Source organism: Procambarus clarkii, chromosome 13 (genome assembly GCF_040958095.1).
Source record: "Procambarus clarkii isolate CNS0578487 chromosome 13, FALCON_Pclarkii_2.0, whole genome shotgun sequence".
NCBI lineage: Eukaryota > Metazoa > Arthropoda > Malacostraca > Decapoda > Cambaridae > Procambarus > Procambarus clarkii.
The window spans coordinates 43,626,202-43,695,291 of NC_091162.1; the positions used below are offsets into that span (position 1 = coordinate 43,626,202).

Here is a 69,090-nt window from a genome sequence, read left to right on the forward strand (position 1 = left end):
GTGAGGCGTGTAGTGGCGTGGTGTGAGGCGTGTAGTGGCGTGAGTTGAGGCGTGTTGTGGCGTGGTGTGAGGCGTGAAGTGGCGTTGTGTGAGGCGTGGTAGTGCCGTGGTGTAATGCGTGGTAGTGGCGTGGGGTGAGGCGTGGTAGTGCCGTGGTGTGAGGCGTGTAATGGCGCGGTGTGAGGCGTGGTAGTGGCGTGGTGTGAGGCGTGGTAGTGGCGTGGTGTAATGCGTGGTAGTGGCGTGGGGTGAGGCGTGGTAGTGGCGTGGTGTGAGGCGTGTAGTGGCGTTGTGTGAGGCGTGGTAGTGGCGTTATATGAGGTTTGGAAGTGGTGTGGTGTTAGGCGTGGTAGTGGCGTGATGTTAGGCGTGGTAGTGGCGTGGTGTTAGGCGTGGTAGTGGCGTGGTGTGAGGCGTGGTAGTGGCGTGGTGTGAGGCGTGGTAGTGGCGTGGTGTGAGGCGTGGTAGCGGCGGGGTGTGAGGCATGGTAGTGTGTGGTGTTAGGCGTGTAGTGGCGTGGTGTGTGGCGTGGTAGTGGCGTGGTGTGAGGCGTGGTAGTGGTGTGGTGTTAGGCGTGTAGTGGCGTGGTGTGAGGCGTGGTAGTGGCATGGTGTTAGGCGTGGTAGTGGTGTGGTGTTAGGCGTGGTAGTGGTGTGGTGTGAGGCATGGTAGCGGCGGGGTGTGAGGCGTGGTAGTGGCGTGTTGTGAGGCGTGGTAGTGGCGTGGTGTGAGGCGTGTAGTGGCGTGGTGTGACGCTTGTAGTGGCGTGGTCTGAGGCGTGTAGTGGCGTGGTGTGAGGCGTGGTAGTGGCGTGGTGTGAGGCTTGTAGTGGCGTGGTGTAAGGTGAGGTAGTGGCGTGGTGTGAGGCGTGGTAGTGGTGCGGTGTTAGGCGTGGTAGTGGCGTGGTGTGAGGCGTGATAGTGGCGTAGTGTGAGGCATGGTTGTGGTGTGGTGTTTGGCGTGGTAGTGGTGTGGTGTTAGGCGTGTAGTGGCGTGGTGTGAGGCGTGGTAGTGGCGTGGTGTGAGGCGTGGTAGTGGCATGGTGTGCGGCGTAGTAGTGGCATGATGTGAGGCGTGTTGTGGCGTGGTGTGAGGCGTGTAGTGGCGTGGGTTGAGGTGTGTAGTGGCGTGGTGTTAGGCGTGTAGTGGCGTTGTGTGAGGCGTGGTAGTGGCATGGTGTGAGGCGTGGTAGTGGCATGGTGTGAGGCGTGGTAGTGGCGTGGTGTTAGGCGTGTAGTGGCGTGGTGTGAGGCGAGGTAGTGGCGTGGTGTGAGGCGTGGTAGTGGCGTGGTGTGAGGCGTGGTAGTGGCGAGGCGTGGTAGTGGCGTGGTAGTATCATGGTGTGAGGCGAGTAGTGGCGTGGTGTAAGGCGTGGTAGTGGTGTGGTGTAAGGCGTGGTAGTGGCAATGTGTGAGGCGTGGTAGTTGCGTGGTAGAGTCGTGTAGTGGCATGGTCTGAGGCGTGGTAGTGGCGTGGTAGAGGCGTGGTAGTGGCATGGTGTGAAGCGTGGTAGTGGCAAGGTGTAAGGCGTGGTAGTAGCATGGTGTGAGTAGTGTAGTGGCGTGGTGTAAGGCGTGGGAGTGGCTTGGTGTGAGGCGTGGTAGTGGCGTGGTGTAAGGCGTGGTAGTGGCGTGGTGTGAGGCGTCGTAGTTGCGTGGTAGAGGCGTGTAGTGGCGTAGTGTAAAGCGTGGTAGTGGCGTGGTGTGAGGCGTGGTAGTGGCGTGGTAGAGGCGTGTAGTGGCATGGTGTGAGGTGTGGTAGTGGCGTGGTGTAAGGCGTGGTAGTAGCGTGGTAGAGGCGTGTAGTGGCGTAGTGTAAGGCGTGGTAGTGGCGTGGTGTGAGGCGTGGTAGTGGCGTGGTTGGTGCGTGTAGTTGCGTGGTGTAAGGCGTGGTGTAAGGCGTGGTAGTTGCGTGGTGTAAGGCGTGGTGTAAGGCGTGGTGTAAGGCGTGGTGTAAGGCGTGGTAGTGGCATGGTGTGCGGCGTGGTAGTGGCGTGGTGTGAGGCGTATAGTGACGTGCTGTCTGGCGTGGGAGTGGAATGGTGTGAGGTGTGGAAGTGGCGTGGTGTGAGGCGTGGTAGTGGCGTGGTGTGAGTCGTGGTAGTGGCGTGGTGTGAGGCGTGGTAGTGGCGTGGTGTGAGGCGTGGTAGTGGCGTGGTGGGAGGCGTGGTTTGGCGTGGTATAGCGTGGTGTGAGGCGTGGTAGTGGCGTTGTGTGAGGCATGTAGTGGCGTGGTGCGAGGCGTGGTAGTGGTGTGGTGTGAGGCGTGGTAGTGGCGTGGTGTGAGGCGTGGTAGTGGCGTGGTGTGAGGCGTGGTAGTGACATGGTGAAAGGCGTGGTAGTGGTGTGGTGTGAGGCGTGGTAGTGGCATGGTGTGCGGCGTGGTAGTGGTGTGGTGTGAGGCGTGGTAGTGACATGGTGTGCGGCGTGGTAGTGGTATGATGTGAGGCGTGTAGTGGCGTGGTGTGAGGCGTGTAGTGGCGTGGGTTGAGGCGTGTAGTGGCGTGGTGTGCGGCGTAGTAGTGGCGTGGTGTGAGGCGTGGTAGTGCCGTGGTGTGATGCGTGTAGTGGCGTTGTGTGAGGCGTGGTATTGGCGTCGTGTAATGCGTGGTAGTGGCGTGGGGTGTGGCATGATAGTGGCGTGGTATGAGGCGTGGTAGTGGCGTGGTGTATGGCGTGGTAGTGGCGTGGTAGAGGCGTGTAGTGGCATGGTCTGAGGCGTGGTAGAGGCGTGGTAGTGGCATGGTGTGAGGCGTAGTAGTGGCGTGGTGTAAGACGTGTAGTGGCGTGGTAGAGGCGTGTAGTTGCGTGTTAAGAGGCGTGTAGTGGCGTGGTGTGTGGCGTGGTAGTGGCATGGTGTGAGGCGTGGAAGTGGCATGGTGTGAGGCGTGGAAGTGGCGAGGTGTGAGGCGTGTAGTGGCGTGGTGTAAGGCGAGGTAGTGGCATGGTGTGAGGCGTGGTAGTGGCATGGTGTGAGGCGTGGTAGTGGTGTGGTGTGAGGCGTGGTAGTGGCGTGGTGTGAGGCGTTGTAGTGGCGTGGTGTCAGGCGTGGTAGTGGTGTGGTGTGAGGCGTGGTAGTGCCGTGGTGTGAGGCATGTAGTGGCGTGGTGTAATGCGTGGTAGTGGCGTGGGGTGAGGCGTGGTAGTGGCGTGGAGTGAGGCGTGGTAGTGACATGGTGAAAGGCGTGGTAGTGGTGTGGTGTAAGGCGTGGTAGTGGCATGGTGTGCGGCGTGGTAGTGGTGTGGTGTGAGGCGTGGTAGTGACATGGTGTTCGGCGTGGTAGTGGCATGATGTGAGGCGTGTAGTGGCGTGGTGTGAGGCGTGTAGTGGCGTGGGTTGAGGCGTGTAGTGGCGTGGTGTGCGGCGTAGTAGTGGCATGGTGTGAGGCGTGGTAGTGCCGTGGTGTGAGGCGTGTAGTGGCGTTGTGTGAGGCGTGGTAGTGGCGTGGTTTAATGCGTGGTAGTAGCTTTGTGTGAGGCGTGGTAGTGGCGTGGTGTGAGGCGTGGTAGTGCCGTGGTGTGAGGCGTGGTAGTGGCGTGGGGTGAGGCGTGCTAGTGGCGTGGTGTGAGGCGTGGTAGTGGCGTTGTGTGAGGCGTGGTAGTGGCATGGTGTGAGGCGTGGTAGTGGTGTCGTGTTAGGCGTGTAGTGGCGTGGTGTGAGGCGTGGTAGTGGCGTGGTGTAATGCGTGGTAGTGGCATGGTGTGAGGCGTGGTAGTGGCGTGGTGTGAGGCATGGTAGTGGTGTCGTGTTAGGCGTGTAGTGGCGTGGTGTGAGGCGTGGTAGTGGCGTGGTGTGAGGCGTGGTAGTGGCGTGGTGTGAGGCGTGGTAGTGGCGTGGTGTGAGGCGTGGTAGTGGCGTGATGTGAGGCGTGGTAGTGGCGAGGTGTGAGGCGTGGTAGTGGCATGGTGTGAGGCGTGTAGTGGCGTGGTGTAAGGCGTGGTAGTGGCGTGGTGTGAGGCGTGGTAGTGGCGTGGTGTGAGGCGTGGTAGTAGCGTGGTAGAGGCGTGTAGTGGCGTGGTGAGAGGCGTGGAAGTGGCGTGGTGTGAGACGTGGTAGTGGCGTGGTGTGAGGCGTGTAGTGGCGTGTGTGAGGCGTGGTAGTGGCGTGGTGTGAGGCGTGTAGTGGCGTGGTGTGAGGCTTGTAGTGGCGTGGTATGAGGCGTGTAGTGGCGTGGTGTGAGGCGTGTAGTGGCGAAGTGTGAGGCGTGTAGTGGCGTGGTGTGAGGCGTGTAGTGGCGTGGTGTGAGGCGTGTAGTGGCGTGGTATGACGCTTGTAGTGGCGTGGTGTGACGCTTGTAGTGGCGTGGTGTGAGGCTTGTAGTGGCGAGGTGTGAGGCGTTATAGTGGCGTGGTCTGAGGCGTGTAGTGGCGTGGTGTGACACTTGTAGTGGCGTGGTGTGAGGCTTGTAGTGGCGTGGTGTGAGGCGTTGTAGTGGCGTAGTGTGATGCTTGTAGTGGCGTGGTGTGACGCTTGTAGTGGCGTGGTGTGAGGCTTGTAGTGGCGTGGTGTGAGGCGTTGTAGTGGCGTGGTCTGAGGCGTGGTAGTGGCGTGGTGTGTGGCGTTTTAGTGGCGTGGTCTGAGGCGTGTAGTGGCGTGGTGTGACGCTTGTAGTGGCGTGGTGTGAGGCTTGTAGTGGCGTGGTGTGAGGCTTGTAGTGGCGTGGTGTGACGCTTATAGTGGCGTGGTGTGAGGCGTGTAGTGGCGTGGTGTGAGGCGTGGTAGTGGCGTGGTGTGACGCTTGTAGTGGCGTGGTCTGAGGCGTGTAGTGGCGTGGTGTGAGGCGTGTAGTGGCGTGGTGTGAGGCGTGTAGTGGCGTGGTGTGACGCTTGTAGTGGCGTGGTGTGAGGCTTGTAGTGGCGTGGTGTAAGGCGTGGTAGTGGCGTGGTGTAAGGTGAGGTAGTGGCGTGGTGTGAGGCGTGGTAGTGGTGCGGTGTTAGGCGTGGTAGTGGCGTGGTGTGAGGCGTGATAGTGGCGTAGTGTGAGGCATGGTTGTGGTGTGGTGTTTGGCGTGGTAGTGGTGTGGTGTTAGGCGTGTAGTGGCGTGGTGTGAGGCGTGGTAGTGGCGTGGTGTGAGGCGTGGTAGTGGCATGGTGTGCGGCGTAGTAGTGGCATGATGTGAGGCGTGTTGTGGCGTGGTGTGAGGCGTGTAGTGGCGTGGGTTGAGGTGTGTAGTGGCGTGGTGTTAGGCGTGTAGTGGCGTTGTGTGAGGCGTGGTAGTGGCATGGTGTGAGGCGTGGTAGTGGCATGGTGTGAGGCGTGGTAGTGGCGTGGTGTTAGGCGTGTAGTGGCGTGGTGTGAGGCGAGGTAGTGGCGTGGTGTGAGGCGTGGTAGTGGCGTGGTGTGAGGCGTGGTAGTGGCGAGGCGTGGTAGTGGCGTGGTAGTATCATGGTGTGAGGCGAGTAGTGGCGTGGTGTAAGGCGTGGTAGTGGTGTGGTGTAAGGCGTGGTAGTGGCAATGTGTGAGGCGTGGTAGTTGCGTGGTAGAGTCGTGTAGTGGCATGGTCTGAGGCGTGGTAGTGGCGTGGTAGAGGCGTGGTAGTGGCATGGTGTGAAGCGTGGTAGTGGCAAGGTGTAAGGCGTGGTAGTAGCATGGTGTGAGTAGTGTAGTGGCGTGGTGTAAGGCGTGGGAGTGGCTTGGTGTGAGGCGTGGTAGTGGCGTGGTGTAAGGCGTGGTAGTGGCGTGGTGTGAGGCGTCGTAGTTGCGTGGTAGAGGCGTGTAGTGGCGTAGTGTAAAGCGTGGTAGTGGCGTGGTGTGAGGCGTGGTAGTGGCGTGGTAGAGGCGTGTAGTGGCATGGTGTGAGGTGTGGTAGTGGCGTGGTGTAAGGCGTGGTAGTAGCGTGGTAGAGGCGTGTAGTGGCGTAGTGTAAGGCGTGGTAGTGGCGTGGTGTGAGGCGTGGTAGTGGCGTGGTAGGTGCGTGTAGTTGCGTGGTGTAAGGCGTGGTGTAAGGCGTGGTAGTTGCGTGGTGTAAGGCGTGGTGTAAGGCGTGGTGTAAGGCGTGGTGTAAGGCGTGGTAGTGGCATGGTGTGCGGCGTGGTAGTGGCGTGGTGTGAGGCGTATAGTGACGTGCTGTCTGGCGTGGGAGTGGAATGGTGTGAGGTGTGGAAGTGGCGTGGTGTGAGGCGTGGTAGTGGCGTGGTGTGAGTCGTGGTAGTGGCGTGGTGTGAGGCGTGGTAGTGGCGTGGTGTGAGGCGTGGTAGTGGCGTGGTGTGAGGCGTGGTTTGGCGTGGTATAGCGTGGTGTGAGGCGTGGTAGTGGCGTTGTGTGAGGCATGTAGTGGCGTGGTGCGAGGCGTGGTAGTGGTGTGGTGTGAGGCGTGGTAGTGGCGTGGTGTGAGGCGTGGTAGTGGCGTGGTGTGAGGCGTGGTAGTGACATGGTGAAAGGCGTGGTAGTGGTGTGGTGTGAGGCGTGGTAGTGGCATGGTGTGCGGCGTGGTAGTGGTGTGGTGTGAGGCGTGGTAGTGACATGGTGTGCGGCGTGGTAGTGGTATGATGTGAGGCGTGTAGTGGCGTGGTGTGAGGCGTGTAGTGGCGTGGGTTGAGGCGTGTAGTGGCGTGGTGTGCGGCGTAGTAGTGGCGTGGTGTGAGGCGTGGTAGTGCCGTGGTGTGATGCGTGTAGTGGCGTTGTGTGAGGCGTGGTATTGGCGTCGTGTAATGCGTGGTAGTGGCGTGGGGTGTGGCATGATAGTGGCGTGGTATGAGGCGTGGTAGTGGCGTGGTGTAAGGCGTGGTAGTGGCGTGGTAGAGGCGTGTAGTGGCATGGTCTGAGGCGTGGTAGAGGCGTGGTAGTGGCATGGTGTGAGGCGTAGTAGTGGCGTGGTGTAAGACGTGTAGTGGCGTGGTAGAGGCGTGTAGTTGCGTGTTAAGAGGCGTGTAGTGGCGTGGTGTGTGGCGTGGTAGTGGCATGGTGTGAGGCGTGGAAGTGGCATGGTGTGAGGCGTGGAAGTGGCGAGGTGTGAGGCGTGTAGTGGCGTGGTGTAAGGCGAGGTAGTGGCATGGTGTGAGGCGTGGTAGTGGCATGGTGTGAGGCGTGGTAGTGGTGTGGTGTGAGGCGTGGTAGTGGCGTGGTGTGAGGCGTTGTAGTGGCGTGGTGTCAGGCGTGGTAGTGGTGTGGTGTGAGGCGTGGTAGTGCCGTGGTGTGAGGCATGTAGTGGCGTGGTGTAATGCGTGGTAGTGGCGTGGGGTGAGGCGTGGTAGTGGCGTGGAGTGAGGCGTGGTAGTGACATGGTGAAAGGCGTGGTAGTGGTGTGGTGTAAGGCGTGGTAGTGGCATGGTGTGCGGCGTGGTAGTGGTGTGGTGTGAGGCGTGGTAGTGACATGGTGTTCGGCGTGGTAGTGGCATGATGTGAGGCGTGTAGTGGCGTGGTGTGAGGCGTGTAGTGGCGTGGGTTGAGGCGTGTAGTGGCGTGGTGTGCGGCGTAGTAGTGGCATGGTGTGAGGCGTGGTAGTGCCGTGGTGTGAGGCGTGTAGTGGCGTTGTGTGAGGCGTGGTAGTGGCGTGGTTTAATGCGTGGTAGTAGCTTTGTGTGAGGCGTGGTAGTGGCGTGGTGTGAGGCGTGGTAGTGCCGTGGTGTGAGGCGTGGTAGTGGCGTGGGGTGAGGCGTGCTAGTGGCGTGGTGTGAGGCGTGGTAGTGGCGTTGTGTGAGGCGTGGTAGTGGCATGGTGTGAGGCGTGGTAGTGGTGTCGTGTTAGGCGTGTAGTGGCGTGGTGTGAGGCGTGGTAGTGGCGTGGTGTAATGCGTGGTAGTGGCATGGTGTGAGGCGTGGTAGTGGCGTGGTGTGAGGCATGGTAGTGGTGTCGTGTTAGGCGTGTAGTGGCGTGGTGTGAGGCGTGGTAGTGGCGTGGTGTGAGGCGTGGTAGTGGCGTGGTGTGAGGCGTGGTAGTGGCGTGGTGTGAGGCGTGGTAGTGGCGTGATGTGAGGCGTGGTAGTGGCGAGGTGTGAGGCGTGGTAGTGGCATGGTGTGAGGCGTGTAGTGGCGTGGTGTAAGGCGTGGTAGTGGCGTGGTGTGAGGCGTGGTAGTGGCGTGGTGTGAGGCGTGGTAGTAGCGTGGTAGAGGCGTGTAGTGGCGTGGTGAGAGGCGTGGAAGTGGCGTGGTGTGAGACGTGGTAGTGGCGTGGTGTGAGGCGTGTAGTGGCGTGTGTGAGGCGTGGTAGTGGCGTGGTGTGAGGCGTGTAGTGGCGTGGTGTGAGGCTTGTAGTGGCGTGGTATGAGGCGTGTAGTGGCGTGGTGTGAGGCGTGTAGTGGCGAAGTGTGAGGCGTGTAGTGGCGTGGTGTGAGGCGTGTAGTGGCGTGGTGTGAGGCGTGTAGTGGCGTGGTATGACGCTTGTAGTGGCGTGGTGTGACGCTTGTAGTGGCGTGGTGTGAGGCTTGTAGTGGCGAGGTGTGAGGCGTTATAGTGGCGTGGTCTGAGGCGTGTAGTGGCGTGGTGTGACACTTGTAGTGGCGTGGTGTGAGGCTTGTAGTGGCGTGGTGTGAGGCGTTGTAGTGGCGTAGTGTGATGCTTGTAGTGGCGTGGTGTGACGCTTGTAGTGGCGTGGTGTGAGGCTTGTAGTGGCGTGGTGTGAGGCGTTGTAGTGGCGTGGTCTGAGGCGTGGTAGTGGCGTGGTGTGTGGCGTTTTAGTGGCGTGGTCTGAGGCGTGTAGTGGCGTGGTGTGACGCTTGTAGTGGCGTGGTGTGAGGCTTGTAGTGGCGTGGTGTGAGGCTTGTAGTGGCGTGGTGTGACGCTTATAGTGGCGTGGTGTGAGGCGTGTAGTGGCGTGGTGTGAGGCGTGGTAGTGGCGTGGTGTGACGCTTGTAGTGGCGTGGTCTGAGGCGTGTAGTGGCGTGGTGTGAGGCGTGTAGTGGCGTGGTGTGAGGCGTGTAGTGGCGTGGTGTGACGCTTGTAGTGGCGTGGTGTGAGGCTTGTAGTGGCGTGGTGTAAGGCGTGGTAGTGGCGTGGTGTAAGGTGAGGTAGTGGCGTGGTGTGAGGCGTGGTAGTGGCGTGGTGTGAGGCGTGGTAGTGGCGTAGTGTGAGGCGTGTAGTGGCGTGGTTTGAGGAGTGGTATGGCGTGGTGTGAGGCGTGGTAGTGGCGTGGTGTGAGGCGTGTAGTGGCGTGGTGCGAGGGGTGGTAGTGGCGTGGTGTAAGGCGTGGTAGTGGCGTGGTTTGAAGCGTGGTAGTGGCGTGGTGTGAGGCGTGGTAGTGGCGTGGTGTGAGGCGTGGTAGTGACATGGTGAAAGGCGTGGTAGTGGCGTGGTGTGCGGCGTGGTAGTGGTGTGGTGTGAAGCGTGGTAGTGGCGTGGTGTGAGGCGTGTAGTGGCGTGGTGTGAGGCGTTGTAGTGGCGTGGTGTGAGGCGTGTAGTGGCGTGGTGTGAGGCGTGTAGTGGCGTGGTGTGAGGCGTGTAGTGGCGTGGTGTGAGGCGTGTAGTGGCGTGGGTTGAGGCGTGTAGTGGCGTGGTGTGAGGCGTGGTAGTGGCATGGTGTGAGGCGTGGTAGTGGCGTGGTGTGTGGCGTGGTAGTGGTGTCGTGTTAGGCGTGTAGTGGCGTGGTAGTGGCGGGGTGTAAGGCGTGGTAGGGCGTGGTGTGAGGCGTGGTAGTGGCGTGGTGTGTGGCGTGGTAGTGGTGTCGTGTTAGGCGTGTAGTGGCGTGGTAGTGGCGTGGTGTAAGGCGTGGTAGTGGCATGGTGTGAGGCGTGGTAGTGGCGGGGCGTAAGGCGTGGTAGTGGCGTGGGGTGAGGCGTGGTAGTGGCGGGGTGTAAGGCGTGGTAGTGGCGTGGTGTGAGGCGTGGTAGTGGCGTGGTGTGAGGCGTGGTAGTGGCGTGGTGTTTGGCGAGGTAGTGGTGTCGTGTTAGGCGTGTAGTGGCGTGGTGTGAGGCGTGGTAGTGGCGTGGTATGAGGCGTGGTAGTGGTGTCGTGCTAGGCGTGTAGTGGCGTGGTGTGAGGCGTGGTAGTGGCGTGGTGTGAGGCTTGGTAGTGGCATTATATGAGGCTTGGTAGTGGTGTGGTGTTAGGCGTGTAGTGGTGTGGTGTGAGGCGTGGTAGTGGTGTGGTGTGAGGCGTGGTAGTGGTGTGGTGTGAGGCGTGGTAGTGGTGTGGTGTGAGGCGTGGTAGTGGCCTTGTGTAAAGCGTGGTAGTGGCGTGGTGTGAGGCGTGGTAGTGGTGTGGTGGGAGGCGTGGTAGTGGTGTGGTGTGAGGCGTGGTAGTGGTGTCATGTTAGGCGTGTAGTGGCGTGGTGTGAGGCGTGGTAGTGGTGTGGTGGGAGGCGTGGTAGCGGCATGGTGTGAGGCGTGGTAGTGGCATGGTGTGAGGCGTGGTAGTGGCGGGGTGTGAGGCGTGGTAGTGGCGTGGTGTGAGGGGTGGTAGTGGCGTGGTGTGAGGCGTGGTAGTGGCGTGGTGTGAGGCGTGGTAGTGGCGTGGTAGCGGCGTGGTGTGAGGCTTGGTAGTGGCGTGGTGTGAGGCGTGGTAGTGGCGTGGTGTGAGGCGTGGTAGTGGCGTGGTGTGAGGCGTGGTAGTGGCGAGGTGTAAGGCGTGTAGTGGCGTGGTGTAAGGCGTGGTAGTGGTGTGGTGTAAGGCGTGGTAGTGGCATGGTGTGAGGCGTGGTAGTGGCGTGGTGTGAGGCGTGGTAGTGGCGTGGTGTGAGGCGTGGTAGTGGCTTGGTGTGAGGCATGGTAGTGGCGTGGTGTAAGGCGTGGTAGTAGCATGGTGTGAGGCGTGGTAGTGGCGTGGTAGAGGCGTGTAGTGGCATGGTGTGAGGAGTGGTAGTGGCGTGGTGTAAGGCGTGGTAGTGGCGTGGTGTAAGGCGTGGTAGTAGCATGGTGTGAGGCGTGGCAGTGGCGTGGTAGAGGCGTGTAGTAGCATGGTGTGAGGTGTGGTAGTGCCGTGGTGTGAGGCTTGGTAGTGGTGTGGTGTGAGGCGTGGTAGTGGCGTGGTGTGAGGCGTGGTAGTTGTGTGGTGTGAGGCGTGGTAGTGGTGTGGTGTTAGGCGTGTAGTTGCGTGGTGTGAGGCGTGGTATTGGCCTTGTGTAAAGCGTGGTAGTGGCGTGGTGTGAGGCGTGGTAGTGGCCTTGTGTAAAACGTGGTAGCGGCGTGGTGTGAGGCGTGTAGTGGCGTGGTGTGAGGCGTGTAGTGGCGTGGTGTGAGGCGTGTAGTGGCGTGGGTTGAGGCGTGTAGTGGCGTGGTGTGCGGCGTAGTAGTGGCATGGTGTGAGGCTTGGTAGTGGCGTGGTGTGAGGCTTGGTAGTGGAGTGGTAGTAACGGGGTGTAAGGCGTGGTAGTGGCGTGGTGTGAGGCGTGGTAGTGGCGTGGTGTGAGGCGTGGTAGTGGCGGGGTGTAAGGCGTGGTAGTGGCGTGGTGTAGGGCGTGGTAGTGGCGTGGTGTGAGGCGTGGTAGTGGCGTGGTGTGAGGCGTGGTAGTGGCATGGGGTGAGGCGTGGTAGTGGCGGGGTGTAAGGCGTGGTAGTGGCGGGGTGTAAGGCGTGGTAGTGGCGTGGTGTGAGGCGTGGTAGTGGCGTGGTGTGAGGCGTGGTAAAGGCGTGGTGTGTGGCGAGGTAGTGGTGTCGTGTTAGGCGTGTAGTGGCGTGGTGTGAGGCGTGGTAGTGGCGTGGTGTGAGGCGTGGTAGTGGTGTCGTGCTAGGCGTGTAGTGGCGTGGTGTGAGGCGTGGTAGTGGCGTGGTGTGAGGCTTGGTAGTGGCATTATATGAGGCTTGGTAGTGGTGTGGTGTTAGGCGTGTTGTGGTGTGGTGTGAGGCGTGGTATTGGTGTGGTGTGACGCGTGGTAGTGGTGTGGTGTGAGGCGTGGTAGTGGTGTGGTGTGAGGCGTGGTAGTGGCCTTGTGTAAAGCGTGGTAGCGGCGTGGTGTGAGGCGTGGTAGTGGTGTGTTGGGAGGCGTGGTAGTGGTGTGGTGTGAGGCGTGGTAGTGGTGTCGTGTTAGGCGTGTAGTGGCGTGGTGTGAGGCGTGGTAGTGGTGTGGTGGGAAGCGTGGTAGCGGCATGGTATGAGGCGTGGTAGTGGCATGGTGTGAGGCGTGGTAGTGGCGGGGTGTGAGGCGTGGTAGCGGCGTGGTGTGAGGCTTGGTAGTGGCGTGGTGTGAGGCGTGGTAGTGGCGTGGTGTGAGGCGTGGAAGTGGCGTGGTGTGAGGCGTGGTAGTGGCGAGGTGTAAGGCGTGTAGTGGCGTGGTGTAAGGCGTGGTAGTGGTGTGGTAGTGGCATGGTGTGAGGCGTGGTAGTGGCGTGGTGTGAGGCGTGGTAGTGGCGTGGTGTGAGGCGTGGTAGTGGCATGGTGTGTGGCGTGGTAGTGGCGTGGTAGAGGCGTAGTAGCGGCATTGTGTGAGGCGTGGTAGTGGCATGGTGTAAGGCGTGTAGTGGCGTGGTGTGAGGCTTGGTAGTGGCGTTGTGTAAGGCGTGGTAGTAGTATGGTGTGAGGCGTGGTAGTGGCGTGGTAGAGGCGTGTAGTGGCATGGTGTGAGGTGTGGTAGTGGCGTGGTGTAAGGCGTGGTAGTGGCGTGGTGTAAGGCGTGGTAGTAGCATGGTTTGTGGCGTGGTAGTGGCGTGGTAGAGGCGTGTAGTAGCATGGTGTGAGGTGTGGTAGTGCCGTGGTGTGAGGGTTGGTAGTGGTGTGGTGTGAGGCGTGGTAGTGGCGTGGTGTGAGGCGTGGTAGTGGCGTGGTGTGAGGCGTGGTAGTGGTGTGGTGTTAGGCGTGTAGTGGCGTGGTGTGAGGCGTGGTATTGGCCTTGTGTAAAGTGTGGTAGTGGCGTGGTGAGAGGCGTGGTAGTGGCGTGGTGTGAGACGTGGTAGTGGCGTGGTGTGAGGCGTGTAGTGGCGTGGTGTGAGGCGTGGTAGTGGCGTGGTGTGAGGCGTGTAGTGGCGTGGTGTGAGGCTTGTAGTGGCGTAGTATGAGGCGTGTAGTGGCGTGGTGTGAGGCGTGTAGTGGCGTAGTGTGAGGCGTGTAGTGGCGTGGTGTGAGGCGTGTAGTGGCGTGGTGTGAGGCGTGTAGTGGCGTGGTATGACGCTTGTAGTGGCGTGGTGTGACGCTTGTAGTGGCGTGGTGTGAGGCTTGTAGTGGCGAGGTGTGAGGCGTTATAGTGGCGTGGTCTGAGGCGTGTAGTGGCGTGGTGTGACACTTGTAGTGGCGTGGTGTGAGGCTTGTAGTGGCGTGGTGTGAGGCGTTGTAGTGGCGTAGTGTGATGCTTGTAGTGGCGTGGTGTGACGCTTGTAGTGGCGTGGTGTGAGGCTTGTAGTGGCGTGGTGTGAGGCGTTGTAGTGGCGTGGTCTGAGGCGTGGTAGTGGCGTGGTGTGTGGCGTTGTAGTGGCGTGGTCTGAGGCGTGTAGTGGCGTGGTGTGACGCTTGTAGTGGCGTGGTGTGAGGCTTGTAGTGGCGTGGTGTGAGGCTTGTAGTGGCGTGGTGTGACGCTTATAGTGGCGTGGTGTGAGGCGTGTAGTGGCGTGGTGTGAGGCGTGGTAGTGGCGTGGTGTGACGCTTGTAGTGGCGTGGTCTGAGGCGTGTAGTGGCGTGGTGTGAGGCGTGTAGTGGCGTGGTGTGAGGCGTGTAGTGGCGTGGTGTGACGCTTGTAGTGGCGTGGTGTGAGGCTTGTAGTGGCGTGGTGTAAGGCGTGGTTGTGGCGTGGTGTAAGGTGAGGTAGTGGCGTGGTGTGAGGCGTGGTAGTGGCGTGGTGTGAGGCGTGGTAGTGGCGTAGTGTGAGGCGTGTAGTGGCGTGGTTTGAGGAGTGGTATGGCGTGGTATGGCGTGGTGTGAGGCGTGGTAGTGGCGTGGTGTGAGGCGTGTAGTGGCGTGGTGCGAGGGGTGGTAGTGGCGTGGTGTAAGGCGTGGTAGTGGCGTGGTTTGAAGCGTGGTAGTGGCGTGGTGTGAGGCGTGGTAGTGGCGTGGTGTGAGGCGTGGTAGTGACATGGTGAAAGGCGTGGTAGTGGCGTGGTGTGCGGCGTGGTAGTGGTGTGGTGTGAAGCGTGGTAGTGGCGTGGTGTGAGGCGTGTAGTGGCGTGGTGTGAGGCGTTGTAGTGGCGTGGTGTGAGGCGTGTAGTGGCGTGGTGTGAGGCGTGTAGTGGCGTGGTGTGAGGCGTGTAGTGGCGTGGTGTGAGGCGTGTAGTGGCGTTGGTTGAGGCGTGTAGTGGCGTGGTGTGAGGCGTGGTAGTGGCATGGTGTGAGGCGTGGTAGTGGCGTGGTGTGTGGCGTGGTAGTGGTGTCGTGTTAGGCGTGTAGTGGCGTGGTAGTGGCGGGGTGTAAGGCGTGGTAGGGCGTGGTGTGAGGCGTGGTAGTGGCGTGGTGTGTGGCGTGGTAGTGGTGTCGTGTTAGGCGTGTAGTGGCGTGGTAGTGGCGTGGTGTAAGGCGTGGTAGTGGCATGGTGTGAGGCGTGGTAGTGGCGGGGCGTAAGGCGTGGTAGTGGCGTGGGGGGAGGCGTGGTAGTGGCGTGGTGTGAGGCTTGGTAGTGGAGTGGTAGTAACGGGGTGTAAGGCGTGGTAGTGGCGTGGTGTGAGGCGTGGTAGTGGCGTGGTGTGAGGCGTGGTAGTGGCGGGGTGTAAGGCGTGGTAGTGGCGTGGTGTAGGGCGTGGTAGTGGCGTGGTGTGAGGCGTGGTAGTGGCGTGGTGTGAGGCGTGGTAGTGGCATGGGGTGAGGCGTGGTAGTGGCGGGGTGTAAGGCGTGGTAGTGGCGGGGTGTAAGGCGTGGTAGTGGCGTGGTGTGAGGCGTGGTAGTGGCGTGGTGTGAGGCGTGGTAAAGGCGTGGTGTGTGGCGAGGTAGTGGTGTCGTGTTAGGCGTGTAGTGGCGTGGTGTGAGGCGTGGTAGTGGCGTGGTGTGAGGCGTGGTAGTGGTGTCGTGCTAGGCGTGTAGTGGCGTGGTGTGAGGCGTGGTAGTGGCGTGGTGTGAGGCTTGGTAGTGGCATTATATGAGGCTTGGTAGTGGTGTGGTGTTAGGCGTGTAGTGGTGTGGTGTGAGGCGTGGTATTGGTGTGGTGTGACGCGTGGTAGTGGTGTGGTGTGAGGCGTGGTAGTGGTGTGGTGTGAGGCGTGGTAGTGGCCTTGTGTAAAGCGTGGTAGCGGCGTGGTGTGAGGCGTGGTAGTGGTGTGTTGGGAGGCGTGGTAGTGGTGTGGTGTGAGGCGTGGTAGTGGTGTCGTGTTAGGCGTGTAGTGGCGTGGTGTGAGGCGTGGTAGTGGTGTGGTGGGAAGCGTGGTAGCGGCATGGTATGAGGCGTGGTAGTGGCATGGTGTGAGGCTTGGTAGTGGCGGGGTGTGAGGCGTGGTAGCGGCGTGGTGTGAGGCTTGGTAGTGGCGTGGTGTGAGGCGTGGTAGTGGCGTGGTGTGAGGCGTGGAAGTGGCGTGGTGTGAGGCGTGGTAGTGGCGAGGTGTAAGGCGTGTAGTGGCGTGGTGTAAGGCGTGGTAGTGGTGTGGTAGTGGCATGGTGTGAGGCGTGGTAGTGGCGTGGTGTGAGGCGTGGTAGTGGCGTGGTGTGAGGCGTGGTAGTGGCATGGTGTGTGGCGTGGTAGTGGCGTGGTAGAGGCGTAGTAGTGGCATTGTGTGAGGCGTGGTAGTGGCATGGTGTAAGGCGTGTAGTGGCGTGGTGTGAGGCTTGGTAGTGGCGTTGTGTAAGGCGTGGTAGTAGTATGGTGTGAGGCGTGGTAGTGGCGTGGTAGAGGCGTGTAGTGGCATGGTGTGAGGTGTGGTAGTGGCGTGGTGTAAGGCGTGGTAGTGGCGTGGTGTAAGGCGTGGTAGTAGCATGGTTTGTGGCGTGGTAGTGGCGTGGTAGAGGCGTGTAGTAGCATGGTGTGAGGTGTGGTAGTGCCGTGGTGTGAGGGTTGGTAGTGGTGTGGTGTGAGGCGTGGTAGTGGCGTGGTGTGAGGCGCGGTAGTGGCGTGGTGTGAGGCGTGGTAGTGGTGTGGTGTTAGGCGTGTAGTGACGTGGTGTGAGGCGTGGTATTGGCCTTGTGTAAAGTGTGGTAGTGGCGTGGTGAGAGGCGTGGTAGTGGCGTGGTGTGAGACGTGGTAGTGGCGTGGTGTGAGGCGTGTAGTGGCGTGTAGTGGCGTGGTGTGAGGCGTGGTAGTGGCGTGGTGTGAGGCGTGTAGTGGCGTGGTGTGAGGCTTGTAGTGGCGTGGTATGAGGCGTGTAGTGGCGTGGTGTGAGGCGTGTAGTGGCGTAGTGTGAGGCGTGTAGTGGCGTGGTGTGAGGCGTGTAGTGGCGTGGTGTGAGGCGTGTAGTGGCGTGGTATGACGCTTGTAGTGGCGTGGTGTGACGCTTGTAGTGGCGTGGTGTGAGGCTTGTAGTGGCGAGGTGTGAGGCGTTATAGTGGCGTGGTCTGAGGCGTGTAGTGGCGTGGTGTGACACTTGTAGTGGCGTGGTGTGAGGCTTGTAGTGGCGTGGTGTGAGGCGTTGTAGTGGCGTAGTGTGATGCTTGTAGTGGCGTGGTGTGACGCTTGTAGTGGCGTGGTGTGAGGCTTGTAGTGGCGTGGTGTGAGGCGTTGTAGTGGCGTGGTCTGAGGCGTGGTAGTGGCGTGGTGTGTGGCGTTGTAGTGGCGTGGTCTGAGGCGTGTAGTGGCGTGGTGTGACGCTTGTAGTGGCGTGGTGTGAGGCTTGTAGTGGCGTGGTGTGAGGCTTGTAGTGGCGTGGTGTGACGCTTATAGTGGCGTGGTGTGAGGCGTGTAGTGGCGTGGTGTGAGGCGTGGTAGTGGCGTGGTGTGACGCTTGTAGTGGCGTGGTCTGAGGCGTGTAGTGGCGTGGTGTGAGGCGTGTAGTGGCGTGGTGTGAGGCGTGTAGTGGCGTGGTGTGACGCTTGTAGTGGCGTGGTGTGAGGCTTGTAGTGGCGTGGTGTAAGGCGTGGTAGTGGCGTGGTGTAAGGTGAGGTAGTGGCGTGGTGTGAGGCGTGGTAGTGGCGTGGTGTGAGGCGTGGTAGTGGCGTAGTGTGAGGCGTGTAGTGGCGTGGTTTGAGGAGTGGTATGGCGTGGTATGGCGTGGTGTGAGGCGTGGTAGTGGCGTGGTGTGAGGCGTGTAGTGGCGTGGTGCGAGGGGTGGTAGTGGCGTGGTGTAAGGCGTGGTAGTGGCGTGGTTTGAAGCGTGGTAGTGGCGTGGTGTGAGGCGTGGTAGTGGCGTGGTGTGAGGCGTGGTAGTGACATGGTGAAAGGCGTGGTAGTGGCGTGGTGTGCGGCGTGGTAGTGGTGTGGTGTGAAGCGTGGTAGTGGCGTGGTGTGAGGCGTGTAGTGGCGTGGTGTGAGGCGTTGTAGTGGCGTGGTGTGAGGCGTGTAGTGGCGTGGTGTGAGGCGTGGTAGTGGCGTGGTGTGTGGCGTGGTAGTGGTGTCGTGTTAGGCGTGTAGTGGCGTGGTAGTGGCGGGGTGTAAGGCGTGGTAGGGCGTGGTGTGAGGCGTGGTAGTGGCGTGGTGTGTGGCGTGGTAGTGGTGTCGTGTTAGGCGTGTAGTGGCGTGGTAGTGGCGTGGTGTAAGGCGTGGTAGTGGCATGGTGTGAGGCGTGGTAGTGGCGGGGCGTAAGGCGTGGTAGTGGCGTGGGGGGAGGCGTGGTAGTGGCGGGGTGTAAGGCGTGGTAGTGGCGTGTTGTGAGGCGTGGTAATGGCGTGGTGTGAGGCGTGGTAGTGGCGTGGTGTTTGGCGAGGTAGTGGTGTCGTGTTAGGCGTGTAGTGGCGTGGTGTTAGGCGTGGTAGTGGCGTGGTATGAGGCGTGGTAGTGGTGTCGTGCTAGGCGTGTAGTGGCGTGGTGTGAGGCGTGGTAGTGGCGTGGTGTGAGGCTTGGTAGTGGCATTATATGAGGCTTGGTAGTGGTGTGGTGTTAGGCGTGTAGTGGTGTGGTGTGAGGCGTGGTAGTGGTGTGGTGTGAGGCGTGGTAGTGGTGTGGTGTGAGGCGTGGTAGTGGTGTGGTGTGAGGCGTGGTAGTGGCCTTGTGTAAAGCGTGGTAGTGGCGTGGTGTGAGGCGTGGTAGTGGTGTGGTGGGAGGCGTGGTAGTGGTGTGGTGTGAGGCGTGGTAGTGGTGTCATGTTAGGCGTGTAATGGCGTGGTGTGAGGCGTGGTAGTGGTGTGGTGGGAGGCGTGGTAGCGGCATGGTGTGAGGCGTGGTAGTGGCGGGGTGTGAGGCGTGGTAGTGGCGTGGTGTGAGGGGTGGTAGTGGCGTGGTGTGAGGCGTGGTAGTGGCGTGGTGTGAGGCGTGGTAGTGGCGTGGTAGCGGCGTGGTGTGAGGCTTGGTAGTGGCGTGGTGTGAGGCGTGGTAGTGGCGTGGTGTGAGGCGTGGTAGTGGCGTGGTGTGAGGCGTGGTAGTGGCGAGGTGTAAGGCGTGTAGTGGCGTGGTGTAAGGCGTGGTAGTGGTGTGGTGTAAGGCGTGGTAGTGGCATGGTGTGAGGCGTGGTAGTGGCGTGGTGTGAGGCGTGGTAGTGGCGTGGTGTGAGGCGTGGTAGTGGCTTGGTGTGAGGCGTGGTAGTGGCGTGGTAGAGGCGTAGTAGTGGCATTGTGTGAGGCGTGGTAGTGGCATGGTGTAAGGCGTGTAGTGGCGTGGTGTGAGGCGTGGTAGTGGCGTGGTGTAAGGCGTGGTAGTAGCATGGTGTGAGGCGTGGTAGTGGCGTGGTAGAGGCGTGTAGTGGCATGGTGTGAGGAGTGGTAGTGGCGTGGTGTAAGGCGTGGTAGTGGCGTGGTGTAAGGCGTGGTAGTAGCATGGTGTGAGGCGTGGCAGTGGCGTGGTAGAGGCGTGTAGTAGCATGGTGTGAGGTGTGGTAGTGCCGTGGTGTGAGCCTTGGTAGTGGTGTGGTGTGAGGCGTGGTAGTGGCTTGGTGTGAGGCGTGGTAGTGGCGTGGTGTGAGGCGTGGTAGTGGTGTGGTGTTAGGCGTGTAGTTGCGTGGTGTGAGGCGTGGTATTGGCCTTGTGTAAAGCGTGGTAGTGGCGTGGTGTGAGGCGTGGTAGTGGCCTTGTGTAAAACGTGGTAGCGGCGTGGTGTGAGGCGTGTAGTGGCGTGGTGTGAGGCGTGTAGTGGCGTGGTGTGAGGCGTGTAGTGGCGTGGGTTGAGGCGTGTAGTGGCGTGGTGTGCGGCGTAGTAGTGGCATGGTGTGAGGCTTGGTAGTGGCGTGGTGTGAGGCTTGGTAGTGGAGTGGTAGTAACGGGGTGTAAGGCGTGGTAGTGGCGTGGTGTGAGGCGTGGTAGTGGCGTGGTGTGAGGCGTGGTAGTGGCGGGGTGTAAGGCGTGGTAGTGGCGTGGTGTAGGGCGTGGTAGTGGCGTGGTGTGAGGCGTGGTAGTGGCGTGGTGTGAGGCGTGGTAGTGGCATGGGGTGAGGCGTGGTAGTGGCGGGGTGTAAGGCGTGGTAGTGGCGGGGTGTAAGGCGTGGTAGTGGCGTGGTGTGAGGCGTGGTAGTGGCGTGGTGTGAGGCGTGGTAAAGGCGTGGTGTGTGGCGAGGTAGTGGTGTCGTGTTAGGCGTGTAGTGGCGTGGTGTGAGGCGTGGTAGTGGCGTGGTGTGAGGCGTGGTAGTGGTGTCGTGCTAGGCGTGTAGTGGCGTGGTGTGAGGCGTGGTAGTGGCGTGGTGTGAGGCTTGGTAGTGGCATTATATGAGGCTTGGTAGTGGTGTGGTGTTAGGCGTGTAGTGGTGTGGTGTGAGGCGTGGTAGTGGTGTGGTGTGACGCGTGGTAGTGGTGTGGTGTGAGGCGTGGTAGTGGTGTGGTGTGAGGCGTGGTAGTGGCCTTGTGTAAAGCGTGGTAGCGGCGTGGTGTGAGGCGTGGTAGTGGTGTGTTGGGAGGCGTGGTAGTGGTGTGGTGTGAGGCGTGGTAGTGGTGTCGTGTTAGGCGTGTAGTGGCGTGGTGTGAGGCGTGGTAGTGGTGTGGTGGGAAGCGTGGTAGCGGCATGGTATGAGGCGTGGTAGTGGCATGGTGTGAGGCGTGGTAGTGGCGGGGTGTGAGGCGTGGTAGCGGCGTGGTGTGAGGCTTGGTAGTGGCGTGGTGTGAGGCGTGGTAGTGGCGTGGTGTGAGGCGTGGAAGTGGCGTGGTGTGAGGCGTGGTAGTGGCGAGGTGTAAGGCGTGTAGTGGCGTGGTGTAAGGCGTGGTAGTGGTGTGGTAGTGGCATGGTGTGAGGCGTGGTAGTGGCGTGGTGTGAGGCGTGGTAGTGGCGTGGTGTGAGGCGTAGTAGTGGCATGGTGTGTGGCGTGGTAGTGGCGTGGTAGAGGCGTAGTAGTGGCATTGTGTGAGGCGTGGTAGTGGCATGGTGTAAGGCGTGTAGTGGCGTGGTGTGAGGCTTGGTAGTGGCGTTGTGTAAGGCGTGGTAGTAGTATGGTGTGAGGCGTGGTAGTGGCGTGGTAGAGGCGTGTAATGGCATGGTGTGAGGTGTGGTAGTGGCGTGGTGTAAGGCGTGGTAGTGGCGTGGTGTAAGGCGTGGTAGTAGCATGGTTTGTGGCGTGGTAGTGGCGTGGTAGAGGCGTGTAGTAGCATGGTGTGAGGTGTGGTAGTGCCGTGGTGTGAGGGTTGGTAGTGGTGTGGTGTGAGGCGTGGTAGTGGCGTGGTGTGAGGCGTGGTAGTGGCGTGGTGTGAGGCGTGGTAGTGGTGTGGTGTTAGGCGTGTAGTGGCGTGGTGTGAGGCGTGGTATTGGCCTTGTGTAAAGTGTGGTAGTGGCGTGGTGGGAGGCGTGGTAGTGGTGTGGTGTGAGGCGTGGTATTGGTGTCGTGTTAGGCGTGTAGTGGCGTGGTGTGAGGCGTGGTAGTGGTGTGGTGGGAGGCGTGGTAGCGGCATGGTGTGAGGCGTGGTAGTGGCATGGTGTGAGGCGTGGTAGTGGCGGGGTGTGAGGCGTGGTAGCGGCGTGGTGTGAGGCTTGGTAGTGGCGTGGTGTGAGGCGTGGTAGTGGCGTGGTGTGAGGCGTGGTAGTGGCGTGGTGTGAGGCGTGGTAGTGGCGAGGTGTAAGGCGTGTAAGGCGTGGTAGTGGTGTGGTGTAAGGCGTGGTAGTGGCATGGTGTGAGGCGTGGTAGTGGCGTGGTGTGAGGCGTGGTAGTGGCGTGGTGTGAGGCGTGGTAGTGGCATGGTGTGAGGCGTGGTAGTGGCGTGGTAGAGGCGTAGTAGTGGCATTGTGTGAGGCGTGGTAGTGGCATGGTGTAAGGCGTGTAGTGGCGTGGTGTGAGGCGTGGTATTGGCGTGGTGTAAGGCGTGGTAGTAGCATGGTGTGAGGCGTGGTAGTGGCGTGGTAGAGGCGTGTAGTGGCATGGTGTGAGGTGTGGTAGTGGCGTGGTGTAAGGCGTGGTAGTGGCGTGGTGTAAGGCGTGGTAGTAGCATGGTGTGAGGCGTGGTAGTGACGTGGTAGAGGCGTGTAGTAGCATGGTGTGAGGTGTGGTAGTGACGTGGTGTGAGGCTTGGTAGTGGTGTGGTGTGAGGCGTGGTAGTGGCGTGGTGTGAGGCGTGGTAGTGGCGTGGTGTGAGGTGTGGTAGTGGTGTGGTGTTAGGCGTGTAGTGGCGTGGTGTGAGGCGTGGTATTGGCCTTGTGTAAAGCGTGGTAGTGGCGTGGTGTGAGGCGTGGTAGTGGCCTTGTGTAAAGCGTGGTAGCGGCGTGGTGTGAGGCGTGTAGTGGCGTGGTGTGAGGCGTGTAGTGGCGTGGTGTGAGGCGTGTAGTGGCGTGGGTTGAGGCGTGTAGTGGCGTGGTGTGCGGCGTAGTAGTGGCATGGTGTGAGGCTTGGTAGTGGCGTGGTGTGAGGCTTGGTAGTGGCGTGGTAGTGACGGGGTGTAAGGCGTGGTAGTGGCGTGGTGTGAGGCGTGGTAGTGGCGTGGTGTGAGGCGTGGTAGTGGCGTGGTGTGAGGCGTGGTAGTGGCATGGTGTGAGGCGTGGTAGTGGCGTGGTGTGTGGCGTGGTAGTGGTGTCGTGTTAGGCGTGTAGTGGCGTGGTAGTGGAGGGGTGTAAGGCGTGGTAGTGGCGTGGTGTAAGGCGTGGTAGTGGCATGGTGTGAGGCGTGGTAGTGGCGGGGTGTAAGGCGTGGTAGTGGCGTGAGGTGAGGCGTGGTAGTGGTGTGGTGTGAGCCGTGGTAGTGGCGAGGTGTAAGGCGTGTAGTGGCGTGGTGTAAGGCGTGGTAGTGGTGTGGTAGTGGCATGGTGTGAGGCGTGGTAGTGGCGTGGTGTGAGGCGTGGTAGTGGCGTGGTGTGAGGCGTGGTAGTGGCAAGGTGTGAGGCGTGGTAGTGGCGGGGTGTAAGGCGTGGTAGTGGCGTGGGGTGAGGCGTGGTAGTGGCGGGGTGTAAGGCGTGGTAGTGGCGTGGTGTGAGGCGTGGTAGTGAGGCGTGGTAGTGGCGTGGTGTGTGGCGAGGTAGTGGTGTCGTGTTAGGCGTGTAGTGGCGTGGTGTGAGGCGTGGTAGTGGCGTGGTGTGAGGCGTGGTAGTGGTGTCGTGCTAGGCGTGTAGTGGCGTGGTGTGAGGCGTGGTAGTGGCGTGGTGTGAGGCTTGGTAGTGGCATTATATGAGGCTTGGTAGTGGTTTGGTGTTAGGCGTGTAGTGGTGTGGTGTGAGGCGTGGTAGTGGTGTGGTGTGAGGCGTGGTAGTGGTGTGGTGTGAGGCGTGGTAGTGGTGTGGTGTGAGGCGTGGTAATGGCATGGTGTGTGGCGTGGTAGTGGCGTGGTAGAGGCGTAGTAGTGGCCTTGTGTAAAGCGTGGTAGCGGCGTGGTGTGAGGCGTGGTAGTGGTGTGGTGGGAGGCGTGGTAGTGGTATGGTGTGAGGCGTGGAGTAGTAGGGAGTACAGCTCACAGGGGATTTTTTTTCAGGCTAGAGGACCCCTGTGGGGTGTAAGCGCCACAGGGGATTTTTTTTTCTGGCCAGAGGACCCCTGTGAGGTGTAAGCGCCACAGAGGATTTTTTTTTCTGGGGGAAAAAATCCTGTGTAGCGCTTGGGGGTTTTCAGGTGAATTTGCAAAATCCCGTGTAGCGCTTGGGGAGTTTCAGGTGAATTTGGGGACTCACAGATTTGGGATTAAGGATTTCTTATGAGTAAGTAATTTCCGAGATTTTAGAAGTATGGAATTCTTATGAGAAAAATAATTTCCGAGACTTAGAAGTTTGTTAAGGCCTAATGGGAGAAATTCAAATAACGTGTGTAGCGCTTTAGGGTTTCCAGGAGAACTCTACGGACATATTTTACATGTTTTCAACTTACAAAAATCGTCTATATAAGCCTTAGTTTTCAGGTAAATTTAGAAAAATCACCTGTGTAAGTCAGGGTTTTCAGGTCTCGTACCTCACACCCCCTCCCTCCCCCCTTACCTCGCAATCTCTCGCGTCATCTTTATTTACCTTACGCCCGGCCAGCCAGACGCTTCCTGTAGGTCGCCTCTTATCATATCTTATCTTTTCTTCTCCATAATATCTGGACCGTCCCTCCTCTCTCTCTCTCTCTCTCTCCTTTCATTCAGTTCAGCTATTTTCCAACATCGTATGTTTGCTCCTTTTCATTAAGCAAGTCAGTTTTACACAAATAAATCGTGTTAGTAAGCATGTTCTAGCTCACGTTCCCCGCCTTAGTCCCCTGTCGTATAATGAATACTATCATTCCAATCCCTCTAAAATTTAAAAATAATCATATTTCAAACGTAGTTCAATACAGTAATTTAGTTACCGAGCTCCAGCGCTTGTCCTCCGCCTTAGCTCTCTCTCGTATCTTCGTTAATACCTATTCAAATTCCCCGAAATTTCTACCCGCTGTATTTCAGACATAGTTTAGTAAATGCAAACAATTATCAAACTCTAGCTCTTGTCCCCAGCTTAGTTCATTTGTACAAAATCGTTAGTAACAGTCCAAATTCCCTGAGATTTTTACCCTCTGTATTTCAGACACTGTAAATAAGATCAAAACAGTTATCGAGCTCCAGCTCTCGTACCCCACCTTACCCCCCTCGCGTGTCTTCAGTAATATCCTATCAAATTCCCTGAAATTTATACTCTCTGTATTTCGGACAGAGTTTAGTAAATCCAAACAATTATCGAGCTCCAGCTCTCGTCCTCCACCTTAGTTCATTTGTACAAGATCGTTAGTAGCAGTCCAATCCCCCTGAAATTTAAAGCAGAAATACTTCAAAGTTATTAAATAAGATCAAAACAGTTATCGAGCTCCAGCTCTTGTCCCCAGCTTAGTTCATTTGTACAAAATCGTTAGTAACAGTCCAAATTCCCTGAGATTTTTACCCTCTGTATTTCAGACACCGTAAATAAGATCAAAACAGTTATCGAGCTCCAGCTCTCGTCCCCGCCTTAGTTCTCTCTCGTAAATTTGTAAATAACCCATCAATTTCCCGAAATTTAAAAGCAGACATACTTCAAAGTTAGTAAATAAGATCAAGTCAGTTACTGAGCTCCAGCTCTCGTCCCCACCTTAGTTCTCTTTCGTATCTTTGTAAAATAACCCATCAATTTCCCTGAAATTTTTACCCTCTGTATTTCAGACATAGTAAATATGAAGTAAACAATTATAAAACTCTAGCTCTTGTCCTCTGTCCAAGCTCACTTTTTTAAATTCATTACTCTCAGTCCAAATCACCCTGAGATTTAAACACCCAACTACATTTTCAGACATAGTAAATAAAAACCAGTTCAGTTATCAAGTTTCAACTCTTATGCCCCAGCTTAGTTCATTTTGTACAAGTTCTTTATTTTTCCAACTAAATCACCTGAGATTTAAGATCACCTTATTTTCTAACGTAGTAAAATTAATCTGGACATTAGCCAAGCTCCATTTCCTCAGCCTTAGATCATCAGACATAAATATATTCGATCAAGTCCGTCTCCAGCTTAACTCTTATCCGAGTACTCACATAACCCCAACCTGTGTAATTACCTTTCATCCCCTCTCACATTCCTCCGTCTCATCCAAGTCTCATAAATTTAAATGTAGCTGTTAATTTGCGTTCTTTCCCCGTTCATAGCATATTCTCTGTAAGTTCAGATCTGTACTTAGTCTTACATATTCTCTAGTTCTTTCCCATTTTATACAAGACTTAAACAACTATTACTGTCTCCTCTATCTTATTTAAACATGAGTCATATGTAAATATACCCAACTCCTTCCATCCATTACAAGTCCTAGCTTGTTCACCGCCCAACTCACTACGCTATTTCTACTTTACATGTTATAGCATGTTTTCCGCTCATCTTGGTACCAACCCTTACAATCTCTCTCTCATTCCTTTACATGTCTCAGCATGTTCGCCTCGCATCTTACTACGCTGTCTACTTTACATGTTGTAGCATGTATTACTGTGTCCCATATCTTATTTAAACATGAGTCATATGTAAATATACCCGACTCCTTCCATCCATTACAAGTCCTAGCTTGTTCATCGCCCAACTCACTACACTGTCTACTTTACATGTTGTAGCATGTTTTCCGCACATCTTGATACCATCCCTTACAATCTCTCAATCCTTTACACATCCCAACTTTCAACCCTTTCTTACAATTTTCCTCCATCCCTCCGCTACATGTTCTTACCCGTTCATTACAGTCCACTACATATTCTCTAATCATCTCTGTACTAATTCTCAAAACTAGTTGTTTCTGTCATTTTAGTAAGTAAGTAAGTAGATCATCGTTATTAACAACAACAACATCAGTAACATTACTAATGCACAGTGAGTTACTACTGAGCATTTAGTAGTTATCCATTTTCAAAATAAGGTCAATATAAATCATTCTAAGACATCTTCGTACAATTAAAGATACTTGCCTGTGCACTAAGTCATTACTTACAGTAGCATCTTAAGGCATTGTTTTCGTAACTCAGTTTTATTAAACATACACCTTCATTAGTCAAAGGAAAACTTTTCAAGTCATTGTATTCAATATTTCCGTTAAACTTACTACATCATGTCATTATTCGGTTTCATAATTAAGTACTTGTTTCAGTCCTCCAATGTAATAAGCAAATTATTCTATTAAGGATAAAGAAATCTTATTTAGAAGAGACATTAAGTTTATTACAACATTTAACGCATACAGTTATTCATAGTAGTTATACAAGTGTTCAAGAAAATCATATACAGTTAATCATAGTAGTTATGCAATTATTCAAGAAATCATAAGTGTTCAAGAAGCAATCATATACAGGTATTCGAGAAATCATAAACACTACAGTCTTATATAGAAATAAACATTTGAATTTAGAAAAGAATTATAAGTAAAACATGTATTTGATTTCACACAATGAAACTCACTAGCCAGCAAGTTAAAAAATCCATCACATGCACAGCAACCCCCTTCCCCTTCTCCAAAATAGATTAGTTTTTGTCCCTTAAATTCCTTTAAAACATAGAAAGCATCGCTATAAACATTATCATCACAAATCAATTCAGGCCAGGACATTAGAAGTACTTCTCTGTCATTACAATAAGTCCTAACTGCTTCTACAGCATCCATTTGTTCAACCTCCATCCACTTACTCTCACCCATATTCGAGTAATTATCTGTAACTCGTACCACATTAGTATGCCTTATCCTAATAAGATTTTCAATAAAGGCCATACCAGAGAAAACACCAAGTACAGGATCCTGTCCTATAAATCTCATCACTGCCTCTATTTCTATCTTTTGGGGGGTATGATATCCTATTTCTGGTCTCATCTTTATTAAATTTAACGGAAAAGATGGAAAGCTCTCCTCCATATGATCAATTAAACTCCAATGTTCATCTTCTTCCGTTTTAGGGTGAATAATACTAAGCTCTTTCACAGTCTTACTATTTACCTGCTGTTGCAGTTCATCCTGGCTCATTATAGTATACACTTCTCGTTCTTCAGAACTCAACTTATTAATAAACCAGTTTGCAGCATTTGGAGAACCAATTTCATCCACAAATTTTCTTATAAAAAATTTATCCTTTAAGTTACATCCTATAGGCACTTCTTCAAATTCTGGAAATATGTATTTAAAACGGGGTCTAGGTCTAAAAGTGCAAATTATTTTATCACCTCTAAATAACAAAGAAATTTTCTTCATCTCGGCCTTACTAGGAATTTTCGTCAGCAACAACACTTGACAATTCTCATGTTTCTTGAGTACATCTGTAACGCTCTCTTTTAAGCTAAATAAGACTATGTTACATTTTATCAATGGAAGTTCTTCTTTCAACTTTATAAAATCACGACCGATCAGTATCATTAAAACATTTTCACTTTTGCTAATAAACTTTGCTAGAGCCAGAACAATGTTCTCATGTGTACATTTATCAGTATGGGTCATCACTTTATAAGTCTGTTTTTCCGCCAGGGGCATATTCTTCCACAAAACAGTCGCAGCTGGACTTTGCCATATAGTATCTGACACAAGATCAGGCATACTTCCAAACCCTGGTAGACTCTTCACATCCATCACATTGGGTAAATCTTTAAACAAAAGAAAAATACAATATTTAACCCAGGGACTATTAATTAATCATAATATTTCAAAACTAAAAGATATTCAATAATAAGCAAAAATTATATCACAACAAATATAAACGAGTACTGTAAGTACATCATACAATAAGCACTTACTGTATACAGCAGCCATCGATCCGAGTATGTCTTCTCACTGCTGGACCAAGATGGGGAGTTTATGGTAAGATATATCCCGACCTAGCTTATCACATCGGAGATAGTTACGCTCCGCCCCTCTCTCTTAGCTGTAGTTTCCAAATTAGTTATATGTATTATTTTAGATCTACTAGTTTTAACTATGACATTCTCTTCCGTTTATTAGATCCACCCTCTACTTGTTTCTTCTCTCTCCCAGTCCCCGTAACATCTTCTCCAAGAGGTATACGAACCATTAATAATTCTTTTTTATTATTCTTTAAAACATAAGCTAAATGGGCTAGTCCTGGAAAATAGTGTGTCTCCGATTCTTCTTGTTCTTCTTTACTCCATCCTATTCCGTCATTAAACCCAATACCATATAGAATAATTATACGCTGGATTAAATTATTATTTCTTGCTTGACGACAAATTTGTCTTATTGCAGATTTAAAACTCCAACGTTTAATAATATCTTTCTGTAATCCTAGATCTTCATTAGAGCTACCGTATTGAAGTCCTATAATATGAGGTTTTATTTCTGGTTCTGGAGATAAAGCAAGTACTATACCACCAGGAGTTATATTATTCTGTACCACTTCACACTCTGAAACTTTACTGTAAGGATATTTTTCCCATAACAGTTGTGCAAATCCGCCAGATAAATTATGAGAATCGTAGACAAGACAGTCTCCAGGTTTTAGAATTTCATCACTAGTAAAATCAGCATCTATAATACACTTATTTAAACGCTTAAGCTTCACTTGCATGTACATAGAACAATCCATCTTGAAGTAAGGCAGAAAAAGTTTCGTACCTCTTCCTATATACTCAGAAAAGTAGAGTTGACATTTAGACATTAAAAAAGGGAGAAAATAAACACACGAGTTTCTATTTTGTTATTTAATGTGTAAAAATGTACAATGTATTTAATTTGTAAAAATGTACAAAGTATAAATTATTTACAGACATTATTATTCCCAATCCATCTTCTCTTCTAAATTTGTAAAACTACTACTAACACACATTGTAACATTAGTATCAACAGACGTAGTAACATTAACAGGTGTTGAATTAATTGTATCAGACAACTTAGTGTTGATAGAAGGTGAACTAGCATCAGCGGTAGCAGGCGTAGCATCATCTGCAGGTGTCCTAGCAGCATCAGTAGCATTAGTTGTGGGTCCATTTTGAAGAACAGCAATGTATGGAATCTTATTTTCAAAGATGCCGTGGGTGGATGACTGAGGAGGAACGATGTTTTCGGGACGTACTATGAAGAGTACAATACCTCGTTTTCGTAGTTTTTGTCCTATTTTCTCAAGTATAGGCAAATATTTACTTTCCCATACTGCGGAGTTGTCCAAATAACTTGACATGCCAAACCCATATGGAATAATAATTCTCTTAACACATCTTTTAAGAATGAAAACAAGGGCTTCCTTCAGAGCATTTTCAAACCAGCGCCATCTCTGATATTCTGTATCTTTTTCAAGTCCATCGTAAAAATGTTCATCTAAACTTCGTACTTCACACGGAGGATTTTCATATGCTGGTAAAGTTGCAGGTCTACTAGCAAACTGAGTCACTAATCCAATAATAAGGGGTAGATGGGGATCTTCATCCATCCGGTTGTTAAATTCAGGTGGTTCTCCAATATGTATACTGCCAGGGTTACTGCGATAAGATACAACAGCCCGGTTTTAGTAAGGAAAGTTTTCACGATGTAATCTCGCATATGGGTAACGATCCCACAATCCTTGCACAATTTTACACATTTGTACACTCGTAGCATCAAGATCGTACAATAAACAGTCGTGATTATTGTAGACGGACAGGGAGGCAAAGTCTCCAATAATAGTCTTCATCTCCATAGCCTTGAATATCCAAGCTTGAAGTAGATTCTAACATCCAAGAAGAGGAGGACACCGTAAGAGATCACTCCGGGGGAAGCATATATACGTCTTTAGGCTGCGCGTAGAAACACTGCGCACACAAAAGGTTGCCAAGTGTTACTTGCTCTTCCTTTGCATAATCTCCTCGTTAAACAGTAATTTAACTTCCACTCCGTAGGGTTTTAACTGTTTATACATATCTTCAATAACAGGAAGATAAGTATTTTCCCAAACTTTATCTCTTCGAACACATGTAATCCCAATTCCTGTTGGTATTATAACTCTCATAATTTGAGTAGAGTCCTTGATAAAGTTAAATAAATCTTTCATACCATTCTTGAAGTAGACGAGACGATTAATGGATGTATCTTCGTTTAATCCAGCGAGCATGTTTCTGTCTTTTGATTTTTCTATAATTCCCTGAGCAATGTTATTACTTTCTATAGGTAATCCAATACCGTATTGAGTTGCTATAGCAACAATATACGGAAGATTTTCTCCTTTAGAGATATGAATTGTTCCTGGTACTGGACGATCTTCAGGGATACATCTCTTAAGACTGTACAAGGGTCGGCGAACATTATAAGCGTCAGCATGAGAATATTTCTTGGCTAAGTCTAGGGCCATTCCTCGGGGAACACAGGATATACAGTTCACTCCGTACACAATACAGGTTTCATTATTACAAAATGAATCGTCGGTTAAATAACCCTGACAAGTTGTCAGAACAGTATCCATGGTGAATTTTCTTCCTCGTAAGGTAGTAGATACGATCCAGATAATCGTAATAATATCCCTAATGTGAGGTCCGCGCTCTTATATTGGGGGGAATGTAAAAGTTACCACTTATTTGAATATATTAATAAGGATTTTTGTTACCCTAGAATAATATTATATATGACATTATAACTAATAGTATATTTCATTTTAGGATATAGATGCTTTAAGCAAATATTTTTAATTAGATTAAATAAGAATTTACTACTAAATTATATATATATCTATCATTATGTATGGCAGCTACGAATAATGACGCAACAGTATACTTTTAGCGAGATTGCCAAAGTGATGTATTTTTCTAATAAGTCTAATAAATAATGAAAGTAGTTTACTAAGTATTTATATAAGAGCTTTATTTAATTATGAAACTTTAAGGATTTTTTAATAGAGAAGTATTTAGAGGAAATTACTGTCTATTTTAAATGGGGAAACTGTTAAATATGTAGCGATGTACGATACTTATTTTAGGGATATATATACTTGCTTATCCTACTCTAATAGTTAGTGCTGCCCTCACACGATGGATCCTCTGTGTGCCAGGAAGTTTTACAGTATAGAAAGCCTTAAATGTGCAGGAGTTAGACTACAAACATTTGTGGATTGGCCTGTTAAGTGGTTAAACCCTATTGAATTAGTTGAAGATGGGTTCTATTACCTTCGCAATAGTGATTACTGTTTGTGTGCATTTTGTTATTGTATAGTAGGTGCATGGATTGTTGGTGATAGCCCCAGAAGACGTCATAAGATCATTAATCAAGACTGTGCCTTTATTAGAGGCAAGAGGAGTGACAATGTTTCTTTAGAGGTGTCTGAGATAGCTTTCAAATATGGACTGGAATTTGTTTCCCATAAAATAGAACTGGGAAATAAGAAAATAAGTGATAGTAGTAAGTATATATTCTTATGATGTATTCTTATACCAGTCTTATATACTCTGTACAAAACTTGATTGCTTAAATAGATACTTCTTATTCTTCTAAAGAATAATTTACGTAACTACGTTATATTTTTTAGGTGGTGCTCCTCCTAAGGAAGATCTGGGATTGATAAAATTTAGGAAATCGCTGAATCCAGGATTGGTAACTTATAAATCTCGCCTAGAGACATTTGATATGACATGGCCTGGAAGCGTCAAGCAAACTTCTCATGAGCTGGCAGAAGCTGTTTTTTTTTACTGTGGTATGAAGTGTTTTAACTATTTAAAACTTAATAGAGTTATAAGTAAAGAAATAATGAATATTAGTTAAAAGATAGTAACGAGATGATGCTGGATTGTTTTTGGTTTTCAGGTATAAGTGACCACGTCTGCTGCTATCACTGCGCCTGTGGAATACGAAATTGGAGACCAGAAGATGATCCTTGGACGTTACATGCGAGATGTAGTCCAGAATGTGCTTACATTATTCTTGCAAGGGGCAAGGAATTTGTTAAGAATGCTAGATTGACAATGCCATTACCTATAAAACCTATAGACAATGATTTAATTAATATCTTAATGGAGGGTATGGATAAGTTCAAACATCTGATTCATCAAAAATTAATACCTGTTGAGAGTATAAGATATGCTTTAAGTGAGTACCTTAAGGAATCCAGAGATTTGTTACCTTTTATTATACAAAGTAGATGTCTAGAAATCGTGTTGAGGTATATGCAAGAGGGTACAGATATTTATTTACGGGTACGGGACTTAATTTATGAAGCAGTCGATGATAAAAAGGAACAAGAAGTTACGCCTGAAGATCTGGGATTGAAAACTTTACCGGAGACTTGTAATAGCACTGTTGAAAACAAGGACTGTACAGAACAATCTTGGGAAGAAGATATTTTATGCAGAGTTTGTATGGATAAAAATATAAATATTGTAATACTACCATGTAAACATATGGTGACATGCAGTGGTTGTCTTTTAGCTCTGAAATGCTGTCCAATTTGTAGAGGAAATATTTTATATATAATAAATCCAATTGCTTCTTGAACACTTATGATTTCTTGAATAATTGCATAACTACTATGATTAACTGTATATGATTTTCTTGAACACTTGTATAACTACTATGAATAACTGTATGCGTTAAATGTTGTAATAAACTTAATGTCTCTTCTAAATAAGATTTCTTTATCCTTAATAGAATAATTTGCTTATTACATTGGAGGACTGAAACAAGTACTTAATTATGAAACCGAATAATGACATGATGTAGTAAGTTTAACGGAAATATTGAATACAATGACTTGAAAAGTTTTCCTTTGACTAATGAAGGTGTATGTTTAATAAAACTGAGTTACGAAAACAATGCCTTAAGATGCTACTGTAAGTAATGACTTAGTGCACAGGCAAGTATCTTTAATTGTACGAAGATGTCTTAGAATGATTTATATTGACCTTATTTTGAAAATGGATAACTACTAAATGCTCAGTAGTAACTCACTGTGAATTAGTAATGTTACTGATGTTGTTGTTGTTAATAACGATGATCTACTTACTTACTTACTAAAATGACAGAAACAACTAGTTTTGAGAATTAGTACAGAGATGATTAGAGAATATGTAGTGGACTGTAATGAACGGGTAAGAACATGTAGCGGAGGGATGGAGGAAAATTGTAAGAAAGGGTTGAAAGTTGGGATGTGTAAAGGATTGAGAGATTGTAAGGGATGGTATCAAGATGTGCGGAAAACATGCTACAACATGTAAAGTAGACAGTGTAGTGAGTTGGGCGGTGAACAAGCTAGGACTTGTAATGGATGGAAGGAGTCGGGTATATTTACATATGACTCATGTTTAAATAAGATATGGGACACAGTAATACATGCTACAACATGTAAAGTAGACAGCGTAGTAAGATGCGAGGCGAACATGCTGAGACATGTAAAGGAATGAGAGAGAGATTGTAAGGGTTGGTACCAAGATGAGCGGAAAACATGCTATAACATGTAAAGTAGAAATAGCGTAGTGAGTTGGGCGGTGAACAAGCTAGGACTTGTAATGGATGGAAGGAGTTGGGTATATTTACATATGACTCATGTTTAAATAAGATAGAGGAGACAGTAATAGTTGTTTAAGTCTTGTATAAAATGGGAAAGAACTAGAGAATATGTAAGACTAAGTACAGATCTGAACTTACAGAGAATATGCTATGAACGGGGAAAGAACGCAAATTAACAGCTACATTTAAATTTATGAGACTTGGATGAGACGGAGGAATGTGAGAGGGGATGAAAGGTAATTACACAGGTTGGGGTTATGTGAGTACTCGGATAAGAGTTAAGCTGGAGACGGACTTGATCGAATATATTTATGTCTGATGATCTAAGGCTGAGGAAATGGAGCTTGGCTAATGTCCAGATTAATTTTACTACGTTAGAAAATAAGGTGATCTTAAATCTCAGGTGATTTAGTTGGAAAAATAAAGAACTTGTACAAAATGAACTAAGCTGGGGCATAAGAGTTGAAACTTGATAACTGAACTGGTTTTTATTTACTATGTCTGAAAATGTAGTTGGGTGTTTAAATCTCAGGGTGATTTGGACTGAGAGTAATGAATTTAAAAAAGTGAGCTTGGACAGAGGACAAGAGCTAGAGTTTTATAATTGTTTACTTCATATTTACTATGTCTGAAATACAGAGGGTAAAAATTTCAGGGAAATTGATGGGTTATTTTACAAAGATACGAAAGAGAACTAAGGTGGGGACGAGAGCTGGAGCTCAGTAACTGACTTGATCTTATTTACTAACTTTGAAGTATGTCTGCTTTTAAATTTCGGGAAATTGATGGGTTATTTACAAATTTACGAGAGAGAACTAAGGCGGGGACGAGAGCTGGAGCTCGATAACTGTTTTGATCTTATTTACGGTGTCTGAAATACAGAGGGTAAAAATCTCAGGGAATTTGGACTGTTACTAACGATTTTGTACAAATGAACTAAGCTGGGGACAAGAGCTAGAGTTTGATAATTGTTTGCATTTACTAAACTATGTCTGAAATACAGCGGGTAGAAATTTCGGGGAATTTGAATAGGTATTAACGAAGATACGAGAGAGAGCTAAGGCGGAGGACAAGCGCTGGAGCTCGGTAACTAAATTACTGTATTGAACTACGTTTGAAATATGATTATTTTTAAATTTTAGAGGGATTGGAATGATAGTATTCATTATACGACAGGGGACTAAGGCGGGGAACGTGAGCTAGAACATGCTTACTAACACGATTTATTTGTGTAAAACTGACTTGCTTAATGAAAAGGAGCAAACATACAATGTTGGAAAATAGCTGAACTGAATGAAAGGAGAGAGAGAGAGAGAGAGAGAGGAGGGACGGTCCAGATATTATGGAGAAGAAAAGATAAGATATGATAAGAGGCGACCTACAGGAAGCGTCTGGCTGGCCGGGCGTAAGGTAAATAAAGGTGACGCGAGAGATTGCGAGGTAAGGGGGGAGGGAGGGGGTGTGAGGTACGAGACCTGAAAACCCTGACTTACACAGGTGATTTTCTAAATTTACCTGAAAACTAAGGCTTACATAGACGATTTTTGTAAGTTGAAAACATGTAAAATATGTCCGTAGAGTTCTCCTGGAAACCCTAAAGCGCTACACACGTTATTTGAATTTCTCCCATAAGGCCTTAACAAACTTCTAAGTCTCGGAAATTATTTTTCTCATAAGAATTCCATACTTCTAAAATCTCGGAAATTACTTACTCATAAGAAATCCTTAATCCCAAATCTGTGAGTCCCCAAATTCACCTGAAACTCCCCAAGCGCTACACGGGATTTTGCAAATTCACCTGAAAACCCCCAAGCGCTACACGGGATTTTTTCCCCCAGAAAAAAAAATCCTCTGTGACGCTTACACCTCACAGGGGTCCTCTGGCCAGAAAAAAAAATCCCCTGTGGCGCTTACACCCCACAGGGGTCCTCTGGCCTGAAAAAAACAATCCCCTGTGAGCTGTACTCCCTACTACTGCGTGGTAGTGGTGTCGTGTAAGGCGTGTAGTGGCGTGGGGTGAGGCGTGGTAGTGGTGTGGTGGGAGGCGTGGTAGCGGCATGGTGTGAGGCGTGGTAGTGGCATGGTGTGAGGCGTGGTAGTGGCGGGGTGTGAGGCGTGGTAGCGGCGTGGTGTGAGGCTTGGTAGTGGCGTGGTGTGAGGCGTGGTGTGAGGCGTGGAAGTGGCGTGGTGTGAGGCGTGGTAGTGGCGAGGTGTAAGGCGTGTAGTGGCGTGGTGTAAGGCGTGGTAGTGGTGTGGTAGTGGCATGGTGTGAGGCGTGGTAGTGGCGTGGTGTGAGGCGTGGTAGTGGCGTGGTGTGAGGCGTGGTAGTGGCATGGTGTGAGGCGTGGTAGTGGCGTGGTAGAGGCGTTGTAGTGGCATTGTGTGAGGCGTGGTAGTGGCATGGTGTAAGGCGTGTAGTGGCGTGGTGTGTGGCTTGGTAGTGGCGTTGTGTAAGGCGTGGTAGTAGCATGGTGTGAGGCGTGGTAGTGGCGTGGTAGAGGCGTGTAGTGGCATGGTGTGAGGTGTGGTAGTGGCGTGGTGTAAGGCGTGGTAGTGGCGTGGTGTAAGGCGTGGTAGTAGCATGGTGTGAGGCGTGGTAGTGGCGTGGTAGAGGCGTGTAGTAGCATGGTGTGAGGTGTGGTAGTGCCGTGGTGTGAGGCTTGGTAGTGGTGTGGTGTGAGGCGTGGTAGTGGCGTGGTGTGAGGCGTGGTAGTGGCGTGGTGTGAGGCGTGGTAGTGGTGTGGTGTTATGCGTGTAGTGGCGTGGTGTAAGGCGTGGTATTGGCCTTGTGTAAAGCGTGGTAGTGGCGTGGTGTGAGGCGTGGTAGTGGCCTTGTGTAAAGCGTGGTAGCGGCGTGGTGTGAGGCGTGTAGTGGCGTGGTGTGAGGCGTGGTAGTGGCGTGGTGTGAGGCGTGGTAGTGACATGGTAAAAGGCGTGGAAATGGTGTGGTGTGAGGCGTGGTAGTGGCATGGTGTGATGCGTGGTAGTGGCGTGGTGTGAGCCGTGGTAGTGGCCTGGTGTGAGGCGTGGTAGTGGCGTGGTGTGAGGCGTGGTAGTGGCGTGGTTTGAGGCGTGGTAGTGGCCTGGTGTGAGGCGTGGTAGTGGCGTGGTGTGAGGCGTGGTAGTGGCCTGGTGTGAGGCGTGGTAGTGGCGTGGTGTGAGGTGTGGTAGTGGCGTGGTGTGAGGTGTGGTAGTGGCGTGGTGTGAGGCGTGTAGTGGCGTGGTGTGAGGCGTGTAGTGGCGTGGTGTGAGGCTTGTAGTGGCGTGGTGTGAGGCGTGGTAGTGGCGTGGTGTGAGACGTGGTAGTGGCCTGGTGTGAGGCGTGTAGTGACGTGGTATGAGGCGTGTAGTGGCGTGGTGTGAGACGTGGTAGTGGCGTCTTGTGAGGCGTGGTAGTGGCGTGGTGTGAGGCTTGTAGTGGCGTGGTATGAGGCGAGGTAGTGGCGTGGTGTGAGACGTGGTAGTAGCATGGTGTGAGGCGTGGTAGTGGCGTGGTAGAGGCGTGTAGTAGCATGGTGTGAGGTGTGGTAGTGCCGTTGTGTGAGGCTTCTTAGTGGTGTGGTGTGAGGCGTGGTAGTGGCGTGGTGTGAGGCGTGGTAGTGGCGTGGTGTGAGGCGTGGTAGTGGTGTGGTGTTCGGCGTGTAGTGGCGTGGTGTGAGGCGTGGTATTGGCCTTGTGTAAAGCGTGGTAGTGGCGTGGTGTGAGGCGTGGTAGTGGCCTTGTGTAAAGCGTGGTAGCGGCGTGGTGTGAGGCGTGTAGTGGCGTGGTGTGAGGCGTGGTAGTGGCGTGGTGTGAGGCGTGTAGTGGCGTGGTGTGAGGCGTGGTAGTGGCGTGGTGTGAGGCGTGGTAGTGACATGGTGATAGGCGTGGAAATGGTGTGGTGTGAGGCGTGGTATTGCCATGGTGTGATGCGTGGTAGTGGCGTGGTGTGAGGCGTGGTAGTGGCCTGGTGTGAGGCGTGGTAGTGGCGTGGTGTGAGGCGTGGTAGTGGCGTGGTGTGAGGCGTGGTAGTGGCCTGGTGTGAGGCGTGGTAGTGGCGTGGTGTGAGGCGTGGTAGTGGCCTGGTGTGAGGCGTGGTAGTGGCCTGGTGTGAGGTGTGGTAGTGGCGTGGTGTGAGGCGTGGTAGTGGCGTGGTGTGAGGCGTCGTAGTGGCATGGTGTGAGGCGTGGTAGTGCCGTGGTGTGAGGCGTGGTAGTGGCCTGGTGTGAGTCGTGGTAGTGGCGTGGTGTGAGGCGTGGTGTGAGGCGTGGTGTGAGGCGTGGTAGTGGCGTGGTGTGGTAGTGACATGGTGAAAGGTGTTGCAATTGTGTGGTGTGATGCGTGGTAGTGGCATGGTGTGATGCGTGGTAGTTGCGTGGTGTGAGGCGTGGTAGTGGCCTGGTGTGAGTCGTGGTAGTGGCGTGGTGTGAGGCGTGGTGTGAGGCGTGGTGCGAGGCGTGGTAGTGGCGTGGTGTGAGGCGTTTTGTGAGGCGTGTAGTGGCGTTGTGTGAGGCGTGGTAGTGGCGTGGTGTGAGGCGTGGTAGTGGCCTGGTGTGAGTCGTGGTAGTGGCGTGGTGTGAGGCGTGTAGTGGCGTGGTGTGAGGCTTATAGTGGCGTGGTATGAGGCGTGTAGTGGCGTGGTGTGAGACGTGGTAGTGGCGTGGTGTGAGGCGTGTAGTGGCGTGGTGTGAGGCGTGTAGTGGCGTGGTGTGAGGCTTGTAGTGGCGTGGTGTGAGGCGTGTAGTGGCGTGGTGTGAGGCGTGTAATGGCGTGGTGTGAGGCTTGTAGTGGCGTGGTGTGAGGCGTGGTAGTGGCGTGGTGTGAGACGTGGTAGTGGCCTGGTGTGAGGCGTGTAGTGGCGTGGTATGAGGCGTGTAGTGGCGTGGTGTGAGACGTGGTAGTGGCGTGGTGTGAGGCTTGTAGTGGCGTGGTATGAGGCGAGGTAGTGGCGTGGTGTGAGACGTGGTAGTGGCGTGGTGTGAGGCGTGTAGTGGCATGGTGTGAGGCGTGTAGTGGCGTGGTGTGAGGCTTGTAGTGGCGTGGTGTGAGGCGTGTAGTGGCGTGGTGTGAGGCGTGGTAGTGGCCTGGTGTGAGGCGTGGTAGTGGCGTGGTGTGAGGCGTGTAGTGGCCTGGTGTGAGGCTTGTAGTGGCGTGGTGTGAGGCGTGTAGTGGCGTGGTGTGAGGCTTGTAGTGGCGTGGTCTGAGGCGTGTAGTGGCGTGGTGTAAGGTGAGGCAGTGGCGTGGTGTGAGGCGTGTAGTGGCGTGGTGTGAGGCTTGTAGTGGCGTGGTGTGAGGTGAGGTAGTGGCGTGGTGTGAGACGTGGTAGTGGCGTGGTGTGAGGCGTGGTAGTGGCGTGGTGTGAGGCGTGTAATGGCGTGGTGCGAGGCGTGGTAGTGTAACAAACTAGGCTGTTGTAAGAATTATCCAGAGTGGTTTATCGACAAAAGAGAATGGGAAGCTGAGCCCGCATGGTGACCTAGGAACCTGACCCTAGTGGAAATAACCGACGCTTTGTTCATAGCTGCGTATAATGAACCATCCTATAGTATTCAGTAATTTAGAGAAATTAGCCTTTATTCATTTTGCATTAAAATTGTATTGTATAATAGTACTGGATACAATATCAAGAGTATTCTAATTATTGAGTTTAAGTCACCATCAGTGACGTCACGAATCAGATCTAACTTGTAAGGCGGAGTGACCGGCGGTCATAGGTCAGCAGGGTTGACAGGTCTACTATTTCTCAAAGTTCAATTATCCATTTTTGGGGGATCGGGAACAGCTTTGCCGTTAGATGTTTGTGTAATTTAATTTCAGTAAAATAATTCAACCAGTCTGGATCAATTCAGTACAAACAGAGGTTAATTGTTATAACTTAAACCTTGCTAGTAACTTGGTGAAACTTTGACTAGGCGGAAGGTTACAATGCTCTGTCTGGGGTAGACGAGACAAGGGAGAGATCAGTGTGGAGACAAGAGCAACTGGGATAAGAGGTCAACCATCTTACCTCTCCCCAAGACCAGCCCAACATCTTTAGCTGGTTGCCCAAGGTATAGTTGCTATTGTTATGTATAGAAATAGTCTCATTTGCCATTCAGGTCAAGTAGGGAGTGTTAAAGTGACAGGGAGTGAACATATTTAGATTTTGTTTTAGTTTTTCTTTTAATAAATTAAATTTGTTAATATTTTGCATTTTATTATTTCCATGTGTTTTATGTGTAAACTTGTCCTGGTCACGGGGTCCACACGAGGCAGAGTTGGATTGGGCGCCGATTCTAACATCGAATCATTCCCGTGTAATTAATTTCACACTCTTAAGTTTCCACGGTCATCGGTTATAGTGGGGATCAAGCCCCAAGGTTGAGTAATTAGCGTGATCGATCCAGACCTCGATCATTGCTCCTGTGTTACTGGTCTGGTGGTGGCAGCGTAGAGGCGACTCTAGGGTTTTGCTCAAAGCCTAGGTCACGTCATACTGGGTGTAGAATCCTAAGTCGGTCAATCGTCTTAGGACCACGTGGCGTGGAGTTGGCTTTGGTAAACGTTTTGGAGTCCCTTGGTAGAGAATAAAAAGTAAGAATACGGGTAGAGGGAGTAGAAGGAAAGAGAAGTAGTCAGAGAGAAACCCTAACCCGTTTTACAGTAGTGGCGTGGTGTAAGGCGTGGTAGTGGCGTGGTTTGAAGCGTGGTAGTGACATGGTGTGAGGCGTGGTGTGAGGCGTGGTAGTGGCGTGGTTTGAAGCGTGGTAGTGATATGGTGTGAGGCGTGGTAGTGGCGTGGTGTGAGGCGTGGTAGTGGCGTGGTATGAGGCGTGGTAGTGACATGGTGAAAGGCGTGGTAATGGTGTGGTATGAGGCGTGGTAGTGGCGTGGTGTGAGGCGTGGTAGTGGCGTGGTGTGAGGCGTGTTGTGGCGTGGTGTGAGGCGTGTAGTGGCGTGGTGTGATACGTGTAGTGGCGTGGGTTGAGGCGTGTAGTGGCGTGGTGTGAGGCGTGGTAGTGCCGTGGTGTGAGGCGTGTAGTGGCGTTGTGTGAGGCGTGGAAGTGACCTTGTGTGAGGCGTGGTAGTGGCATGGTGTGAGGCGTGTAGTGGCGTGGTGTGAGGCGTGGTAGTGGCGTGGTGTGAGGCGTGGAAGTGGCCTTGTGTAAAACGTGGTAGCGGCGTGGTGTGAGGCGTGGTAGTGGCGTGGTGTGAGGCGTGGTATGGCGTAGTGTGAGGCGTGGTAGTGGCGTGGTGTTAGGCGTGTAGTGGCGTGGTGTGAAGCGTGGTATTGGCCTTGTGTAAAGCGTGGTAGCTGCGTGGTTTGAGGCGTGGTAGTGGCGTGGTGTGAGGCGTCGTAGTGGCGTGGTGGGAGGCGTGGTAGTGGCGTGGTGTGAGGCTTGGTATGGCGTGGTGTGAGGCGTGGTAGTGGCGTTGTGTGACTCGTGGTAGTGGCGTGGTGTGAGGCGTGGTAGTGGCGTGGTGTGAGGCGTGGTGTGAGGCGTGGTAGTGGCGTGGTGTGAGGCGTGGTGTAAGGCGTGGTAGTGGCGTGGTGTGAGGCGTATAGTGAAGTGGTGTGTGGCGTGGGAGTGGAATGGTGTGAGGCGTGGTAGTGGCGTGGTGTGAGGTGTGGAAGTTGCGTGGTGTTAGGCGTGGTAGTTGCGTGGTGTGAGGCGTGGTGTGAGTCGTGGTAGTGGCGTGGTGTGAGGCGTGGTATTGGCGTGGTGTGAGACGTGGTAGTGGCATGGTGTGAGGCGTGGTAGTGGCGTGGTGTGATGCGTGTAGTGGCGTCGTGTGAGGCTTGTAGTGGCGTGGTGTGAGGCGTGGAAGTGGCGTGGTGTGAGGCTTGTAGTGGCATGGTGTGAGGCGTGGAAGTGGCGTGGTGTAAGACGTGTAGTGGCGTGGTAGAGGCGTGTTGTGGCGTGGTGTGAGGCGTGGTGTGTGTCGTGGTAGTGGAATGGTGTGAGGCGTGGTGTGAGGTGTGGAAGTGGCATGGTGTGAGGCGTGTAGTGGCGTGGTGTGAGGCGTGGTGTGCGACGTGGTAGAGGCGTGTAGTGGCGTGGTGTGAGGCGTGGAAGTGGCGACGTGTGAGGCGTGTAGTAGCGTGGCGTGAGGCCTGTAGTGGCGTGGTGTGAGGCGTGTAGGGGCGTGGTGTGAGCCGTGCAGTGGCGTGGTGTGAGGCGTGTAGGGGCGTGGTGTGAGCCGTGCAGTGGCATGGTGTGAGGCGTGGAAGTGGCATGGTGTGAGGCGTGGAAGTGGCGAGGTGTGAGGCGTGTAGTGGCGTGGTGTAAGGCGAGGTAGTGGCATGGTGTGAGGCGTGTTAGTGGCATGGTGTGAGGCGTGGAAGTGGCGAGGTGTGAGGCGTGTAGTGGCGTGGCGTGAGGCCTGTAGTGGCGTGGTGTGAGGCGTGTAGGGGCGTGGTGTGAGCCGTGCAGTGGCGTGGTGTGAGGCGTGTAGTGGCGTGGTGTGAGGCGTGGTAGTGGCGTGGTGTTAGGCGTGTAATGGCGTGGAGCGAGGCGTGGTAGTGTAACAAACTAGGCTGTTGTAAGAATTATCCAGAGTGGTTTATCGACAAAAGAGAATGGGAAGCTGAGCCCGCATGGTGACCTGGGAACCTGACCCCAGGGGAATTCGCGGTGGAAATAACCGACGCTTTGTTCATAGCTGCGTATAATGAACCATCCTATAGTATTCAGTAATTTAGAGAAATTAGCCTTTATTCATTTTGCATTAAAATTGTATTGTATAATAGTACTGGATACAATATCAAGAGTATTCTAATTATTGAGTTTAAGTCACCATCAGTGACGTCACGAATCAGATCTAACTTGTAAGGCGGAGTGACCGGCGGTCATAGGTCAGCAGGGTTGACAGGTCTACTATTTCTCAAAGTTCAATTATCCATTTTTGGGGGATCGGGAACAGCTTTGCCGTTAGATGTTTGTGTAATTTAATTTCAGTAAAATAATTCAACCAGTCTGGATCAATTCAGTACAAACAGAGGTTAATTGTTATAACTTAAACCTTGCTAGTAACTTGGTGAAACTTTGACTAGGCGGAAGGTTACAATGCTCTGTCTGGGGTAGACGAGACAAGGGAGAGATCAGTGTGGAGACAAGAGCAACTGGGATAAGAGGTCAACCATCTTACCTCTCCCCAAGACCAGCCCAACATCTTTAGCTGGTTGCCCAAGGTATAGTTGCTATTGTTATGTATAGAAATAGTCTCATTTGCCATTCAGGTCAAGTAGGGAGTGTTAAAGTGACAGGGAGTGAACATATTTAGATTTTGTTTTAGTTTTTCTTTTAATAAATTAAATTTGTTAATATTTTGCATTTTATTATTTCCATGTGTTTTATGTGTAAACTTGTCCTGGTCACGGGGTCCACACGAAGCAGAGTTGGATTGGGCGCCGATTCTAACATCGAATCATTCCCGTGTAATTAATTTCACACTCTTAAGTTTCCACGGTCATCGGTTATAGTGGGGATCAAGCCCCAAGGTTGAGTAATTAGTGTGATCGATCCAGACCTCGATCATTGCTCTTGTGTTACTGGTCTGGTGGTGGCAGCGTAGAGGCGACTCTAGGGTTTTGCTCAAAGCCTAGGTCACGTCATACTGGGTGTAGAATCCTAAGTCGGTCAATCGTCTTAGGACCACGTGGCGTGGAGTTGGCTTTGGTAAACGTTTTGGAGTCCCTTGGTAGAGAATAAAAAGTAAGAATACGGGTAGAGGGAGTAGAAGGAAAGAGAAGTAGTCAGAGAGAAACCCTAACCCGTTTTACAGTAGTGGCGTGGTGTAAGGCGTGGTAGTGGCGTGGTTTGAAGCGTGGTAGTGACATGGTGTGAGGCGTGGTAGTGGCGTGGTGTGAGGCGTGGTAGTGGCGTGGTTTGAAGCGTGGTAGTGACATGGTGTGAGGCGTGGTAGTGGCGTGGTGTGAGGCGTGGTAGTGGCGTGGTGTGAGGCGTGGTAGTGGCGTGGTATGAGGCGTGGTAGTGACATGGTGAAAGGCGTGGTAATGGTGTGGTATGAGGCGTGGTAGTGGCGTGGTGTGAGGCGTGGTAGTGGCGTGGTGTGAGGCGTGTTGTGGCGTGGTGTGAGGCGTGTAGTGGCGTGGTGTGATACGTGTAGTGGCGTGGGTTGAGGCGTGTAGTGGCGTGGTGTGAGGCGTGGTAGTGCCGTGGTGTGAGGCGTGTAGTGGCGTTGTGTGAGGCGTGGAAGTGACCTTGTGTGAGGCGTGGTAGTGGCATGGTGTGAGGCGTGTAGTGGCGTGGTGTGAGGCGTGGTAGTGGCGTGGTGTGAGGCGTGGAAGTGGCCTTGTGTAAAACGTGGTAGCGGCGTGGTGTGAGGCGTGGTAGTGGCGTGGTGTGAGGCGTGGTATGGCGTAGTGTGAGGCGTGGTAGTGGCGTGGTGTTAGGCGTGTAGTGGCGTGGTGTGAAGCGTGGTATTGGCCTTGTGTAAAGCGTGGTAGCTGCGTGGTTTGAGGCGTGGTAGTGGCGTGGTGTGAGGCGTCGTAGTGGCGTGGTGGGAGGCGTGGTAGTGGCGTGGTGTGAAGCTTGGTATGGCGTGGTGTGAGGCGTGGTAGTGGCGTTGTGTGACTCGTGGTAGTGGCGTGGTGTGAGGCGTGGTAGTGGCGTGGTGTGAGGCGTGGTGTGAGGCGTGGTAGTGGCGTGGTGTGAGGCGTGGTGTAAGGCGTGGTAGTGGCGTGGTGTGAGGCGTATAGTGAAGTGGTGTGTGGCGTGGGAGTGGAATGGTGTGAGGCGTGGTAGTGGCGTGGTGTGAGGTGTGGAAGTTGCGTGGTGTTAGGCGTGGTAGTTGCGTGGTGTGAGGCGTGGTGTGAGTCGTGGTAGTGGCGTGGTGTGAGGCGTGGTATTGGCGTGGTGTGAGACGTGGTAGTGGCATGGTGTGAGGCGTGGTAGTGGCGTGGTGTGATGCGTGTAGTGGCGTCGTGTGAGGCTTGTAGTGGCGTGGTGTGAGGCGTGGAAGTGGCGTGGTGTGAGGCTTGTAGTGGCATGGTGTGAGGCGTGGAAGTGGCGTGGTGTAAGACGTGTAGTGGCGTGGTAGAGGCGTGTTGTGGCGTGGTGTGAGGCGTGGTGTGTGTCGTGGTAGTGGAATGGTGTGAGGCGTGGTGTGAGGTGTGGAAGTGGCATGGTGTGAGGCGTGTAGTGGCGTGGTGTGAGGCGTGGTGTGCGACGTGGTAGAGGCGTGTAGTGGCGTGGTGTGAGGCGTGGAAGTGGCGACGTGTGAGGCGTGTAGTAGCGTGGCGTGAGGTCTGTAGTGGCGTGGTGTGAGGCGTGTAGGGGCGTGGTGTGAGCCGTGCAGTGGCGTGGTGTGAGGCGTGTAGGGGCGTGGTGTGAGCCGTGCAGTGGCATGGTGTGAGGCGTGGAAGTGGCATGGTGTGAGGCGTGGAAGTGGCGAGGTGTGAGGCGTGTAGTGGCGTGGTGTAAGGCGAGGTAGTGGCATGGTGTGAGGCGTGGTAGTGGCATGGTGTGAGGCGTGGAAGTGGCGAGGTGTGAGGCGTGTAGTGGCGTGGCGTGAGGCCTGTAGTGGCGTGGTGTGAGGCGTGTAGGGGCGTGGTGTGAGCCGTGCAGTGGCGTGGTGTGAGGCGTGTAGTGGCGTGGTGTGAGGCGTGGTAGTGGCGTGGTGTTAGGCGTGTAATGGCGTGGAGCGAGGCGTGGTAGTGTAACAAACTAGGCTGTTGTAAGAATTATCCAGAGTGGTTTATCGACAAAAGAGAATGGGAAGCTGAGCCCGCATGGTGACCTGGGAACCTGACCCCAGGGGAATTCGCGGTGGAAATAACCGACGCTTTGTTCATAGCTGCGTATAATGAACCATCCTATAGTATTCAGTAATTTAGAGAAATTAGCCTTTATTCATTTTGCATTAAAATTGTATTGTATAATAGTACTGGATACAATATCAAGAGTATTCTAATTATTGAGTTTAAGTCACCATCAGTGACGTCACGAATCAGATCTAACTTGTAAGGCGGAGTGACCGGCGGTCATAGGTCAGCAGGGTTGACAGGTCTACTATTTCTCAAAGTTCAATTATCCATTTTTGGGGGATCGGGAACAGCTTTGCCGTTAGATGTTTGTGTAATTTAATTTCAGTAAAATAATTCAACCAGTCTGGATCAATTCAGTACAAACAGAGGTTAATTGTTATAACTTAAACCTTGCTAGTAACTTGGTGAAACTTTGACTAGGCGGAAGGTTACAATGCTCTGTCTGGGGTAGACGAGACAAGGGAGAGATCAGTGTGGAGACAAGAGCAACTGGGATAAGAGGTCAACCATCTTACCTCTCCCCAAGACCAGCCCAACATCTTTAGCTGGTTGCCCAAGGTATAGTTGCTATTGTTATGTATAGAAATAGTCTCATTTGCCATTCAGGTCAAGTAGGGAGTGTTAAAGTGACAGGGAGTGAACATATTTAGATTTTGTTTTAGTTTTTCTTTTAATAAATTAAATTTGTTAATATTTTGCATTTTATTATTTCCATGTGTTTTATGTGTAAACTTGTCCTGGTCACGGGGTCCACACGAAGCAGAGTTGGATTGGGCGCCGATTCTAACATCGAATCATTCCCGTGTAATTAATTTCACACTCTTAAGTTTCCACGGTCATCGGTTATAGTGGGGATCAAGCCCCAAGGTTGAGTAATTAGTGTGATCGATCCAGACCTCGATCATTGCTCTTGTGTTACTGGTCTGGTGGTGGCAGCGTAGAGGCGACTCTAGGGTTTTGCTCAAAGCCTAGGTCACGTCATACTGGGTGTAGAATCCTAAGTCGGTCAATCGTCTTAGGACCACGTGGCGTGGAGTTGGCTTTGGTAAACGTTTTGGAGTCCCTTGGTAGAGAATAAAAAGTAAGAATACGGGTAGAGGGAGTAGAAGGAAAGAGAAGTAGTCAGAGAGAAACCCTAACCCGTTTTACAGTAGTGGCGTGGTGTAAGGCGTGGTAGTGGCGTGGTTTGAAGCGTGGTAGTGACATGGTGTGAGGCGTGGTAGTGGCGTGGTGTGAGGCGTGGTAGTGGCGTGGTTTGAAGCGTGGTAGTGACATGGTGTGAGGCGTGGTAGTGGCGTGGTGTGAGGCGTGGTAGTGGCGTGGTGTGAGGCGTGGTAGTGGCGTGGTATGAGGCGTGGTAGTGACATGGTGAAAGGCGTGGTAATATTGTGGTATGAGGCGTGGTAGTGGCGTGGTGTGAGGCGTGGTAGTGGCGTGGTGTGAGGCGTGTTGTGGCGTGGTGTGAGGCGTGTAGTGGCGTGGTGTGATACGTGTAGTGGCGTGGGTTGAGGCGTGTAGTGGCGTGGTGTGAGGCGTGGTAGTGCCGTGGTGTGAGGCGTGTAGTGGCGTTGTGTGAGGCGTGGAAGTGACCTTGTGTGAGGCGTGGTAGTGGCATGGTGTGAGGCGTGTAGTGGCGTGGTGTGAGGCGTGGTAGTGGCGTGGTGTGAGGCGTGGAAGTGGCCTTGTGTAAAACGTGGTAGCGGCGTCGTGTGAGGCGTGGTAGTGGCGTGGTGTGAGGCGTGGTATGGCGTAGTGTAAGGCGTGGTAGTGGCGTGGTGTTAGGCGTGTAGTGGCGTGATGTGAGGCGTGGTATTGGCCTTGTGTAAAGCGTGGTAGCTGCGTGGTTTGAGGCGTGGTAGTGGCGTGGTGTGAGGCGTCGTAGTGGCGTGGTGAGAGGCGTGGTAGTGGCGTGGTGTGAGGCTTGGTATGGCGTGGTGTGAGGCGTGGTAGTGGCGTTGTGTGACTCGTGGTAGTGGCGTGGTGTGAGGCGTGGTAGTGGCGTGGTGTGAGGCGTGGTGTGAGGCGTGGTGTGAGGCGTGGTAGTGGCGTGGTGTGAGGCGTGGTGTGAGGCGTGGTGTGAGGCGTGGTGTAAGGCGTGGTAGTGGCGTGGTGTGAGGCGTATAGTGACGTGGTGTGTGGCGTGGGAGTGGAATGGTGTGAGGCGTGGTAGTGGCGTGGTGTGAGGTGTGGAAGTGGCGTGGTGTTAGGCGTGGTAGTTGCGTGGTGTGAGGCGTGGTGTGAGTCGTGGTAGTGGCGTGGTGTGAGGCGTGGTAGTGGCGTGGTGTGAGACGTGGTAGTGGCATGGTGTGAGGTGTGATAGTGGCGTGGTGTGAGGCTTGTAGTGGCGTGGTATGAGGCGTGTAGTGGCGTGGTGTGAGGCGTGTAGTGGCGTTGTGTGACGCTTGTAGTGGCGTGATCTGAGGCGTGTAGTGGCGTGGTGTGAGGCGTGTAGTGGCGTGGTGTGAGGCGTGGTAGTGGCGTGGTGTGAGGCGTGGTAGTGGCGTGGTGTGAGGCTTGTAGTGGCGTGGTGTAAGGCGTGGTAGTGGCGTGGTGTGAGGCGTGGTATGGCGTGGTGTGAGGCGTGGTAGTGGCGTGGTGTGAGGCGTGTAGTGGCGTGGTGCGAGGCGTGGTAGTGGCGTGGTGTAAGGCGTGGTAGTGGCGTGGTTTGAAGCGTGGTAGTGGCGTGGTGTGAGGCGTGTAGTGGCGTTGTGTGACGCTTGTAGTGGCGTGATCTGAGGCGTGTAGTGGCGTGGTGTGAGGCGTGTAGTGGCGTGGTGTGAGGCGTGGTAGTGGCGTGGTGTGAGGCGTGGTAGTGGCGTGGTGTGAGGCTTGTAGTGGCGTGGTGTAAGGCGTGGTGTGAGGCGTGGTATGGCGTGGTGTGAGGCGTGGTAGTGGCGTGGTGTGAGGCGTGTAGTGGCGTGGTGCGAGGCGTGGTAGTGGCGTGGTGTAAGGCGTGGTAGTGGCGTGGTTTGAAGCGTGGTAGTGGCGTGGTGTGAGGCGTGGTAGTGACGTGGTGTGAGGCGTGGTAGTGACGTGGTGTGAGGCGTGGTAGTGACATGGTGAAAGGCGTGGTAGTGGTGTGGTGTGAGGCGTGGTAGTGGCATGATGTGAGGCGTGGTAGTGGCGTGGTGTGATGCGTGTAGTGGCGTCGTGTGAGGCTTGTAGTGGAGTGGTGTGAGGCGTGGAAGTGGCGTGGTGTGAGGCTTGTAGTGGCATGGTGTGAGGCGTGGAAGTGGCGTGGTGTAAGACGTGTAGTGGCGTGGTAGAGGCGTGTAGTGGCGTGGTGTGAGGCGTGGTGTGTGTCGTAGTAGTGGAATGGTGTGAGGCGTGGTGTGAGGTGTGGAAGTGGCATGGTGTGAGGCGTGTAGTGGCGTGGTGTGAGGCGTGGTGTGCGACGTGGTAGAGGCGTGTAGTGGCGTGGTGTGAGGCGTGGAAGTGGCGAGGTGTGAGGCGTGTAGGGGCGTGGTGTGAGCCGTGCAGTGGCGTGGTGTGAGGCGTGTAGGGGCGTGGTGTGAGCCGTGCAGTGGCATGGTGTGAGGCGTGGAAGTGGCATGGTGTAAGGCGTGGAAGTGGCGAGGTGTGAGGCGTGTAGTGGCGTGGTGTAAGGCGAGGTAGTGGCATGGTGTGAGGCGTGGTAGTGGCATGGTGTGAGGCGTGGTAGTGGCGAGGTGTGAGGCGTGTAGTGGCGTGGCGTGAGGCCTGTAGTGGCGTGGTGTGAGGCGTGTAGGGGCGTGGTGTGAGCCGTGCAGTGGCGTGGTGTGAGGCGTGTAGTGGCGTGGTGTGAGGCGTGTAGTGGCGTGGTGTGAGGCGTGTAGTGGCGTTGTGTGAGGCGTGGTAGTGGCGTGGTGTAATGCGTGGTAGTGGCGTGGTGTGAGGCGTGGTAGTGGCTTTGTGTGAGGCGTGGTAGTGGCGTGGTGTGAGGCGTGGTAGTGATGTCGTGTTAGGCGTGGTAGTGGCGTGGTGTGAGGCTTGGTAGTGGCGTTATATGAGGCTTGGTAGTGGTGTGGTGTTAGGCGTGTAGTGGCGTGGTGTGAGGCGTGTAGTGGCGTGGTGTAATGAGTGGTAGTGGCGTGGTGTGAGGCGTGGTAGTGGCGTGGTGTGAGGCGTGGTAGTGGCCTTGTCTAAAGCGTGGTAGCGGCGTGGTGTGAGGCGTGGTAGCGGCGTGGTGTGAGGCGTGGTAGTGGCCTTGTCTAAAGCGTGGTAGCGGCGTGGTGTGAGGCGTGGTAGTGGCGTGAGGCATGGTAGTGGCGCGGTGTGAGGCGTGGTAGTGGCATGGTGTGAGGCGTGATAGTAGCGTGGTGTAAGGCGTGGTAGTGGTGTGGTGTAAGGCGTGGTAGTGGCATGGTGTGAGGCGTGGTAGAGGCGTGTAGTGGCATGGTGTGAGGCGTGGTAGTGGCGTGGTAGAGGCGTGGTAGTGGCATGGTGTGAGGCGTGGTAGTGGCGTGGTAGCGGCATGGTGTGAGGCGTGGTAGTGGCATGGTGTGAGGCGTGGTAGTGGCGTGGTAGAGGCGTGTAGTGGCATGGTGTGAGGCGTGGTAGTGGCGTGGTAGAGGCGTGGTAGTGGCATGGTGTAATGCGTGGTAGTAGCATGGTGTGAGGCGTGGTAGCGGCGTGGTGTGAGGCTTGGTAGTGGCGTGGTGTGAGGCGTGGTAGTGGCGTGGTGTGAGGCGTGGTAGTGGCGTGGTGTGTTATTCTCAAATTCTATGTCAGTTGAAATGTAACCAATCACAGGCAAGTAGGCCTCTGACGTCATGCCAGACAGAGGAGCATCAAGCTATGCTCCCAGCAGCCTCAGTTCTCTCTCAGACCCAGAGTAAGGTGGATCTCGGTTGGCCAGATATATACCTTGTTGTCTCGGTCAATAAATATATACAGAAGCGACTACTGTGTCTACATTCAACCCGAACAAGGCAAACGAATACTGGTAGCAGCAGTGGGACCCAGAAATTTTTTTCTGGAAACTAAAATTCAAGTACCCAGCATCGCCGTGTGTGTCCAACCCGTTCTCGCAAATTCGTAAAGTCCATATTGACTTATTAACTACGTGCTTAGGTGATATACTAAACATAATAGATACCACTAAAAAGATTCATAGAAAACACCGACCTTACCTAACCTTGTTAGTATCTTAAGATAAGCATCTTATTGCTTCGTAATTACAATTATTACTTAACCTATACCTATTATAGGTTAGGTAATAATTGTAATTACGAAGCAATAAGATGCTTATCTTAAGATACTAACAAGGTTAGGTAAGGTCAGTGTTTTCTATGAATCTTTTTAAGGGTATCTATTATGTTAAGTATGTCACCTATGCACATATTTAATAAGTCAATATTGACTTATTAAATTTGCGAGAACGGGTTGGTGTGTCACAGTACAGCCGCCACCGCCATCAGCCGCCTCCACAAGCCGCCATCCTGCCACCCACGCATCAATTATTGTGCCAGACCGGGGTCCTGCCATCAACCACTACTCCAGGCCAACGTTTCAGAAGTAAGGGTCAATATTTTCCTGTGAGAACGCGCACTCATCAGTGAGGAGGAAGGAAGCTTCCCGCGCCAGCCATTTTTGAATCTCGCACCACCACGTGGGAACCACCTGCACCCACCACCACCACCGCCACCCAAGCTGACAGCATCTATGCTTTGTGAGTGTTCAAGCTACTGCAATCGTCGTCAGCCATCGTCGCAAGTATCAACTGATTATTCCATCGTCGCAATATCGTCTACGTCAGAATTTATCTTCGCGCTTCCAGCGTCAACAGTGTGGGGTCCCTGAGTCTCGCGCCACCGCCGCCAGGAGCGCTGCCATCGCACCAGTTTGTAAACACGCCTCACATGGGCCTCTTCAGGTCTTCATGACGTTCCTCCATGTTTGGCTACTGGTGATCCTCATGAATTGCAACCCTGAGATAAGTAATTGTTAGTTGAGAACAATGTGCCAAGTTCTAAAACGTGACTTACATAATACTTTCCATAATATCCTGTGAATTAACCAATCGGTGACTTGTTAAATATTGGAGCTGGTTCAGTACTCCACTCCCAACAATTTCCTTGTGTGATTTCAACATTCCTGCTTCTTACAGTAATTTCATTGAATTTTAATTGTTCTCCTAGAGTGTTATTGGTAAATTCAAATTCCAGTGAAGTAAGAAATCCTTGTTTTAGTAACAGTTAAGGATTTGTGCAATATAATTTTTTTTTAATTCCTCCAGGCCTAAAATTGAAATTTATTCCTTCAACATTGCATATTATAATTTTTTTACCATAGCAGTTATATACATTCCTGTGTCCAGTTTAAGTGCTACATCTATTTTTCTTGCATTGCCACTTGTTGTGTTGAATCTTTTTAATGAAATTTTGCAATTGCACTAATAGTTTTTATATTCTCAATTGCTGTGCTTAGTCTGGTTTAATTAATTTACATACATCGAATTCCAGTCATTTTTTAATGAAAGATTGCTAAATTTAGTTTACAATTGCTTGTTCTTAATTATTTTCTTGCCTAGCCCAATTTAATAATTTTATTTCTGCCATTTTTTTTTACTTTAGCCAAGTTGATATTTTTTTGTGTGTTTATTTTTGTGTATACTATTTCTGATGCCTGGTGCACTTAATTATAATCTGCGTTCAAATATTACTTCCACGGCTGTGACAATGCCTACCACTGTTGAAACCCCTTCAGAATCAATGGGAACAGTTGCTCGTCCCAATGGCCAGAGATCAGCTCAGGAAATGGCTATTCCTCTTTTTGCTGGGGAATCGCGTTTATTAGAATGATGGTTTAGTAAGGTTGAAGCGAAAACAGTTGCACGTTTTTCTAAGCCTACTGACGCCGAATACTTAGCAATTGCACGGTCAGCCGTGGACACAACCAAAGGTGATGCACGTTTTGTTGTTGATGAGAAAGCCATTGTTAGCCTCCAGTCTTGGCCTGAATTTAAGGATTTCTTTCGCCGTCGATTTGTTAATAAAGGAGACCTCGACCCGTATAGGTTAGTCAAGAAAATTGCCAATGCCACCATGCAGCCTGGTGAATCGTTTAATGCGTTTACTAGCCGTCTCGATCAGTATCTTTATGCCTTAGTGTCTGCTATGAATAATTCGACTTGGTTAGATAAAGACAATAATCTGTCCCCTGAGGCTATGGCCAAAATGATAGCATTTGGTACTTTAATGCATTTTGCCCCCGAGCATACAAAACCAATCGTTGAGCAACAAAACTTTGGTGTTAAACATGAAATTGGTGAAGTGTTTGAGGCTATTAACAATGCCGCAGATAAACTAGCTCCCCGAAGTGCTCAACTGTTGCCACCCTCTGATGCTGTAAATGTAGTTACAAGCTCTCAGCATCCTCCCACAAATTCTCAAAACTCTTGGTCGCAGAAGCGTACCCATGCTCGTAGCCCCCAGTCTAATTCGCCGCCTCATAAATTGCCGAGACGCCACTGTCCACAACCATCCACTCCCTCATGTTGGCATTGTGGTAAGAGTAACCACCTTGCAAGGGACTGTTGGTCCGCCCCTAGATCATCACCTCCTAGACAATTCTCTTGGTCCCTGCGTCAATCTAATCATTCTAGGCTACCATATTGCAAATACCATAAACAAGTTGGTCACCACACTGCGGATTGTAGAGCTTGGCAAAGGGCATCTCCACCTCGTAACTCCCATGGTCAGTCTTGGCGAGGCTCACAGCGTCCAAGACATTATCAGAACTCTCGTAATTACAACTCCCAGCCCAGTTATAATGCAACTACAAATTATAATGCTCAGTCACAGAATGCTGGAGCTCAGAATGTTCACTCCATGTCGTCAGGAAACCTCCAAGGCCATCCGCTAACCAATTCAAGCTAGCCAATCCTAGTGCCCTCCCTGTGTATTCAGTAGCTACCCAAAATAGATTTGGACACTTGACAGAGGAGGACACTGACTCTAGACCAGTTGTAGATGTTGACGGATCCACAGTAAATTTGACACAAACAAGACACAGATATCCCAGACAACATAAGTCAAAAGTAGTAACTTGTCCAGTCTCAAGTGATGGTCCCCTTGTCTCAGCCATTGTACATGGTAGAGTTTTAAAAGTTTTTCTTGACTCAGGTGCAAAAATTAATATTGTCAAGCCCTCAGCTCTTAGAGACATTGAGAGTAAGCACCCTACTATTTTAAAACAGTCACACATACCTTTTCTAAGTGGTATTTCAGGAAATAAAGTAAAAGTTCAGGGTGAAATTGACCTCCCACTCAAGTTCAATGATGTCACATTGTCTATAACATGTTTAGTTGTTGACATTATTCATTTTCCTGGAGACATTCTCTTAGGTCTGTACACCATGATTGATGAAAATATTGCATTGTTTCCCCATCGTTGGAACATAAGTATCAAAGACCATGTCATACCCTTGTGTAGCATGTATCGACAGGGCCACGAGTTCAATCTTCAATCAGATTACGTTAATTTTGTTGACACCCGCCTGGCTAGCGTAGGTTTGTCAGATCATTGTCGTGGTAGCATACCCGAGAAAACAGGCACACGATTGAAGCATAGTAGTTGTGCAGTTGTTAAGGAGAATGAGTATCGGGACTTTCTGGAAGGGGACGCCCTAACGGATTCTCGTTGTCTCGCTCGCCTGGCAGCTTCCATCTCTGAAGTCAGTGGTTCCATGGCTACTGACACTGTGCTACACCCTCATTCTCTCACCAGAATAAGAGTTAAGGTTCAGGGAGTGCCTGAGTTGTCGGATGTGATTGCAGAAAGTGAAACATGTAAAGTGAATGGTACATTTGTTGAACCCTCCTGGCACACAGTGCAGGATGGTACTGTCACATTATTTATCGCAAACACAAGTAATGCCGATATCTATCTCCAGTCTGGTACCCATGTTGTAGATTTTGCCCATTACTCGTTACCGGTGCGAGTTGTGGATGATGTCTCCATGGATCATACTGTTTGTACACTCACACCAGGAGAACAGGGATCTCAGCCAGAGGTGCAAGCGCAACACCTCAGTCCTACTGATTTTCCTGACTCTGTGGCTCAGCTTTTGAAAATTTTGAACAAGAATAAAGCTGTTGTTGCTCTACCAGGAGAAAAATTAGGTCTCACTCCTCTTATTACACATAAAATTCCCCTTGAAAAAGGAACTACGCCTATTTATGTACCAGCTTACCGTCTTCCCCATTCTCAGAGAGCAGAAGCCGATAGACTTGTAGAGGAAATGTTACAGAGTGATGTAATTGAATCAAGTAATTCGCCATGGAACGCTCCATTGATTCTTGTACCAAAGCGAGATGGGACTTGGAGACCTGTAATTGATTATCGCAAGCTTAACAGAGTAACAATACCTGATCGTTTCCCACTTCCGGTTCTAAATGATTTGTTGCAAAGTATTGGTCGAAACAAAGTATTCTCAACGTTAGATTTGTTGCAGGGATTCTGGCAAATCCCCCTTGATGAGGAAAGTAAACAATTGACAGCCTTTAGTACTCCCAATGGTCATTTTCATTTCAAAAGAATGCCGTTTGGTTTGCGTAGTAGTCCAATAACCTTTTCACGGCTCATGACAAATCTATTTCGTAGATTGATAGGAAGTACACTTCTAGTTTACCTTGATGATCTCATAATCATGTCGCAAGATGTTCAGACTCATTTCCAGAACCTTGAGAAAGTACTAGCAAAGCTCGCTGAAGCTAATTTAAAAATAAAGCTTGCAAAATGTTCATTTTTAAAGCAAAAGATTAATTTCCTAGGTCATACAGTTACACCTTCAGGTATTACATTGAATGAATCAAAAATTATTGCTGCCCGTGATTTTCCAACACCTCGTACCGCAGAAGCCGTAAGACAGTTCACAGGTCTTGTAGGATTTTATCGTTCGTTTATTGCTGGATTCTCTATTATAGCCGCTCCGCTTTACAAGTTGCAAAGAAAAGATGAACCCTTTGTTTGGGGAGAGGCCCAGGATCAGTCATTCAAAAAACTCAAAGCAGCCTTGATTTCGTCACCTGTCCTTAGGTACCCAGATTTTTCTGAACTTTATTTTGTTATAAATTAGATGCCATTGTTAAGTCTACTACCATTTGTATTTTTACAGTGCTTGTCATAAGAGTTATTATTGTTCTAGCAACCAGTGAATCCTGACTGCTATCACGCAGATGTTAGTCTTCTTGATCCAGGTCTTGTATATAGCTTGTAAATATATGGCACATTAAATATATTGTACTTTGGTCTTGTAAATATATTGTATATTTCAGAGAAAAAAAAGAGAAAAAAAGAAAATCATTATCTATCTTGAAATTCATTTGTGGTTGTTAGGTCAGAATTTTGTTCCATTAATGTAATAATTGTTTAATATTGTATGGTTTTCAAGCACATGCCATTGACACATGTTAATAATTTTGTTTAGGCAATACCTTGAGTTGTATTGTTCATATCTGATCAGTAGACATGCACATGTTCTTAATACTCTGGTTTAATCAAAGCATTGTTACCATGATTTTCACCTATTATGATGAATTTTTTTTGGTGCATATATGCCGAGTTGTTAGTATTACGCACACCTGATCTTCTTTCCATGTTTTATTATGCAAATTTCACATGTAAGCCATTATTGAATGCCACCGAGGTCCTTTCAGTATCATTGTAACTATATAGCTAGCCAGAGCTTGTCGACAAGGGACGTCGACTTGGTAGCGTGTCCGAGCGGTGTTATACTCAAATTCTATGTCAGTTGAAATGTAACCAATCACAGGCAAGTAGGCCTCTGACGTCATGCCAGACAGAGGAGCATCAAGCCATGCTCCCAGCAGCCTCAGTTCTCTCTCAGACCCAGAGTAAGGTGGACCTCGGTTGGCCAGATATATACCTTGTTGTCTCGGTCAATAAATATATACAGAAGCGGCTACTGTGTCTACATTCAACCCGAACAAGGCAAACGAATAGGTGTGAGGCGTGGTAGTGGCATGGTGTGAGGCGTGTAGTGGCGTGTTAGTGGTGTGGTGTAAGGCGTGGTAGTGGCATGGTGTGAGGCGTGGTAGTGGCGTGGTAGAGGCGTGTAGTGGCATAGTGTGAGGCGTGGTAGTGGCATGGTGTGAGGCGTGGTAGTGGCATGGTGTAAGGCGTGGTAGTAGCATGGTGTGAGGCGTGGTAGTGGCGTGGTAGAGGTGTGTAGTGGCGTAGTGTAAGGCGTGGTAGTGGCGTGGTAGGTGCGTGTAGTGGCGTGGTGTAAGGCGTGGTAGTGGCGTGGTAGAGGTGTGTAGTGGCGTAGTGTAAGGCGTGGTAGTGGCATGGTAGAGGTGTGTAGTGGCGTGGTAGGTGCGTGTAGTGGCGTGGTTTGAAGCGTGGTAGTGACGTGGTGTGAGGCGTGGTAGTGGCGTGGTGTGAGGCGTGGTAGTTGCGTGGTGTGAGGCTTGGTAGTGGCGTGGTGTGAGGCGTGGTAGTGGCGTGGTGTGAGGCGTGGTAGTGGCGTGGTGTGAGGCGTGGTAGTTGCGTGGTGTGAGGCGTGGTAGTGGCGTGGTAGGTGCGTGTAGTGGCGTGGTAGTGGCGTGGTTTGAAGCGTGGTAGTGACGTGGTGTGAGGCGTGGTAGTGGCATGGTGTGAGGCGTGGTAGTTGCGTGGTGTGAGGCGTGGTAGTGGCGTGGTGTGAGGCGTGGTAGTGGCGTGGTGTGAGGCGTGGTAGTTGCGTGGTGTGAGGCGTGGTAGTGGCGTGGTGTGAGGCGTCGTAGTGGCGTGGTGTGAGGCGTGGTAGTGGCATGGTGTGAGGCGTGGTAGTTGCGTGGTGTGAGGCGTGGTAGTGGCGTGGTGTGAGGCGTGGTAGTGGCGTGGTGTGAGGCGTGGTGTGAGGCGTGGTAGTGGCGTGGTGTGAGGCGTGGTGTGAGGCGTGGTAGTGGCGTGGTGTGAGGCGTGGTGTGAGGCGTCGTAGTGGCATGGTGTGAGGCGTGGTAGTGACGTGGTGTGAGGCGTGGTAGTGGCGTGGTGTGAGGCGTGGTAGTGGCGTGGTGTGAGGCGCGGTAGTAGCGTGGTGTGAGGCGTGGTAGTGGCGTGGTGTGAGGCGTGGTGTGAGGCGTGGTAGTGGCGTGGTGTGAGGCGTGGTAGTGGCGTGGTGTGAGGCGTCGTAGTGGCGTGGTGTGAGGCGTGGTAGTGGCGTGGTGTGAGGCGTGGTAGTGGCGTGGTGTGAGGTGTGGTAGTGGCGTGGTGTGAGGCGTCGTAGTGGCGTGGTGTGAGGCGTATAGTGGCGTGGTGTGAGGCGTGTAGTGGCGTGGTATGAGGCGTGTAGTGGCGTGGTGTGAGACGTGGTAGTGGCATGGTGTGAGGCGTGGTAGTGGCGTGGTGTGAGGCGTGGTAGTGGCGTGGTGTGAGGCGTGGTAGTGGCATGGTGTAAGGCGTGGTAGTAGCATGGTGTGAGGCGTGGTAGTGGCGTGGTAGAGACGTGTAGTGGCATGGTGTGAGGCGTGGTAGTGGCGTGGTGTGAGGCGTGGTAGTGGCGTGGTGTGAGGCGTGGTAGTAGCGTGGTAGAGGCGTGTAGTGACGTGGTGTAAGGCGTGGTAGTGGCGTGGTGTGAGGCATGGAAGTGGCGTGGTAGAGGCGTGGCTTCGTTGGCTGTGTACGAAGTCTCAAACTACACCTAAACATCATATTTGCTGAGTTCAGAAATATTTCCATCAATTGTTTAGTTTTTAAACCTGTAATAATATTTTTGTGGTGACATGTTTTATTTCCTTGCTGCATATTTACGACGTCTTTTAATATTTAGAACGTTTTTGTTTACAATTTGAAAGCTATCCTGAGTTTTCGGACACTTTCACCACAATGACCGTTAGTGTCCTGTCGCCTGACCCCACCTCAAGTGTGTACACATAGGCACACACACACACACACACACACACACACACACACACTCACACACACACACACACACACACACACACACACACACACACACACACACACACACACACACACACACACACACAAACACACACACACACACACACACACACACACACACAAGTACCCACCTAGGGCACCCTCCCCCCACCCACCCCCCTCTCCCCACTCACCCCCCTTCTCCCCCTCACCCCTCTCCCCAGGACCTCCCTTCTCCCCCATCCCCCATGCCCTCCCTTCTCCCACATGCCTTCCCGTCTCTCCAACCCCCATGCCCTCCCTTCCCCCCCTCCCCCCTAAGCCCCCCACTCTCCCCCACCCCACCTAAGTCTTCCCCTCTCCCCCACTCCCCTAAACCCTCCCCTCTTCCTCACCCACCTCAGCCCTCCCTTTTCCCCCACGCCCCCCAAGCCCTCCACCCTTTTCTCTCCCCCCAAGCCCCCCCATCTCCCCTATCCCCCACAGCCTCTCCTCCCCCCATGCTTCCCCAACCCTCCCTCTCTTACCCACTCCCTGTACCCTCCCCCTCTTATCCACCCCCTGTACCCTCCCCCTCTTATCCACCCCCTGTACCCTCCCCCTCTCCCCAAACACCCCAAGCCCTCCCTCCTCCACCAATCCCCCCGTGCCAGGTCCCCCCAGCTCCCACTCACCCCAGATCCCAAAGGTCCCCCCCAGAAAAGAAGCAGAAGAGAGTCAGTTTCAGGGTGATGTACTCGAACATAGATGGGATCACAAGCAAGACAAGTGAACTAAGGGAAAGAGCACAAGAAGTTAACCCAGATGTAATCGGACTCACTGAAACAAAACTCTCTGGAATCATAACGAATGCCGTGTTTCCCCAGGAGTACACAGTAATAAGGAAAGAGAGGGAAGGTAGGGGAGGAGGCGGAGTGGCCCTACTCATGAGAAGGGAATGGAGTTTTAAGGAGATGGCCATCCCGGGCTGTGAGGAGTTCAGAGACTACATAGCAGGCACCATAACAATGGGAGGACCAAGAATAGTAGTTGCAGTAATATACAACCCTCCACCAAATGGCAGGAGACCCAGTCAAGAGTATGAAAACAACAACAAGGCAGTTAACACTATAATTGAGAGGGCAGCCTCTGCTGCCTGTAGAAATAGATCCCACCTGCTCATCATGGGTGACTTCAATCACGGAAAGATTGACTGGGAGAACAAGGAACCGCATGGAGGCGAGGATACGTGGAGAGCCAAACTATTGGAGGTGGTGACAAGCAACTTTTTAACCCAGCATGTCGGAGAACCCACAAGGATGAGAGGCAATGACGAACCAGCGAGACTCGACCTAGTCTTCACTCTGAACGACTCCGACATAAGAGAAATCGGTTTTGAGGACCCAGTAGGAATGAGCGACCACAGTGTACTGGTGTTTGAGTACTTGATTGAAGAAGGGTTATTGAACTCGAGGAGGGATACCGAAACCAAAAGGTTAGCATACCGAAAGGGAAACTAAGAGGGGATAAGAAAATTCCTAACAGATATAGCATGGGAAACAGAGCTCAGGGGAAAGACGGCCCAAGATATGATGGATTACATCACGCAGAAGTGCAAGGACGCAGCAAACAAGTTTGTCCCAGTCCAAAAGGAAAACAGAGAAATGAAGATGAGAAACCCATGGTTTAATCAGAGATGTAGGCTAGCTAAGCAGCAAAGTAAAAGGGCATGGAGAAACTATAGGAATAACAGGACACTGGAGAGCAGAGAAAGATACCAGAATGCCAGGAATGAATATGTCAGGATGAGAAGAGAGGCAGAAAGACAATACGAAAATGACATCGCAAGCAAGGCAAAGACTCAGCCTAAATTGTTGCATAGCCACATTAGGAGAAAAACAACAGTAAAGGAACAGGTTATGAGATTAAGGATAGGGGCGGAAGGATTCACTACAAATGACAAGGAAGTGTGTGAGGAATTGAATAAGAAATTCCAGGAGGTCTTCACCTTAGAGCAAGGAGAAATTCCAGAGGTAAGTGAGGGAATAGCTAACCAGGAACCACTGGAAGAGTTTGAGATTACCAGTGGGGAAGTAAGGAAGTGTTTACTAGAGTTGGACGTGACGAAAGCTATAGGCCCAGATGGAATCTCCCCTTGGGTTCTAAAGGAAGGAGCAAGAGAACTGTGCCTACCACTCTCCATAGTGTATAACAAATCACTGGCAACAGGGGAACTGCCAGATATTTGGAAAGCAGCTAACGTAGTCCCGATATACAAGAAAGGGGATAGACAGGAGGCACTGAACTACAGGCCAGTGTCCCTAACCTGCATACCATGCAAGCTGATGGAGAAGATTGTGCGAAAAAAACTTGTGAAGCATCTGGAGCGAAGGAACTTTGTAACACAGCATCAACATGGGTTCAGGGATGGCAGGTCCTGCCTCACAGGGTTACTTGAATTCTACGACCAGGCAACTAAAATAAGGCAAGAACGAGAAGGGTGGACAGACTGCATATTTTTGGATTGTCAGAAAGCCTTTGATACAGTGCCACACAAGAGGCTAGTGCGAAAGTTGGAGATGCAGGCTGGAGTGAGAGGGAAGGTACTCCGGTGGATAGAGGAGTACCTAAGCAACAGGAGACAACGAGTCTGTGTGAGGGGTGAGGTCTCAGATTGGCGAGACGTCACAAGTGGAGTCCCACAGGGGTCAGTCCTTGGACCTATACTGTTTCTGGTATATGTAAATGATCTCCCAGAGGGTATAGATTCGTTCCTCTCAATGTTTGCCGACGATGCAAAAATTATGAGGAGGATTGAAACAGAGGATGATAGTAGGAGGCTACAAGATGACCTGGATAGACTGAGTGAATGGTCCAACAAATGGCTGTTGAAGTTCAACCCGAGTAAATGCAATGTAATGAAACTAGGCAGTGGAAACAGGAGGCCAGGCACAGGATACAGAATAGGAGATGAAGTACTTAATGAAACAGACAGAGAGAAAGATCTAGGAGTTGATATCACACCAAACCTGTCTCCTGAAGCCCACATAAAGAGAATAACGTCTGCGGCATATGCGAGGCTGGCTAACATCAGAACGGCGTTCAGGAACCTGTGTAAGGAATCATTCAGAATCTTGTACACCACATATGTAAGACCAATCCTGGAGTATGCGGCCCCAGCATGGAGCCCGTACCTTGTCAAGCACAAGACGAAGCTGGAAAAAGTCCAAGGGTATGCTACTAGACTAGTCCCGGAACTAAGAGGCATGAGTTATGAGGAAAGGCTGCGGGAAATGCACCTTACGACACTGGAAGACAGAAGAGTAAGGGGGGACATGATCACAACCTACAAAATCCTCAGGGGAATCGACCGGGTAAACAAGGATGAACTATTCAACACTGGTGGGACGCGAACAAGGGGACACAGGTGGAAGCTGAGTACCCAAATGAGCCACAGAGACGTTAGAAAGAACTTTTTCAGTGTCAGAGTAGTTAGTAAATGGAATGCATTAGGAAGTGATGTGGTGGAGGCTGACTCCATACACAGTTTCAAATGTAGATATGATAGAGCCCAATAGGCTCAGGAATCTGTACACCAGTTGATTGACGGTTGAGAGGCGGGACCAAAGAGCCAGAGCTCAACCCGCGCAAGCACAATTAGGTGAGTACACACACACACACACACTCACACACACACACACACACACACACACACACACACACACACACACACACACACACACACACACACACACACACACACTCACACACACACACACACACACACACACACACATTAGGGGGCCTCGTAGCCTGGTGGATAGCGCGCAGGACTCGTAATTCTGTGGGGCGGGTTCGATTCCCGCACGAGGCAGAAACAAATGGGCAAAGTTTCTTTCACCCTAAGTGCCCCTGTTACCAAGCAGTAAATAGGTACCTGGGAGTTAGTCAGCTATCACGGGCTGCTTCCTGGGGTGTGTGTGTGTGGTGTGGAAAAAAAAAAAAAAAAAAAGTAGTTAGTAAACAGTTGATTGACATTTGAGAGGCGGGCCGAAAGAGCAAAGCTGCTCAACCCCCGTAAAAACACAACTAGTAAACACACACACACACACACACACACACACACACACACACACACACACACACACACACACACACACACACACACACACACACACACACAAATGGGTACTAGAGGAAAACCCAGACATAATAGCTCTCACAGAAACAAAGCTGACGAAAACAATAACAAATGCAGTGTTCCCACAGGACTATTATGTTATGAGGAAAGAGAGAGAAGGAAGAGGTGGGGTGGTGTAGCTCTGCTGGTAAGAAAAGGCTGGGATTTTGAGGAGTTGGTTGTTCAGGGATGTGAAGGTTTCAGTGACTACATAATAGGAACAATAACAACTGGAGGGCAAAAAATTATAGTCGTAGTCATATATAATCCACCACCAAATGACAGAAGACCCAGACAGGAATATGATAGAAACAATATGGCCACCATTAACATAATAGAGAGAGCAGCTTCTGTTCCTAGCAGGAATGGATCTGGACTCCTAATCATGAGAGACTTCAACCATGGGTAGATAGATTGGGAGAACAGAGACCCGCATGAAGGACCAGAAACATGGAGAGCTAAGCTGCTGGACGTGGCAACAAGAAACTTTCTTAGCCAGCACATCAGGGATCCAACAAGAATGAGAGGAGAGGATGAACCAGCAATGCTTGATCTGATATTTACCCTAAATGAGTGGGATATAAGGGAAGTCAAGATGGAAGCACCCTTGGGAATGAGTGATCACAGTGTATTGAACTTTGAGTACCTGGTAGAGCTCGGAATTATCCCCCCCCCCCCGAAAAAGAAGTAGGAAACAAAAGGCTGGCATACCGAAAGGGAAATTATGAGATGAGAAGCTTCCTAAGGGAAATACCTTGGGACACAGACCTCAAAGCTAAGTCTGTACAAGATATGATGGACTATGTCACCCAAAAGTGTCAGGAGGCAGTAAGCAGATACATCCCGGCCCAAAAGGAAAAATCCGAGAAACAAAAGAAGAATCCATGGTATAATAGGGCATGTATGGAAGCAAAGAAACTGAACAAAAGGGCATGGAGGAACTTCCGGAATAACAGAACACCAGAAAGCAGAGAGAGATACCAGAGAACCAGGAATGAGTATGTCAGGGTGAGAAGAGAAGCAGAGAAAAGTTATGAAAATGATATAGCAAACAAAGCCAAGGCCGAACCAAAGCTACTCCACAGTCACATCGGAAGGAAAACAACAGTGAAAGAACAGGTAGTGAAACTTAGAACAGGCGAGGACAGGTATACAGAGAATGACAAAGAGGTGTGTGATGAACTCAACAAGAGGTTCCAAGAGGTCTTTACAACAGAACAAGGTGAGGTCACTGTGCTAGGAAAAAGGGACGTAAACCAGGCAGCCTTGGATGAGTTTGAAATTACGAGAGAGGAGGTCAAGAGACACCTGCTGGATCTGGATGTTAGAAAGGCTGTTGGTCCAGATGGGATCTCGCCATGGGTACTGAAAGAGTGTGCAGAGGCACTTTGCTTGCCACTCTACATAGTGTATAGTAGGTCACTGGAGACGGGAGACCTACCAGAAATATGGAAGACGGCGAATGTGGTGCCAATATACAAAAAGCGCGACAGGCAAGAGGCACTGAACTACAGGCCAGTATCCTTGACTTGTATACCATGCAAGGTGATGGAGAAGATCGTGAGAAAAAACCTGGTAGGACATCTGGAGAGAAGGGACTTCGTGACAAATCGACAACATGGGTTCAGGGAGGGTAAATCTTGCCTGACTGGCTTAATAGAATTCTATGACCAGGTGACACAGATTAAGCAAGAAAGAGAGGGCTGGGCGGACTGCATTTTCTTCGGTTGTCGGAAAGCCTTTGACACAGTACCGCATAAGAGGCTGGTATATAAGCTGGAGAGACAGGCAGGTGTAGCTGGTAAGGTGCTCCAGTGGATAAGGGAGTACCTAAGCAATAGGAAGCAGAGAGTTACGGTGAGGGGTGAGACCTCTGATTGGTGTGAAGTCACCAGTGGAGTCCCACAGGGCTCTGTACTCAGTCCTATCTTGTTTCTGATATATATAAATGATCTCTCGGAGGGTATAGATTCATTTCTCTCAATGTTTGCGGATGATGCCAAAATTATGAGAAGGATTAAGACAGAAGAGGACTGTTTGAGGCTTCAAGAAGACCTAGACAAGCTGAAGGAATGGTCGAACAAGTGGTTGTTAGAGTTCAACCCAACCAAATGTAATGTAATGAAGATAGGTGTAGGGAGCAGGAGGCCAAATACAAGGTATCATCTGGGAGAGGAAATCCTTCAGGAGTCAGAGAAAGAAAAAGACTTGGGAGTTGATATCACGCCAGACCTGTCTCCTGCAGCACATATCAAGAGGATAACATCAGTGGCATATGCCAGGCTGGCCAACATACGAACGGCATTCAGAAATTTGTGTAAAGAATCATTCAGAACTTTGTATACCACATATGTCAGGCCAATTCTGGAGTATGCAGCCCCAGCATGGTGTCCATATCTAGTCAAGGATAAGACTAAACTGGAAAAGGTCTCCGGTCTCCGGAAAAGGTTTACAGTCTCCGTGGTGTAGTGGTAAGACACTCGCCTGGCGTTCCGCGAGCGCTATGTCATGGGTTCGTATCCTGGCCGGGGAGGATTTACTGGGCGCAATTCCTTAACTGTAGCCTCTGTTTAACGCAACAGTAAAATGTGTACTTGGATGAAAAAACGATTCTTCGCGGCAGGGAATCGTATTCCAGGGACCTGCCCGAAACGCTACGCGTACTAGTGGCTGTACAAGAATGTAACAACTCTTGTATATATCTCAAAAAAAAAAAAATAAAAAAAAAAAAAAAAAAAAATGCCACCAGACTGGTACTCTAGCTGAGAGGTATGAGCTACGAGGAGAGACTGCGGGCATTGAACCTCACTTCGCTGGAAGACAGAAGAGTTAGGGGGGACATGATCACTACATTCAAGATTCTCAAGGGAATTGATAGGGTAGATAAAGACAGGCTATTTAACACAAGGGGCACACGCACAAGGGGACACAGGTGGAAACTGAGCGCCCAAATGAGCCACAGAGATATTAGAAACAACTTTTTTAGTGTCAGAGTGGTTGACAAATGGAATGCATTAGGAAGTGATGTGGTGGAGGCTGACTCCATCACAGTTTCAAGTGTACATATGATAGAGCCCAATAGGCTCAGGAATCTGTACACCTGTTGATTGACGGTTGAGAGGCGGGACCAAAGAGCCAGAGCTCAACCCCCCGCAAACACAACTAGGTGAGTACACACACACAGCCCCATACACAGCCACACACACACACACACACACACACACACACACACACACACACACACACACACACACACACACACACACACACACACACACACACACACAGCCACACACACACAAACAGCTATACATACACACACACGTAACAAGCAACAGGCGACAACGAGTCAGTGTGAGAGGTGAGGTCTCAGATTGGCGAGACGTTACGAGTGGAGTCCCGCAGGGGTCAGTCCTTGGACCTATACTGTTTCTGTTATATGTAAATGATCTCCCAGAGGGTATAGAATCGTTTCTCTCAATGTTTGCCGATGATGCAAAAATTATGAGAAGGATTGAAACTGAGGATGATAGTAGGAGGCTACAAAATGACCTAGACAGACTGAGTGAATGGTCCAACAAATGGCTGTTGAAGTTCAACCTGAGTAAATGCAAAGTAATGAAAATAGGCAGTGGAAACAGGAGGCCAGGCACAGGATACAGAATAGGAGATGAAGTACTTAATGAAACGGACAGAGAGAAAGATCTAGGAGTTGATATCACACCAAACCTGTCTCCTGAAGCCCACATAAAAAGAATAACGTCTGCGGCATATGCGAGGCTGGCTAACATCAGAACAGCGTTCAGGAACCTGTGTAAGGAATCATTCATATCTTGTACACCACATATGTAAGACCAATCCTGGAGTATTCGGCCCCAGCATGGAGCCCGTACCTTGTCAAGCACAATACCAAGCTGGAAAAAGTCCAAAAGTGTTCTACTAGACTAGTCCAAGAATTAAGAGGCATGAGTTACGAGGAAAGGCTGCTGGAAATGCACCTTACGACACTGGAAGACAGAAGAGTAAGGTGAGACATGATCACAACCTACAAAATCCTCAGGGGAATCGACTGGGTAAACAAGGACAAACTATTCAACCCTGGTGGAACTCGAACAAGGGGACACAGGTGGAAACTGAGTACCCACATGAGCCATAGAGATGTTAGAAGGAACTTTTTCAGTGTCAGAGTAGTTAACGCATGGAATGCATTAGGCAGTGATGTGGTGGAAGCTGACTTCATACACAGTTTCAAGTGTAGATATGATAGAGCCCAGTAGGCTCAGGAATCTGTACACCAGTTGATTGACAGACGAGAGGCAGGACCAAAGAGCCAAAGCTCAACCCCCGCAAGCACAAATAGGTGAGTACAAATAGATGAGTACACACACCGCCACACACACACACACACAGCCACACACACACACACACACACACACACACACACACACACACACACACACACACACACAGCTTCACACACACACACACACAGCCACACACAAAGTTTAGCCAGACGCGGTGACGGTGAGACGAGAAGGCAACGGTAGGAGAGAGACACGATTAGTGAGGTCCGTGGAAATTCGTCAAGTTCTCGGGACATTGAAGGAGTATAGAAGCCAGATCATAGTATTTGGCCTTTCGCAGTGCGTAGCTAGCAGGGTGCTACATAACATAGTCATGTCGCTAGCGATAGTGTGAAGAAACCAAAGTGGAGCTAGTGGCATCACCGGTGCATATACAGTGTGGAGGACCGCGTAGAGCAACTTGACCTGACGGCCAGGTGGGACGACCCGCCATGGAACTACCTGATTGTGTTTGTTGGGTGGTGACTGTGATCAGTGGTACAGTAAATTAGTGAACTGTAATACAACGATACAGTGACTGACTCCAGAGCTTTGTGTAGATAGAGAAGAACCGACATCATCAATCTTCTAGCACTTATTGAATCACTAAGTGGAAGGCGACAACGGAGCACCATCGTCAACCATACATCGTCATTACTCATCTAGTTGTGTGAGCGGAATGGAAGACTGGTATGTACCCCCTCTCTGGTCAATTAATCAGGTGTACAGTGTGAGGTAAAATATTATCAAATTCTTGTTCAGGATAGCACATATATTTAAAATCTCAGTGGCTCATTTTGGGTAGAAGTTAACGCTTACGGGAACTCGTGACACACACACGCACACGCACGCACGCATGCATGCACGCACACACACGCACGCACGCACACACACATGCACACGCAGGCTAGAAGGTATTAACACCTTTCGTGGAAAGGGGATAAAACCTCTCATAACCCACCCCCTCTCTTACCTGCCTTAAGCTGCAACACCTCACCTCCTCTTCCCCCATCCCACGCACACACACACACACACGTTCTCTCTGTTCTCTATCTCTCTCTATCTCTCTCTCTCTCTTTCTCTCTCTCTCTCTTGCTCTCTCTCTCTTATTCTCACTCTCTCTTGTTCGCTCTCTCATGCTCTCTCTCTCTCTTGCTCTCTTGCTCTCTCTCTCTCTCTTGCTCTCTCTCTCTCTCTTGCTCTCTCTCTCTCTCTCTTGCTCTCTCTCTTGACAAGGGGCAAAATGGAAGGAGGCCGCAACAGGGACACAGGAAGCAGCCAGAGTGACCAAACAAAGGAAATGTTAACCCAAGTTCTGGAGGAATTCAGGAGGGAGATGCATGAAATGAGGATTACAATTAACAACCTGCAAAGTGAGCTGACATCCACAAGGGAGGAGATCAAATCCCTCATGGAAAAAAATAAACAGACAGAGCATCAGATTATCATCCAAAGGGAAGGTGGGAATGTTACATTGGAAGGAAATGCCTCTGTACTTGAAACATTTGCGCAATGACTGAAAAAGAGCTCAAAAGCAATGGACACAGTGAGGGAGGTAGCAATGCAGGCAGCTACGTCACAGGAAGCAGCAAGGTGCACCACTCAACTGCTGGAGAGAAAAAGATCAGCGGTAGTTGTAGGCATCAAAGAACAGGAAGGATCCAACAGGTAAGAATGGAATAGCAAGGATAGAGAGGCAGTACATGGGCTACTGAAGGGGTTACAGATGGAAGGGGCTGTACAAAACATTGACAAGGTTTTCAGGTTGGGCTGGTACAACAAGGACAAAAAACCGACTTGTAAAGGTGGTGTTCACAAACGAAACCACAAAGGAGGATATTCTTGAAAGGAAGAGTCGTCTGCAACATGTGGAGGGATACAAAAAAGAATTCCAGCAGAGGGACAGGACGAAGGAGGAGAGAGCCAGGGCAGCAGAGGCAAGGAGGAAGCGCAGGGAGAGAGGAGCAAACCAGGAAATCACAGCCCCCCAACACAACAGTTCCAGAGGCAAGAGGGGAACCCAAAACCAGCATCCCAGCAACACCACCACCCCCCTCTGCATAGAAAAGCTCCCTTCCCCTCACCCTACCTGCCCCCAGCCAACCCTCCCTCCCCCCCACCCCATTCTGACCCTGACACCCCTTCCCCATTCCCAACATATCCCCCACTCCCACCTTTCCCCCCTGTCCCCCCTCCCCCTTCATCCCATACCCTCCATATCCCTCCTCCCCCCTCACCCCATATCCTCCATGTCCCCCCCTATCTCCTTAACTCACACCCTACCTTTCCCCCCTTCCCTTAAACACCCCCACCCCCACCCCAAAATCCTCTGAGACCCTGCAAAGCACCTCACAGATCTTCTCACCCATGGAACAGCTTCCCACACCAACTGAATGCTCACCAAGAAAGGAACATGAAAATGAACAGAAGAAAGTGAGCTTCAAGGCGATGTACACTAACATAAATGGGATTACAAATAAAACAAGTGAACTCGGAGAATGGGCACTAGAAGAAAACCCAGACATAATAGCACTCACGGAAACAAAGCTAACGAAAATCATAACAAATGCAATGTTTCCACAGGGCTACTATGTAGTGAGGAAAGAGAGAGAAGGGAGAGGAGGAGGTGGTCTAGCTTTGCTGCTAAGAGAAGGTTGGAGTTTCAAAGAGATGGTAATTCAGAACTGTGAAGGTTTCAGTGACTACATATCAGGCACCATAGCAACTGGAGGACAGAAAATTATGGTAGCAGTCATATATAACCCCCACCGAATGACAGAAGACCCAGACAAGAATATGATAGAAACAACTTGGCCACCATCAATATAATAGAGAGAGCAGCTTCTGCGGCTAGCGGGAACGGATCCA

At 51.4% G+C, this 69,090-nt stretch overlaps 2 protein-coding genes and 1 long non-coding RNA gene across 3 annotated transcripts; 1 reads left to right on the top strand and 2 right to left on the bottom strand.

Annotated features, from left to right (window-relative positions):
- The first annotated feature begins 30,765 nt into the window (after window positions 1-30,765).
- LOC123757363 (uncharacterized) lies at window positions 30,766-31,839 on the top strand. Its single transcript, XR_006772739.2, has 3 exons — window positions 30,766-31,001; window positions 31,129-31,293; window positions 31,404-31,839. It is a non-coding gene; the product is annotated as an uncharacterized lncRNA (long non-coding RNA).
- Window positions 31,840-40,705: 8,866 nt separating this feature from the next.
- On the bottom strand, window positions 40,706-41,275 carry LOC138364479 (putative uncharacterized protein FLJ46204). The gene has a single exon (XM_069324122.1). It carries the CDS (start codon window positions 41,273-41,275, stop codon window positions 40,706-40,708), a length of 570 nt encoding a protein of 189 aa, XP_069180223.1.
- Window positions 41,276-43,861: 2,586 nt separating this feature from the next.
- Window positions 43,862-44,431, bottom strand: LOC138364480 (putative uncharacterized protein FLJ46204). Its single transcript, XM_069324123.1, has one exon. The coding sequence runs from the start codon at window positions 44,429-44,431 to the stop codon at window positions 43,862-43,864; it is 570 nt and encodes a 189-aa protein (XP_069180224.1).
- Between the last annotated feature and the right edge of the window lie 24,659 nt (window positions 44,432-69,090).

Coding starts and splice junctions, on each gene's coding strand:
- LOC138364479 (XM_069324122.1), bottom strand. CDS start 41,275: ATGCCACTGCACGGCTCACACCACGCCCCTACACGCCTCACACCACGC.
- LOC138364480 (XM_069324123.1), bottom strand. CDS start 44,431: ATGCCACTGCACGGCTCACACCACGCCCCTACACGCCTCACACCACGC.